This window comes from Bos grunniens, chromosome 18, assembly GCF_055505025.1.
Source record: "Bos grunniens cultivar Pamir isolate PY7600 chromosome 18, Bosgru_T2T1.0, whole genome shotgun sequence".
NCBI lineage: Eukaryota > Metazoa > Chordata > Mammalia > Artiodactyla > Bovidae > Bos > Bos grunniens.
This window is the reverse complement of record NC_141182.1, coordinates 61,628,175-61,699,329: the sequence shown is the minus strand read 5'-3', so window position 1 is coordinate 61,699,329 and position 71,155 is coordinate 61,628,175. Positions and strand designations below refer to the sequence as shown.

The 71,155-nt window shown below is 44.8% G+C and overlaps 2 protein-coding genes and 1 pseudogene across 11 annotated transcripts; 1 reads left to right on the top strand and 2 right to left on the bottom strand.

The window, feature by feature from the left end:
• Positions 1 to 17,049: 17,049 nt before the first annotated feature.
• On the bottom strand, positions 17,050 to 42,094 carry LOC147354563 (cationic amino acid transporter 3-like). 9 transcript variants are annotated; one of them, XM_086349717.1, is made up of 14 exons: positions 41,144 to 42,094; positions 38,845 to 38,967; positions 37,134 to 37,206; positions 34,119 to 34,518; positions 33,381 to 33,539; positions 21,720 to 21,891; positions 21,389 to 21,501; positions 21,006 to 21,219; positions 20,700 to 20,839; positions 20,496 to 20,598; positions 20,115 to 20,314; positions 19,755 to 19,918; positions 19,375 to 19,483; positions 17,050 to 19,212 (listed from the first exon to the last, which is right to left on the bottom strand). In XM_086349717.1, exons 4-14 carry the CDS (start codon positions 34,495 to 34,497, stop codon positions 19,172 to 19,174), a joined length of 1,794 nt encoding a protein of 597 aa, XP_086205843.1. In that variant the 5' UTR covers positions 34,498 to 34,518; positions 37,134 to 37,206; positions 38,845 to 38,967; positions 41,144 to 42,094; the 3' UTR covers positions 17,050 to 19,171. The 9 variants fall into 9 exon arrangements, 8 of the variants coding, with proteins under 8 accessions (XP_086205843.1, XP_086205844.1, XP_086205846.1 ...); XM_086349718.1 differs by having other exon boundaries at positions 34,119 to 34,515; positions 41,144 to 41,455; XM_086349720.1 differs by lacking the exon at positions 38,845 to 38,967 and having other exon boundaries at positions 34,119 to 34,515; positions 41,144 to 41,461.
• A 15,497-nt stretch (positions 42,095 to 57,591) lies between these two features.
• Positions 57,592 to 63,481, bottom strand: LOC147354562 (cationic amino acid transporter 3-like). Its single transcript, XM_086349419.1, has 7 exons — positions 63,434 to 63,481; positions 62,633 to 62,951; positions 59,283 to 59,460; positions 58,844 to 58,956; positions 58,453 to 58,675; positions 58,139 to 58,278; positions 57,592 to 57,764 (listed from the first exon to the last, which is right to left on the bottom strand). The coding sequence occupies exons 1-7, from the start codon at positions 63,479 to 63,481 to the stop codon at positions 57,715 to 57,717; spliced, it is 1,071 nt and encodes a 356-aa protein (XP_086205545.1). The 3' UTR covers positions 57,592 to 57,714.
• A 1,287-nt stretch (positions 63,482 to 64,768) lies between these two features.
• On the top strand, positions 64,769 to 65,744 carry LOC147354561 (transmembrane protein 230 pseudogene; annotated as a pseudogene). The gene is made up of 2 exons (XR_015145171.1): positions 64,769 to 64,888; positions 65,065 to 65,744. The product of XR_015145171.1 is annotated as a transmembrane protein 230 pseudogene (transcript).
• Positions 65,745 to 71,155: the final 5,411 nt, after the last annotated feature.

The following is a 71,155-nucleotide window of genomic DNA, read 5'->3' as shown; positions in this document are numbered from 1 at the left end:
ATGTCAGAAAAAAAGTCATAAACATTATAATCATACTTAGCAGTTTGGGGCTTTCCAAGTGGTGCTAGTAGTAAAGAATCTACCTGCCAATGCAGGTAGATATAAGAGACACAGGTTTGATCCCTCGGTCAGGAAGATCCCCTGGAGGAGGGCATGGCAACGCACTCCAGTATTCTTGCCTGGAGAATCCCACGAACAGAGGATCCTGGTGGGCTGCATGCAGTCCATGGTGTCGCAAGGAGTCAGACAGGACTGAAGCAACTCAGCATGCACACATACATGTCTTTAGTGATTCATTTAATCTCCCATAATTAATGTTTGTTCTGTTTGATTCCATTTTTTCCCATTATCTCTGTTGACCTCGCCTAATGATTGAGGATTAGTGACAGTGATAGTTGCAAGACAGTTTCAAGAAGTTTAAGGGAAGGTTTGTATGATCTGTATGGTGAAGGGGGTACTTTGATCACTAGAGACTGTGGAAGGTATACCCCACATGGAACATATGTTGTAACCATTTTCTTTCCATCATGAGGCAACAAAGCCAGGTAGTCAGGAAAGGCTTTAACCCATGAAATAACAATGAGGTTTGCCAAGGAGCTGGGAAAAGCTAAATGGTCATCTTGGATTTCCCATCAATGTGACTTTAATTCACAGCTATTGTTCACCCACTTTAACTTCCTAACTTAAGAGTAGACCATTGCCATGGCACAAAGGCATCAGGATGGGCAAAAGTCTGAAAACAAGGCCCTGAGTTTTGTAGAAGCAGAATGAACTGTAATTACATGTGCCATAATCTTCAGAGATCATCGTGAAATAATACTTATTCACTCAACCAAAGTAACAGAAATATTTCCAAAGCAAATATAAATGACTTAACGGCAAGGAAGTTCACATGGTCTGCTGTCAAAAGCAGTGTTCCAAGAAAACTGTGTTCTTTTCACAGAGAGAGAAAACTAGACTTCTGTCTGGCACTGGCTCACCTTTACTAACAAAACTTATTTACCTAATTCATTTTAATTTAATCTTAGAAAGTCCACTCTACAAATCTGGAAAAGGGAGCACTTTTACAAAGGCATCAGAGTGTAAATACACATGTATATCCAGACAGCAATCTCATAATTTCATTTTCTATACTTAGTCATGAATCAGGCATTACAATATAAAACTCACTGGTTCATAAATAACAGTTGGGATGAGTAAAATTTTAAAAGGCTTTGTCCTCATTTTTTTTCCTCCATTCTCAGGAATTAGAGATTATTAAGTGCTCTAAGTGTTCCTGGGAGCCCTGGTGTCAAGGTACAGGGAGAGAAAACCACATTCTCTTAGTAGGACTTGTTCTCTCAGGGTCAGAATTCTGAAAGAAAAAAGTATTTTAAAAGCTGGCTTTCTCTAACTGTACATGCAAAAAAAAAAAAAGGGTTTTTTTTTTCTCCCAATTTCAGATTTTTATCTTAATTTTCTCTGAAGTGCAGAGAATATTGTGGCCACACCATGTTATAATGAAATATCATCTTTCTTTTCTGTAGTCATAGTTTCGTAGCTAAAATTTAGACTGGTGCTCAAATTGGCCCTAATAATAGGAGCAGATTAATGGATGATAAAATGTTGCCCCAGTAGGGATGGCCCCTCTTGAGAGGTGGGATCTTAGTTTGATCAGAAGAATCTGAAGAAGTAGAGGAAATTGCAGGAGTTGGGGAAGTTTGTTACACCACCCCTGAGAGTTGGGAGAAGTTTATGGGGATCGTTTAGAAGTTCAGGAGAGTTGATCTCAGTTTATTTTCCAATCCTGTGGTGATAAAGATTTAATTGTAAGATAGTATTACAATCTAGAGACCCGAATCTCTAGGTCATTTTCCATCAGATCAGATCAGATCAGATCAGTCGTTCAGTCGTGTCCAACTCTGCAACCCCATGAATCGCAGCACGCCAGGCCTCCCTATCCATCACCAACTCACGGAGCTCACTGAGACCCACATCCATCGAGTCAGTGATGCCATCCAGCCATCTCATCCTCTGTCATCCCCCTCTCCTCTTGCCCCCAGTCCCTCCCAGCATCAGAGTCCTTTCCAATGAGTCAACTCTTCGCATGAGGTGGCCAAAGTACTGGAGTTTCAGCTTTAGCATCATTCCTTCCAAAGAAATCCCAGGGCTGATCTCCTTCAGAATGGACTGGTTGGATCTCCTTGCAGTCCAAGGGACTCTCAAGAGTCTTCTCCAACACCACAGTCCAAAAGCATCAATTCTTCGGGTCTCAGCCTTCTTCACAGTCCAACTCTCACATCCATACATGACCACAGGAAAAACCATAGCCTTGACTAGATGGACCTTTGTTCGCCAAGTAATATCTCTGCTTTTGAATATGCTATCTAGGTTGGTCATAACTTTCCTTCCAAGGAATAAGCGTCTTTTAATTTCATGGCTGCAGTCACCAGCTGCAGTGATTTTGGAGCCCCCCAAAATAAAGTTTGACACTGTTTCCACTGTTTCCCCATCCATTTGCCATGAAGTGATGGGAACGGATGCCATGATCTTCGTTTTCTGAATGTTGAGTTTTAAGCCAACTTTTTCTGTCTCCACTTTCACTTTCATCAAGAAGCTTTTTAGTTCCTCTTCAGTTTCTGCCATAAGGGTGGTGTCATCTGCATATCTGAGGTTATTGATATTTCTCCCAGAAATCTTCATTCCAGCTTGTGTTTCCTCCAGTCCACTGTTTCTCATGATGTACTCTGCATATAAGTTAAGTAGACAGGGTGACAATATACAGCCTTCACGTACTCCTTTTCCTATTTGGAACCAGTCTGTTGTTCCATGTCCAATTCTAACTGCTGCTTCCTGACCTGCATACAAATTTTTCAAGAGGCAGATCAGGTGATCTGGTATTCCCATCTCTTGAAGAATTTCCCACAGTTTATTGTGATCCACACAGTCAAAGGCTTTGGCATAGTCAATAAAGCAGAAATAGATGTTTTTCTGGAACTCTCTTGCTTTTTCCATTATCCAGCGGATGTTGGCAATTTGATCTCTGGTTCCTCTGCCTTTTCTAAAACCAGCTTGAACATCAGGAAGTTCACATTTCACATATTGCTGAAGCCTGGCTTGGAGAATTTTGAGCATTACTTTACTAGCGTGTGAGATGAATGCAATTGTGCGGTAGTTTGAGCATTCTTTGGCATTGCCTTTCTTTGGGATTGGAATGAAAACTGACCTTTTCCAGTCCTGTGGCCACTGCTGAGTTTTCCAAATTTGCTGGCATATTGAGTGCAGCACTTTCACAGCATCGTCTTTCAGGATTTGGAATAGTTCAACTGGAATTCTATCACCCCCACTAGCTTTGTTCATAGTGATGCTTTCTAAGGCCCACTTGACTTCACATTCCAGGATGTCTGGCTCTAGGTCAGTGATCACACCATCGTGATTATCTGGGTCATGAAGATCTTTTTTGTACAGTTCTTCTGTGTATTCTTGCCACCTCTTCTTAATATCTTCTGCTTCTGTTAGGTCTATACCATTTCTGTCCTTTATCGAGCCCATCTTTGAATGAAATGTTCCTCTGACTTTCTTGAAGAGATCTCTAGTCTTTCCCATTCTGTTGGTTTCCTCTATTTCTTTGCATTGATCGCTGAAGAAGGCTTTCTTATCTCTTCTTGCTATTCTTTGGAACTCTGCATTCAGATGTTTATATCTTTCCTTTTCTCCTTTGCTTTCGCTTCTCTTCTTTTCACAGCTATTTTTAAAGCCCTTCCCATCCCCCAACCTAAATAAAGTTCAGGTCATGTTACAGCAATATCTAAGTTTTCCCTTTCTCGATCCATCTGGCTTAGAAAGAGGATCTTCCCTTGCTGAACAACCTGCAACCAAGAACAGCACTCCTAGAAATGAAGCCCAGCCTCCCAGAAACATTACTCGGGGGCTCCTAAGGGAGACCCAGAGTGTCCTCTGAATTTCCTTCGAATCCTGGGCTTCATGGAATTTCGAGCATCCTCCACCAGACATCTCTGGTCAACCCCGTCCTCGTGCCAGGGGTCCAGGGGCGTGTGGATATTTGAACTAGTACCAGTCCATCACCAGGGATCTCTCTGAGTGACATCTGTTGCCACTTTGCGGTATGGTTCAAAATAGCCAGCCCAGTAGGCTGTCCATGGCAGCATGTGGACTGTCAGAGCCTGGCATTGTGGGGTGGGGGCAGACTGCTGGAGTCATTGGAGTTGACTGCAATGCAAAATGCCATGGGGGTCAGGACCTGAGGCTGAGAGGTGAGAGTATTCCCTAGGGGATTTCTGACATGGAATAAGGTGGGACATTAAGCAGCAGAAGTACCCTAGGTCTATTGCCTTGCTTGTTTGGCATCTAAGATAAACATGAAGGAGTTATAAGGCTTGGTGGGGGGCGGTGGCAGACCAACCACCTTACTTCATGAGTAATGCAGAAAAGGAAATCATGGGGGAAAAAAAGAGCAATGTGGTGTTTGCAGTAGCAGAGCACTCAGAGAGAAACATTAGAAGACAGTGGCGCCCAGGAGGTAAAGTGTGGGTGTAGCAGGGAGTGATTTGTTGGAGGTGCTGAGCTACAGCTCCCAGCGTGCTGCTTGCAAAGTCAATGAGGAAACATTTCTTGGATGGAAGACCTCCTGGGGGTTGTAGCTCAGGGAGAAAGAGATAGAGAGGAGGGAGAAAGAGGGAGAGAGGAGAGAGAAAGATATAGCAAGGGCTCCTTCATTGAGTGGACCCAAATTCAGCCCTGTGGATCCAGGAAAGAGACCAAGGCAGAGAATGAGAGCAAGCAAGTTCTCACGGGACAGACTGAAAGTCAGAAGTCTCCTGCCAGCAGTTCAGGGAGAACAGCAGTTTACCTTGAAATCCCGGGTTTCAGCATCGGTGATCTCAGAGAGAGTCAGCCGTGAGCGGTGGCTTAGTTCTCGGCCTGGGAACTGGACCTGCAGTTGACCTTGAAATCCCATTCCTGGAGACAGACGGCCATGAGAGGTGGCCTGAAGCAAGTTGTCTTAGTTTTCTACCCAAGGATCGGACCTGAGTGGCCTGGAGGAAAACCAGGAGTCTAGCTGCTCGTCCACCAGGGGCTAGAGGCTAGAGACAAGGTTTTCCTGGCTCTTGCCCCCACTGAAAAATGCAGTTCTCAAGAAGGCAAAAATTGTAAACAAAACAAAACAACAGGTACAAAGTGTACTATCAGAGACACAGCACAGCAAATGAGAGCGCACACAGAGAAACTGTTCAGTTAAGACAGAAGCGAGGCAGAGACACACACCTGGAGAGAGAGAGTGTGGGCATCATTCCAGGAGGAGGAGCCCCGTAAAAGGCAGTAAAACCAATCATAAGGACAGTTCTTCAAGGCGTGTTTACCTTTCGCCAATTATCTAGTTTCTTTTTCCACACCTGACCTGCCCTAAGGATCCTCACCTACATGCATATGAAATTTTTTTCCAAGATGGATTCTAGTCCAGAGCCCTGTGAGGGGGTCCTTGGCATCACCTATTATGGGATGGCATCCCCTTCTTTTTGACCTCCAAGGAGGCTTTCTGGGCATGTGCAGCGTCTCCCCAGTCCCAAGGGTGAGAAATATGTGACCTCTTGATCTTTTAATCAAATAGAGTTTAGCCCTGCTGTGATTGTTACCTTAAGTGTCCACAGGAACAAAGTCCAGCTACTTATGATGTTCTTGTCATTTCCATCTCAAAATGCCAACAGGAGGCTGGTTGTAAATATCTAGCCCAAACAGGAGTCTAATTCTAAATGTCCAGCCTAGAGCTTACCTAGATCCTACCTCAGGACCACATGGGGTTCCTGGGCACAGAGGCATATTTCTGTCACTGTGTTTCTTGTAGGCATGACTCCAGCCTCCATGACCTTCTCTGAGTTCCAAAGTGCAGCTTTAAGCAGTTGCTAATCATGGAAGAAATGATTGGCAACTGCTTGAATGGGTGTTCCCATTCCATGGATGGGAATGAATACCAGAGAAACCTGTATGCAGGTAAAGAAGCAACAGTTAGAACTGGACATGGAACAATGGACTGGTTCCAAATTGGGAAAGGAGTACATCAAGTCTGTGTATTGTCACCCTGCTTATTTAACTTATATGCAGAGTACATCACGTGAAATGCCAGGCTGGATGAAGCACAGCTAGAATCAAGATCACCGGGAGAAATACCAATAATCCCAGATTTGCAGGTGACACCACCCTAATGGCAGGAAGTGGAGAAAAACTAAAGAGCCTCTCGATGAAGGTGAAAGAGGAGAGTGAAAAAGTTGGGTTAAAACTCAACATTCAAAAAATGAAGATCATGATATTCAGTCCCATCACTTCGTGGCAAATAGATGGGGGAAACAATGGAAACAGTGATAGACTTTATTTTCTTGGGCTCCAAAATCACTGCAGATGGTGACTTCAGCCATGAAATTAAAAGCTCTTTGGAAGAAAAGCTATGAACAACTTAGACAGCATATCAAAAAGCAGAGACATTACTTTGCCAACAAAGGTTCCTATAGTCAAAGCTACGGTTTGTCCAGTAGTCATGTATGGATGTGAAAGTTGGACCATAAAGAGGACTGAGCGCCGAAGGATTGATGCCTTTGAAAAGTGGTGTTGGAGAAGACTCTTGAGACTAACTTGGACTGCAAGGAGATCCAACCAGTCCCTCCTAAAGGACATCAGTCCTGAAGATTCATTGGAAGGACTGATGCTGAAGCTGAAGCTCCAATACTCTGGCCACCTGATATGAAGAACTGACTCATTGGAAAAGACCCTGATGCTGGGAAAGATCAAGGGCAGGAGGAAAAGGGGACGACAGAGGATGAGATGGCTGGATGATATCACCAACTCGATGGACATAAGTTTGAGCAAGCTCCGGGAGTTGGTAAAGGACAGAGAAGCCTGGCATGCTACAGTCCATGGGGTCGCAAAGTATCCAACATGACTGAACGACTGAATAACAACAATCATGGGAAGGAGCAGCTGAGAAACCATCTAAGGCAAGATTAAAGAGACCAGACAGTTATAAGATTAGGGGCCGACCACATGAGACCCTGCACACACCCTAATCTTGTCAGCAGCCTCTTTCTGAAACCTTTGCCATAAAATTCACCGAACTCGCCTGGGTAGGGACTTAGTTTCAATGGCAGGAGCAAGCTCTGTCTTCCTGGACTGGCAAAGCAATAAAGCTGTTCTTTTCTCCTCCACACAAAATTCTGCCTCTGAGGTAGACTCCACACTGGTGTTCAGAGAGGCTGAGCTTTCAGCATCACTTCCTGTTAATGCAGGTGTAACAACCCAGATAGAAGGAGTTGAAGGGGTGACAATGCGATAATAGACAAGGGAGACCTCATTTCTTTTCAGGAGAAGAAGGCTGAAACTCAGTCTGGACCTAGGGCTTTGCAGAGACTTGTAGCCAGGTAGCTGACTGTCTAGTTTGATCTAAGTAGGTTTTAACTTTTAATGTGGTATTAACACATAGATACCACATTCTCTGGTGGCTCAGATGGTTAAAAAAAAAAAAAAAAAATCTGCCTGCAATGCAGGAGACCTGGGTTCGATCCCTGGGTTGAGAAGATGGGTCAGTGATCCCCTGGAGAAGGGAATGGTGACCCACTCCAGTATTCTTGCCTGGAGAACTCCATGGACAGAGGAGACTGGTGGGCTACAGTCCATGGGGCTGCAAAGAGTCAGACAAGACTGAGTGACTAACACTTTCACTTTTAACACAGACAACAGGTGCTTTTGGTTACCGTACATGTCTCTTCTTTTTGTTGATGCGTGATCCAAAGCAATTTCCTTGTCTAAAAATGTTCTAGTGACAAGAGAAGACCTTTAAAATGTAAGTTTGCAGTTGCCAGCTTCCAGCAGATATTGTTTAGGTCTGATCCAGCTCAGAAAACTCAAATTTTCAGCAACACAAGGACTTGTCTGGAATCACATTGTCTGAACCACAGCTACTCCATTTTGACTTTTAATTGTAGTTTTCTCCTTAACGGCCACAGTAGATGTCACCATTAGTGATGTCGGTGTTTTACTAGATATAAGAAGAGGCAAGAATTGGGGCTCATAAAAATCTTCTCCTGAAAGTACACCTGCTCCACTCTTCATACTCCCTCTTGTGGGAGAATTCTTCATCTTTTCTGTCTTCTCTGGTCTTACACTTTGGCCACTGTATGCAAAGAGCCAATTCATGGGAAAAGACGGGGGACAAAAGAAGGGAACGGCAGAGAATAAGATGATTGGATGGCATCACTGACTCAATCAATGGATGTGAATTTGAACAAACTCCAGGTGATAGTGAAGGACAAGGAAGCCTGGCAGGCTGCAGTTCATGGAGTTGCCAAAGGTTGAACACGAGTTAGAAAAACAACAGACAACTGCTCTGACAACTCACCAGGCTGCCTCCTGGAAACCTGTCTCTGGATTCCCAGAAGGTGGCGCTAGGGCTCCAGTCTGCGGGCGCCCTCGCCCAGAGCGGGGGGGGGCGGTTTTCTGAGCCCGCTTCTTGTCTATTGAATTCTTTTGGACGCTGCAGGGGGAGGATCCCACAGGGAGCCCCCGGAGAGCGGGGGCAGGTGTGAGTCCAGGACCTGGGGCACTGAGGTGCCTGTGGAACAGGTGGAGCTAGTGGTAAGGAACCCGCCTGCCAACGCAGGAGACAAAAGACACAGGTTGGATCCTTGGGTTGGGAAGATCCACGGAGGAAGGCATGGCAACCCACTTCAGTTTTCCTGCCTGAAGAATCCCACGGACAGAGGAGCCTGGCGGGCTACAGTCCGTGGGGTCGCAAAGAGTCGGACGACTGAGGTGACTTAGCGCGGAGCGCGTGCCGGCAGTAGGGAGATTCCTGGGTGTGGTTTGTCCAGAGGCTCCTGTGTTGAGGGCAGTCACTCTTTGAAATGTTTATCTTTCAAAGATAAGAAGTTTACCGTACGTCTTTACCAAAACCCTTCCTCTCCCTCGTCATGGGGGTCCACCCTCAGGTCTCCGGTGCTGCTGTAGAGAAACACGTGTCCCCAGGGATGTCTGCAGAACTAGGGCAGCTTTTTCTGTGGTGGGAGATCAACCCCGTGAGATGGTTCCTTGTGAGGGGGAGGGGAAAGCGTCTGCTACGCCTTGATCAGACTCCTTTTTTTTTTCTCGCCAGAATCCTACTCCCCTCCTCCCCGCAAGTGAAGGCCCCATGCATAGTCTCTTCAGTCCTGTCCGACTCTTTGCAACCCCATGGACTGTAGCCCACCAGGCTCCTCTGTCCATGGGGATTCTCCAGGCAAGAATCCTGGAGTGGGTTGCCATGTCCTCCTCCAGGGGATCTTCCCAGGGATCGAACCCATGACTCCTGTGTCTCCTGAATTAACAAGCGGGTTCTCTACCTCTGAGCCACGGGGCGAAGCCCCTAATGAAGGTTGACCTTCTCCAAATCCCCTCCCTTGCATGGAATCTCTGGGTCAGTATCGGTTCCCACCACCACCGTCACCACGACCACCGCCACCACTGGCAGCATCACCATCAGAGGGGTCCGGGCAGGTTCCCTGGCTCCGCAAGTTCTGCAGCCCACAGCGAGGTCTGTCGGCCTGTGACCAGACGCACAGACGGACAAGACTCCTCCAGGGCCCCTTGGGCAGATGGAAATGTGTCCCCCACACCCACAGAGATGCTTTTCCTCCTGAGTGAATGTCTAACTCATTGTTTCTTTATTTATTGAGAGAGACTTGGTTTTTAATATTAGTTTTAGGTACACTCCATAGTGATTTGGTAGTTTTACAGATGCTGTAATATTATATGTGGACTCTCAAAAAATAATACAAATAGAATGTATATAGCAAAATAGAAACAGCCTCACCTAACTAACTTCACCTAACTAGTGGCGATTTGTGAAGAGAGAGAAGGGGGAAGGGGCAAAGTGGAGGTATGGATTAAGAGATACACAGTACCATATATAAAATACATAATCAATAAGGATATGTTGTGGAGCACAAGGAATTATAGCCATTTTTCTGTAATAACTTCCACTGGAGTATCATTTGTAAAATACCAAATCACTGTGCTGTATATTTGAAACTAGGATTATATCAACACTACTTCAATTTTTTTAAGTTGATAGCCATTTCTACAAATTTATTTATTTTTAATTGAATACAATTCAATCTTTAAAAATGCTGGTGTAACATAGTTCACAATTGTTTACTTTTTGTTTTTAATTGTGTGGATCACAATAAACTGTGGAAAATTCTGGAAGAGATAGGAATACCAGACCACCTGACCTGCCTCTTGAGAAACCTATATGCAGGTCAGGAAGCAATAGTTAGAACTGGACATGGAACAACAGACTGGTTCCAAATAGGAAAAGGAGTACATCAAGGCTGTATATTTTCACCCTGCTTATTTAACTTATATGCAGAGTACATCATGAGAAACGCTGGGCTGGAAGAAGCACAAGCTGGAATCAAGATTGCCGGGAGAAATATCAATAACCTCAGATACTGCAGATGACACCACACTTATGGCAGAAACTGAAGAGGAACTCAAAAGCCTCTTGATGAAGGTGAAAGAGGAGAGTGAAAAAGTTGGCTTAAAGCTCAACATTCAGAAAACGAAGATTATGGCATCTTCACTATGTCCCATCACTTCATGGGAAATAGATGGGGAAACAGTGGAAACAGTGTAAAACTTTATTTTCTTGGGCTCCAAATCACTGCAGATGGTGATTGCAGCCATGAAATTAAGAGACGCTTACTCCTTGGAAGGAAGGTTATGACCAACCTAGATAGCATATTCAAAAGCAGAGACATTACTTGGCGAACAAATGTCCATCCAGTCAAGGCTATGGTTTTTCCTGTGGTCATGTATGGATGTGAGAGTTGGACTGTGAAGAAGGCTGAGCGCCGAAGAATTGATGGTTTTGAACTGTGGTGTTGGAGAAGACTCTTGAGAGTCCCTTGGACTTTGAGGAGATCCAACCAGTCCATTCTAAAGGAGATCAGTCCTGGGTGTTCTTTGGAAGGAATGATGCTGAAGCTGAAACTCCAATACTTTGGCCACCTCATGTGAAGAGTTGACTCATTGGAAAAGACTCTGATGCTGGGAGGGATTGGGGGCAGAAGGAGAAGGGGACGACAGAGGATGAGATGGCTGGATGGCATCACTGACTCCATGGACATGAGTCTGAGTGAACTCCGGGAGTTGGTGATGGACAGGGAGGCCTGGCGTGCTGCAATTCATGTGGTCGCAAAGAGTCGGACACGACTGAGCGACTGAACGGAACTGAACTGAAAGTTTCTAAGGGCTAAGAGTTGTGATTAATACATGTAATTAAAATGACTAAAATTAAAAAAGGAAACCACCTCTGTGTGCAAGGAAATGTTTCAAAAGTTATAAGGAAACCACTTCATCCTACTGCATCTGTATTTTAATTCATCTAATAACTTGTTTCTCAGTTTCTTGACGTCCATCCCTCCTTCACTCTACTGCAGTTGTTCATTCCCACAAACAAGCCTCTACTTCATTATCATCAATATCCTGAAGGTCCATAATCTCAGTTTCAAGCACCTTGTTCTGCAATAACTCTTTATCATGTCTATCCAGTTTTGCCTCCTATCTTTCAGTTGCACTCAGTTGTATCAATTTGTCAACCAACCATTACTTACCACTTCTTTCCCACACCTCTGACAATGCAGGGTTTTTTCTTTTTAAATTAAGAACTTTCCTTCATCAACTCTAATGTGTAACTAAGAGTTTGTAACAGAAAACTGAAGAAAAACAAACATTTCCCCAAAGTTACATTATGTCCCAATAAATCTGGGGGGAAAAGGAAAATTGATCATTTCTTTCTATCTTGATGAAATGAGCCACTTTATCTGTTGTTTTTCTCCTCTTCCTAAAGTCTCTTTCATTTGATAGGAATATAGCTGCCCGGGTTCCTTGTACCACTGTTTGCAAAAGGTATCTGTTCCCTTCCCTTTACTTCCGATTTGTTTGTGTCCTAGTTTTTCAAGTGCGGCACTGGACACAATATGTAGTTAGCTGCCTTTCCTCCCCCTGTGGCGATATTTGTGTGTTTGCCGGAGAGAGCCCCAAGGAAGAGCCTCTGTAACATTTGTTTATGGTTGGTTATGCTGGGTCTTTGCCGCTGCCCCTGGGTGCTGCTCTGGCTGCGGGCACGGGCTGCTCAGTGCGGCAGCTTCTCTTGTTGCGGAGCCTGGGCCGTGGGCTTCGTGGGCTCAGGAGCTGCGGTGCGTGGGCTCAGCTGCCCGCGGCAAGTGGAATTCTCCCGAACCACAGATCGAACCAGTATCCTCTGTGCTGGCAGGCCGATTCCCAACCCCTGAGCCCCCAGGGAAGTCCCGAGGAAGAGCTTCGGGGATGCAGGTGGATATTTTATTTCTTCCTCCAGTTGCTGACTACTTTGTTGTACATTCTGTGTGAAATGTCATCTTGCTGCACACTTTACGAAGCAGGCGCTATTTTCTATGTATGTTACCCTTTGGAAAGAGAACTTAAAAAATTAGACAACTTTAAGGTCGTTTGTTAACGACCTTAAATAAATATAGGTCCCTAAATGCATTTCACCTTCACACCTCACAGAAGCTCAAAGTGCCCTGTGAACCTGCAGGTCCTCCAGTGCATGGAGGGACTCCACACAGCAGCTGTTTCCTGTGGTTAAGACCATTCATCACTAGGGGTGTTTTTGTCAAGAGTCTGGGAGGCGGAGGCTGGTGGCTATGGCTCATTGTTCTCCTGCAAGCTGTGTCAGATCCCGTATCCAAAGTATATGGCAAGTCCTAGTAGGGAGATGAGACAGTGAGGAGGAAAAGCAGGCACTCTCCGCACTCTCAAGTGCCCAACAGGCCTCCGTTACGGCATCTGACACAGTGATGGGGAGAGGTGGTAGGAAGAGGGTTGGATTCAGTCACTCAAGAGGCCTCTTTATCCCAGAAAGCTACTTACCAATGGCATTCCAGATGCCAAACAGGGCCCAGGTCCCAGAGGTCGTCTGCATCATCAGGTAAACATTCACGAAGATGCTGACCAGTGGGAGGACAGGCAGAGCAGGGACCTGTGGGCAGAGTCAGTTCATCCCTTGACACAGCCCAGACGTCTCCCACGAAAGGGAGACCCTGACCCACATGTGGGCAGAGAGACTCCAGTCCTGTTCCAGCTGGGCATTCGGTGCCTACTCAGCCAGTGTATGCAAAGCACTGAGTGTAGATCAGGGAAGGGTCCACTGGTTTCAGCAATTCCTCCTCTTTCCTGGTCCAGCGAAAGATGTTTAGACCTCAAAGCACACAATTTCATTCACTCAAGGTGGACACTCTGGGCACGTAAGTTCACCTGTCTTGAAGTGAAGAGGACTGGGGCTCTGGGGCTGCCTCCAGATGATGACCGTCACCCCAGTGATGAGCAGCAGCAGCAGCACAGCCACTGTTGTGAGCACGGGGTCTCCAGAGAACACCTGGCTGGGCCACTGGGCCAAGATCACACTCAGGATGGTCAGCAGGGGAACTGCAAGGATCAAGGTGGAGGAGAACAGGCTGGACTCCAGAAGCCAAAGACGTCAGGACCTCAGGTCACACCCCTCCCCAGGCTGCCCACATCAGAAAGGGACATCGTATCTCCAAGACTTCTCAACTGACAAAATACACACTCCTACCCTATCCTGTCAGTTTCAGAATATGACTAAAGGAAATCCCACTGCTCACCAAGCAGGAAGGCACAAAGTCTAGGAATGTGGCCAGGAAAGAGGGCACATATGGAGAGAAAGTTCCCTGTAATGCCTGAGAGATGTGGTTCCCAATCAGACTGTCAAAGGCGATGCTGCAGGCCTTGGACACACAGGAAGCGGCTGCAGAAGCAGAAAGAATATTCATTCACAAAACTACCTGATCCCCTACCATGTGGCATGGGCTTCCCAAGGGAACTAGTGGTAAAAAAACTCACCTGCCAATGCAGGAGACATAAGAGAAGTAAGTTCAATCCCTGGGTCGGGAAGAACCCCTGGAGAAGGGCATGACAACCCACTCCAGTATTCTTGCCTGGAGAATTCCATGGACAAAGGAGACTAGTGGGCTACAGTTCACGGAGTCTCAAAGAGTTGGACACAACTGAATCACCTTAGCACGCACGCACCCACCATGTGACATAGGATGTGTTTTTTAAAAAATAGATAAAGTACTTAACCACAGAGAGTTATCTCTTCTTGGGGTGGGAAGAACAGACCCAGGTAACTCACAAAATAGGTCAGCTATTCAATATACTAGGTGAAAATAAATATTATGCAAGAAAAGAACACAGGGAAATAGAAACTTGGGTACTGGGAGATGAGGGTTGAAAAGGAAGTCTTAAAGGAAAATCCTGCAAAGACAACAGCTGAGCAAAGACTTGAAAATGGTGAAAGGATGAGCTGTGGGCCAAGCCTCCCTCTCACCCACACCCTAGGTTCCCTTTCCTTCTGGGTTCGTGGTCCATCATTAAAGGAAAACAGGATAGAGCTGAGTAGAACGAAGTCGTGGGGTTTTCCTGCCCCTATTATCCCCTTCCCCCTGCAAGTCCAATAACAAAGTACCTATGAATGAACGAAGACCCCCCTCAATCTCGCTTCCTGATCTTAAGCCCCACACCTCCCCCCACCCCCCCATCCTCTCATCAACAACTTAGGACAGGATGAGGTTCCAGCTAGTGATGAAGGCACACAGCTGACCCATGGTGACATAATTGTAGAGATACACAGAACTGGAATGTGGTACCCGGGCCACCAGCTCCACATAGCAGAGCCCAGACAACAGAGATGACAGGGCGGCCATCAAGAAGCAGATGCTGATCGCCGGCCCAGCTGTGTATGTGGCCGCGGCACCAGCCACGATGTACACGCCAGCTCCCAGGCTGCTGCCTACACCCAAGGCCACAAGGTCCAGAGTGTTCAGACATCAGGCCACACGCCTCTCAGACCCCTCCCTGGGCTCCAGCTGCAACCGGTGAACCAGCTTCTGACCAAACTAGTGAACATCCTGACACTGCATTCTAGACCCAGTTGAGGCTCCGATCTGCTGAGAAAACAACACAGCAAGCCATCAACAGTGTCCACCTGCCCTTGGCCCTAGGAGGGCAATTCCAAGAAGTGATGGAGTGATGGGGAGCAGGTGGTAAGAGGACGCATTGAACAAGTTCTCCATCTCTGAGATTTGGTTTCTTAAACATAAATGAAACTCTTTATATGTTTCAAAGTTACTGGAAGGGTTGTTTGAAGAGAAGCAAGACAGAGGAGACTATGTCACTCTAAAATGTGCCACTTTGGTAGGTAGAGTGTCTTGTACGTGCGTGCATGCTAAGTCACTAAGTTGTGTCCAACTCTTTGCGACTGTATGGACTGTAGCCCACCAGGCTCCTCTGTCCATGAGCTGAAGGCGATTCAGACCCTATGGGCTGCAGCCTCAAGAAAAATTCCTTGCCTCTCTCTCAACTGATCAAAATAATTCATCTTATGGTGCCTATGTCAGGAAGAGAGCTACTACCAGAGAGAACTTCTTGTCTTAGAAAGATGTCAGCGAAGAGAGGCAAACATTTGTCAATCAATCCAAGTGGGGTTGATCTCAGGGAGAGAGAGACAGCCCTGAGCAAGCGGTGGCTTGAAGCGAAGTCTACGTTCTCTGCTCAGGAATTGGACCTGGGAAGCCTGGATGAAAACCAGCAAGCCCAGCCGCTCATCCACCAGGGGCTAGAGGCTAGAAACAAGATTCCCCTGACTTCTGCCCCCACTGAAAAATGTGTTTTCACACAGGCAAACACCATTTTAAAAAATTAAAATGACAAAAGCAGTTTATTATTAGAGACACAACAAGCAGGGGAACACACAGAGAAACAGTTTATTTAGGACAGAAGCGAGGCAGAGTTACACACCTGGAGAGAAAGGGTGTGGGCGTCCCCCCTAGTATGGAGGGGCCCCATAAAAAGCAGGTAAATCATTCATACAGGGCAGCTCCTCCAGGTTTGTTTGACTTTGTTCAATTATCTGGTTTCTTTTTCCACACCTGACCTGCCCTAGGACCCTCCCTAAAACTCCTGTGCAACATTTCTTCCAAGATGGATTCTAGTCCAGAGCCATATGAAGGAGGTCCTTAGCATCCGTCTCCTATTAGGGGGTGACACTCCCTCTTTTTAACTCCCAAGGAACCTTTCTGTGCACGTGCAGTGTCTCCTTTGCCCCAAGCGTGGGAAATATGTGACCTCGTGACCTTTTAATCAGTGTTAAGCCATGCTATAATTATAGTCTTAAAGTGTTCCCAGGAGGCAATGTGCAGCTATTTACTCTCTTCCTGTTATTTCTGTCTTAAAGTGTGAACAGGAGGCTGATTGTAAATATCTAGCATAGAGCCCACCCTCCTCCTTCCCCAGGAAAGGTAGACAGGAGGCTGTTGAGAAATGCCGAGCCTTGACCCATGTATCTCCTGTCTCACTTGGGAGGCCACTCTGGTTCGATGCTTTGACAGAGCTGTGCTAGAGTCTGTCCCTCCCTACAAATTCCATCTCATTTTGACCCAAACCAGATTTTCATTTCATTCAGCAAGCAGTGAAACAGGAAGGTCTCAGGTTCAGGACCCTTGGCGTAAACCTGTGATCCAAGCTCTCTAACCACCAAGTCTCTTAAATAATCACACCTGTCAAAGAGAGGAGGGAATAATGATAACTATTTTCCTGTATCGTTCAGGAAAGGAAGACAAAGGTGGTGTGCATTTTGTGCAAAATCAGACAAGCTGGTATGTAGTGGAGCTGGATTTGAACCCATAGACATGGCTGATTTCAGGTTCATTGAACACGTAGGTTCCTTCACACCATCTCTGGTATAACTCCTCAAGAGTCTCTAAATTCCCAAAAGACTTCTCATGGCCAAAAAGCCAAGTCAAAGATCTGCCATCAGATTTCGCTAAGTGGATTTCTTTCTACTAGAGATCCCCCAAATATTTTGAAATTCCTGCACGTGTCCGCAGATAGTCCATTTCATTTACCCATTAAGGCTGTTCATAATCTGATTTCTGAAGCGACCAGCCTGAGACAAAAGAAAAAAAATTTTTTTTTCTTTCTTTTTTTTATTATCACCCTGCTTATTTTTTTTTAATAGGTGTAAATTACCGAAGTGTTGTAAATCATACGTAGCTTCAGGATAACAGCTGCTTTATGTCTGAAAAAATAGTAATTAGAAGACAATCATAATATGTCAGACAAAAGTCATAAAATTATAATCATATTTAGCATTTCATTTGTAGGTATTAGTCACTCTGCTGCTGCTGCTCCTGCTAAGTTGCTTCAGTTGTGTCCGACTCTGTGCTACCCCATAGACGGCAGCTCACCAGGCTCCCCCATCCCTGGGATTCTCCAGGCAAGAACACTGGAGTGGGTTGCCATTTCCTTCTCTAATGCATGAAAGTGAAAAGTGAAAGTGAAGTCACTCAGTTGTGTCTGACTCTTCATGACCCCATGGACTGCAGCCTACCAGGCTCCTCCGTCCATGTGATTTTCTAGGCAAGAGTACTGGAGTGGGGTACCATTTCCTCCTCCAGGGGATCTTCCAGACCCAGGGATCAAGCTCAAGTCTCCTGCATTGAAGACAGGTTCTTACCATCTGAGCCACCAGGGAAGCCCAGCAGTTCATTTAATGCTGTGTAATTAATTTCTGTTACATTTGAGTCCAGTTTTTCTATTAGTTCTGTTGACCTGGACTGATGATTAAGGATGACAGTGATAGTGAGAGTTTCAAGAAGTTTGTTAGGTTTTTGTTAAGGCTGGTATGATTTGTCCAGTGAGGTGAGTACCTTGACTACTGGATATTGTGGAAAGCATACCCCAAGTGGAAAACATTGATTTTTTTTTTTTTTACAATTTTCTTTTCATTGTGAAGGCATCAATCCTGCCTCCAGGAAAGGCTTAAACCCATCATATAAAATGAGATTTGCCAGGGAGCCAGGAAAAGCCAGGCAGTCCTCTCCAGTGTCTCAGAGCCCTGAATGTTTAATCAACAGCCATTGTTTACCCATTTTAAATCCCCTCAATTAGAAGTAGACTGTTGCCATGTTCTTAACTGGTAGCTCAGATGGTAAAAACCTGCCTGCAATGCAGGAGATTCATGTTCAATCCCTGGGTTTGGAAGATCCCCTAGAGAAGGAAATGGCAGCCCACTCCAGTGTTCTTGCCTGGAGAATCCCGTGGACAGAGGAACCTGGCGGGCTACAGTCTATGGGGTCTCAAAGTCAGACAAGACTAAGACTAACACTTTCACTTTCAGTTGCTATGCTACAAGGATATCAAGGTAGCAAAATTCTGACAATAAAAGTTAAGTTTTGTAGAAGCAGAATGAACTTTATCTACATGTGCCATAATCTTCAGAGATCACTGTGAAATACTCCTTATTTTCTCAACCAAAGTAATGAAAGACCTCAAAAGCAAATACAAATCACTTAGACCCAAAGAGTTCACACAGTCTGTTATCAAAAGCAGCACTCCAAGAAAACATTGTTGTCTTAACAGAGAAAACCATACTCCAGTGTGGCAACAGCTTACTGTTAATAACAACATCTGTTTACCTAATTAATTTTAATTCAATTTTAGAAAGCCCTCTCTATAGATCTTGAAGAGGTAACACTTTTGGAAACACTTTCATCAGAGTGAAATCACAACTACATATTAAAAGAGACTTCGCAAGTCATATTTAAAGTCTGACTATAAACTTTCCTGCTGAGTCCAGGGGTAAATAATCCACCTGAAAATGCAGTTGGATCCCTGAACCAGAAGCTTCCACATGCTGTCGTGCAATGAAGCCTATGCTAATATTTTATTTCTTCCTCTAGTTGTCAGTAACATCATAGTACTTTCTTTGCGAAGATTAATCTTACTACACACCTATGAATCATGCAATTTTCTGTATGCATATTAAGCTTTAAAATGTTTACTTAAAAATTATACAATAGCAAAGTCATTGCATCCACTGGCAATAAATATAGGGCACTAAATGCTTTCCATTTTCACGGTCCATAGAGGCTCAAAGTGCACCTTGAACCAGCAGATACCTCCAGTATATGGAGGGGTTCCACACAGCATCTATTTCCTGTGGCTAAGATGCTTCATCATTAGGGGTGTTTTAGTCCGGAGTCTGGGAGATGGAGGTCGGTGGCTGTGGCTGTGGCTGTGTTCTCCTTCAACTGTGTCGGATCCCATATCCAAAGTATATGGCAAATCCTAGTAGGGAAATGAGACAGAAGAAAAACAGGGGCTCTCCTCATTTATGAATGCCTAGTAAGCCTCCTATTATGGCATCTGACACAGTATAGGGGGGAGGTGGTTAGAAGAGAATTGGGTTCCTTCACTCAAGAAGCCTCTTCACCCCAGAAAGTCACTCACCAATCACATTCCAGACGCCAAAGAGGGCCCAGGTCCCAGAGGTCATCTGCATCATCAGGTAAATGTTCAGAAAGATGCTCACCAGTGGGAGGACAGGCAGAGCAGGGACCTGTGGGCAGAGTCAGTTCATCCCTGAACACACCCTAGACGTCTGAAAAGGAGATCCTATGCAACGTGCGCGGGACAAGTTCAGTCCAATTCAGGCTGTGTGCTCAGTGCCTATTGAGCCTGGTTTGTAAAGCACTGAGTGTGGATCAGGGAAGAGTCCATAGGTTTCAGCAACTCCTCTTCTTCTCTGGTCCAGCAAAGGATGTTTAGACCTCAAAGCATGCAGACCTGCTTCACGAAAGGTGGACAGTTTGAACACATAGGTCACATACCCTGAACGTAAGAGGACTGGGGCTCTGGGGCTGCCTCCAGATGATGACCATGACCCCAGTGATGAGCAGCAGCAGCACAGCCACTGTTGTGAGCCCAGGGTCTCCAGAGAACACCTGGCTGGGCCACTGGGCCAGGATCCGGCTCAGGATGGTCAGCAGGAGAACTGCAAGGGTCAAGGAGGAGGAGAACAGGCTGGACCAGGAAGACAGACGTCAGGACCTCGGGTCACACCCCTTCCTGAAACCACCAACCTCAGGAAGGGCCATCATATCCCCCAGACTCCTCAACTGACAAAATACACACTCTCACTCCATCCTGTTAATTTCAGAACATGAATAAAGGGAAACCCCACTGCTCACCAAGCAGGAAGGCACATCCAGAGACAATCTGGCCAGATTTCCACGTGGGGATGGTGCTGGTAGGGAACCACAGACTCTTTAGAATGTTTGAGATTCCTGCTTCAGGTTCAGATTCCAAAAGACTTCCTTCAACTACAGGTTCCATCTCAGTTTCTTCTTCCATTTTCTCATTCTTACTTAAATTCTGGTCTGGCTGGTACCTGAATTAGAGGTTTAAAGGCAATATTAACATCAGCCACTATTCACACAACATAAGATTGTCTATTCCACTTCTTTCTTCTCTTGAACAATCAGAAGGCAGCATGAAGACACAGACCAGGATGACCTCCCCATCATCCCCATGACCCCAAGCCCCCCGATCAAGGTGTAGTGGGGTCTCACCTGAGAACAAGGACCGAGAAAGACACCATGGAGTAAGCGAGCAGAGACGCAACTGCCATGAGGTTTGAAATGTCGCTGAACTCAAAGAGTAATGCCATGATCCCTAGAATGGGGGAGCAAAAACGGCAGGGTTGGGATTAAGAAACCACTGGAACTGCACTTAAGGGAAATGGATCAAAGAAGAATTGAGTTTTCTTTATTCACCTGCAAGGCTTCCAGAAGACATGATGGCCATGACAGGGATTTCTTTGTGACCACAGACCTTGGCAAGTGCCTGGAAAAGGAGCCCATCCTCTGCCATTGCACAGATTAACTGAGACATGGGGAACATGTCACCCAGGAGGCTGGGAGAGAAAGTGGAGACACGTGTGAGGATGTGGAGAAGCAGGGGAGACCAGGGCATGCGCTCCCTAGTTTGGAGCAAGATGTCTTTCCCTCTTGTCTCTCAGTCCCAGGGGCTGGGGTGCATGAGCATCTGACAGTAGACGAGGAGAAACCCGTGACACTGACCTGGACGTAAGAGCACAGAGGACGCCAACAGCCACGACATATCTGGCAGGGCCCCAGCCAACGTGGAGAAAAGCCTCGGGCAAGGGGCTGTAGTGATGAATCTGGTAGTAGGGCACCATGAGGGTGAGTGCCACTGAGACAGCAAAACATGCCAAAAAGCACATGAGGAGTGAGAAGAGGGAGATGGAGCGCTGAGGCTTTAGGTCTCCTCTCTCTGCAAAAGGGGTAGAAGCAGCAGGTCAGGAAAACACCGTGGGGTGAAAGCACAGAATTGCCTTCCCTCTTGGGCTTCCAAAAGCAGGCTAACCTTCTCCCAACCTCTATACCCAACGGCAGCTCAAACTCTGTCCAAACCCTGATGGGACACACGGTTACCACCTTACCTGTAGCAGTAATGGCAGCAAAACCGACAAATGCATAGAAACACGTAGCTGCTCCTTGGACAACCCCCTCAAAGTCAAAAGGCACAAATCCTCCAGCACCTGGAGGGCCCAAGCTGTGGTGGGAGAAGAAGCAAGAAAGAATATGGGTAAGGTGGGTTAAGCCATCACTTCTGGACTCTTCCCTCAATACCACAAGCTCTGTACTCCAGGAAACCCACCATCCGGATCCACCAGCCTTGGTCTCTTTAGTCCCTGCCAAATTCTCAGCTCTGACTCCCTTACACATACACACACACACACACATTAATATGACCAAGGGTATGCTCCTAACCTATACGTGAATACAGCTGTGGTCAATGTGTAGTCCTGATTTGTAAGCTTCCAGTTGTGCAGGTCTCCCTTAATGAAGCCAGAGACGATGGTGAAGCTGAGAACCAAAATGTTGATGCCCGTGAACACTCTGTAAACCCGGGCTGACTCAGGAACTCCTAGAGCGAGTAGTACTGTAGGAGAGATGGAGTATGAAACATGCACAGTAACTAAGTCCATAGAGACAGAGAGTAGCCTCGGGGGCTGGCAGTTGTGGGGGTGGGGTGGATGGATCGTGACTACTCAGTGGATACAGGGTGTCTTTCAAGGGAGATGAACATGTTTGAAACTCGATGCAAATGATGGCTGAACAACATTGTGAATGTACTAGCACCCCGAATTGTCCCTTTTAAGATAGTTAATTTCTTTTCTTATGATTTTTTAAAGTATTCATTTTATTTATATTTGGCTGTGCTGAGTCTTTGCTGTGGCATAACAGAATCTTTAGTTGTGGCTTGTGAACTCTCAGTTGTGACAAGTGGGATCTTAGTTCCCTGACCAGAGGTGGAACCTTGGTCCCCTGCCCTGGGAGCAAGGAGTCTTGGCCACTGGACCACCATGGAGGCCCTAATAGCCCATTTCTTATTGTGTCGATCATCTCACATAGGCAGGTCTATCAGGTCATCACTGTGGGATTTCCCTGGTGGTCCAGTGGTTTGGGAGCCTGCCAGCCAATGTAGGGGACACAGATTCCATCCCTGGTCCAGTGAAATTCCATGTGCCACAAAACAACTAAGCCCATGTGTTGTAACTACTGATCCGCAGCTCTAGAGCCCATGCTCTGCAACATGAGAAGCTGCCAAAATGAGAAGCCTGTGTATCACAACAAAGAATAACCCATGCTCTCTGCAACTAGAGAAAACCTGTGAGCAACAACGAAGACCTAGAACAGCCAAAAACACAACATTGTACACTTGAAACTTATTGTGCTGTATATCATTTATATCTCAGTAAAGCTGGGGGGAAATAACAAAATGATAAATTTATGCTATGTGAATTTCCCCTGAAATTAAAAAAAAAAATCTTTGGTCTCAGTATCAAGAAAGAAATATGGGGGCTGTCCTAAGATGGTGGAGGAATAGGACAGGGCGACCACTTTCTCGCCCACAAATTCATCAAAAGAACATTTAAACGTTGAGTAAAATCTACAAAACAACTTCTGAATGCTGGCAGAGGACATCAGGCACCCCGAAAAGCAGCCCATTGTCTTCGAAAGGAGGTAGGAAAAATATAAAAGACAAAAAAAAAAAAAAAAGAGAGAGAGAGACAAAAGAGGTAGGGATGGAACTCCATCCCAGGAAGGGAGTCTTAAAAAGAGAGAAGTTTCCAAACACTAGGAAACACTCTCACTGCCGAGTCTGTGCCGAGCCTTGGAAGCACAGAGGGCAACATAATAGGGAGGAAAAGTAAGTAAATAATTAAAACCCACAGATTACAAGCCCAGCAGTAACTCCCCCAGCAGAGAAGCAGTGCAGACGCCTGCGCCCACCACTAGCAAGTGGGGGCTGGGCAGGGAGGTGCGGGCTGCATTGCTTAGAGTAAGGATCGGGCCTGAATGTCCCCGAGGGTAATCAGAGCGAACTAATTTGGGCTAGCAAACCAGACTGTGGGATAGCTACCATGTGAAAAGCCCTAAGACACTGCCAGGCCCGTGCACAGAACAAAGGGTGGAACAGAACTAGCCGGCTGCAGACCATCCCCCTCGGGTGACAGGCGGCCAGAGCCGGAAGGGGGCAATCTCAGCCCCAGAGAGACATTATCTACCAAACTGCAAGCAGGCTTCTTTGCTTACTAGACCTCTTGGGGTTCTGGACAGTCATCCGCCTGAGAAGGTGGGCCGGTTGTACACCCAGAAAACCAAGTGGCAGGGACGGGAGAGGCGGTAAGTCGCAGTGATTGCGCTTGCCAAACACCTCATCACCCGAGCTGCTCGGAGCTGGGAAGGGCACAAAACGCAGGCCCAATGGAGTCTGAGCCTCTGAGGACTACCTGAGTGCCTGAACCAGAGCGGCTTAGACCTGGGAGGTGCATGCAGCCCAGGGCCGGCTTCGGGCGGTTCCTGGAGGAGCAACCTAGAGCCTGAGCTGTGTGGGCAGGGAGGGTGCACCTGCTGTGAGCGGGAGCAGGCCCAGTTTGGTTGAGACACTACGAGCACACACCAGTGTTATTTGTTTGCAGCGTCCCTCCCTCCCACAGCGCGACTGAAAAAGTGAGCCTAAAAAGTGTCCACCACCGCCCCTTTGTATCAGGGCGGGAATCAGACACTGAAGAGATCAGCAAACAGAAGCTAAAACCGAGGGAACTGCCTTGGAAGTGACAGGTGCAATAGATTAAAACCCTGTAGTTAGTACCAACTACATAGGGAGGGGCCTACAGATCTTGAGAAATATAAGCCAGACCAAGAAACTATCCGAAAATGAACTGACCCCACACTGCCCACAACAACACCAGACAAAGTTCTAGATATATTTTTATGATCATTCTTTTCTTTTTCTTTTCTTCTTTTTTTTTGACTTTTAAAAAATTTTAAGTCCTCTATTACTCCTTTAATTTTCATTTTTATAACCTACTATTACTTAAAAAAAGACTATTTTTTAAAGCAAACTTCACATATATATATATATTTTAATAACTTTTGTGACTTTTTTTTTTCTTCTTCTTTTCTTTAATATTGTATTTTTGAAAATCCAACCTCTACTCTAGAATTTTAATCTTTGCTTTTTGGTATTTGTTATCAATTTTGTACCTTTAAGAACCCAATCTTCAGTACCTATTTTTACTTGGGAGCGAGATTACTGGCGTGACTGCTGTCTCCCTCTTTGGACTCTCCTTTCTCTCCACTAGGTCACCTCTGTCTCCTCCCTCCCCCTTCTCTTCCCTACCCAACTCTCTGAATCTCTGTGTATTCCAGACAGTGGAGGACACTTAGGGAACTGATTACTGGCTGGATCTGTCTCTCTCCTTTTCATTCCCCCCTTTTATCCTCCTGGCCACCTCTGTCTCCTTTCTCCCTCTTCTCTTCTCTGTATAACTCCATGAACATCTCTGAGTGGTCCAGACTGTGGAGCGCACTTAAGGAAGTGATTACTGGCTAGCTTGCTCTCTCTTCTTTTGATTTTACCTCATCTCATTCGGGTCACCTCTAACTCCCTCCTCCCTCTTCTCTTTTCCATGTAACTCTGTGAACCTCTCTGGGTGTCCCTCACTGTGGAGAAACTTTTCATCTTTAACCTAGATGTTTTATCAATGGTGCTGTATAGAAGGAGAAGTCTTGAGACTACTGTAAACATAAGACTGAAAACCAGAGGCAGGAGGCTTAAGTCCAAATCCTAAGATCATAGAACACCTGACTCCAGGGAACATTAAGCAATAGGAGCTCATCAAATGCCTCTATACCTACACTGAAACCAAGCACCACCCAAGGGCCAACAGGTTCCAGAGCAAGACATACCACGCAAATTCTCCAGCAACACAGGAACACAGCCCTGAGCTTCAATATACAGGCTGCCCAGAGTTACCCCCAATCCACTGACATCTCATAACTCGTTACTAGACACTTCATTGCACTCCAGAGAGAAGAAATCCAGCTCCACCCACCAGAACACTAACACAAGCTTCCCTAACCAAGAAACCTTGACAAGCCACCTATACAACCCCACCCACAGTGAGGAAACTCCATAATAAAGAGAACTCCACAAACTGCCAGAATACAGAAAGGCTACCCCAAACTCAGCAATATAAACAAGATGAAGAGACAGAGGAATACCTAGCAGGTAAAGGAACAGGATAAATGCTCACCAAACCAAACAAGAGGAAGAGATAGGGAATCTACCTGATAAAGAATTCTGAATAATGATAGTGAAAATGATCCAAAATCTTGAAATAAAAATGGAATCACAGATAAATAGCCTGGAGGCAAGGATTGAGAAGATGCAAGAAAGGTTTAACAAGGACCTAGAAGAAATAAAAAAGAGTCAATATATAATGAATAATGCAATAAATGAGATCAAAAACACTCTGGAGGCAACAAATAGTAGAATAATGGAGGCAGAAGATAGGATTAGTGAAATAGAAGATAGAATGGTAGAAATAAATGAATCAGAGAGGAAAAAAAATGAATTAAAAGAAATGAGGACAATCTCAGAGACCTCAAGGACAATATTAAATGCTACAACATTCGAATCATGGGAGTCCCAGAAGAAGACAAAAGGAAAGACCATGAGAAAATAGTTGAGGAGATAATAGTTGAAAATTTCCCTAAAATGGGGAAGGAAATAATCATCGAAGTCCAAGAAACCTAGAGAGTCCCAAACAGGATAAGCCCAAGGCAAAACACCCCAAGACACATATTAATCAAATTAACAAAGATCAAACACAAAGAACAAATATTAAAAGCAGCAAGGGAAAACAACAAATAACACACAAGGGGATTCCCATAAGGATAACAGCTGACCTTTCAATAGAAACTCTTCAGGCCAGGAGGGAATGACAAGACATACTTAAAGTGATGAAAGAAAATAACCTACAGCCCAGATTACTGTACCCAGCAAGGATCTCATTCAAATATGAAGGAGAAATCAAAAGCTTTACAGACCAGCAAAAGCTGAGAGAATTCAGCACCACCAAACCAGCTCTCTAACAAATGCTAAAGGATATTCTCTAGACAGGAAACACAAAAATGGTGTATAAACTCGAACCCAAAACAATAAAGTAAATGGCAACTGGATCATACTTATCAATAATTACCTTAAACGTAAATGGGTTGAATGCCCCAACCAAAAGACAAAGACTGGCTGAATGGATACAAAAACAAGACCCCTACATATGTTGTCTACAAGAGACCCACCTCAAAACAAGGGACACATACAGACTGAAAGTGAAGGGCTGGAAAAAGATATTCCATGCAAATAGAGATCAAAAGAAAGCAGGAGTAGCAATACTCATATCAGATAAAATAGACTTTAAAACAAAGGCTGTGAAAAGAGACAAAGAAGGACATTACATAATGATCAAAGGACTAATCCAAGAAGAAGATATAACAATTATAAATATATATGCACCCAACATAGGAGCACCACAATGTGTAAGACAAATGCTAACAAGAATGAAAGGAGAAATTAACAATAACACAATGATAGTGGGAGACTTTAATACCCCACTCATACCTATGGATAGATCAACTAAACAGAAAATTAACAAAGAAACACAAACTTTAAATGATATAATAGACCAATTAGACTCAATGGATATCTTTGGACCTTTCACCCCAAAACAATGAATTTCACCTTTTTCTCAAGCGCAGATGGAAACTTCTCCAGGATAGATCACATCCTGGGCCATAAATCTAGCCTTGGTAAATTCAAAAAAACTGAAATCATTCCAAGCATCTTTTCTGACCACAATGCAGTAAGATTAGATCTCAGTTACAGGAGAAAAACTATTAAAATTCCAACATATGGAGGCTGAAAAACATGCTGCTGAATAACCAACAAATCACAGAAGAAATCAAAAAATAAATCAAAATATGCATAGAAATGAATGAAAATGAAAACACAACAACCCCAAACCTGTGGGACACTGTAAAAGCAGTGCTAAGGGGAAAGTTCATAGCAATGCAGGCATACCTCAAGAAACAAGAAAAAAGTCAAATAAATAACCTAACTCTACACCTAAAGCATGTAGAAAAAGAAGAAATTAAGGACCCCGGGGTTAGTAGAAGGAAAGAAATCTTAAAAATTAGGGCAGAAATAAATGCAAAAGAAACAAAGGAGACCATAGCAAAAATCAACAAAGCCAAAAGCTGGTTCTTTGAAAGGATAAATAAAATTGACAAACCATTAGCCAGATTCATCAAGAAACAAAGGGAGAAAAATCAAATCAATAAAATTAGAAATGAAAATGAAGAGATCACAACAGACAACACAGAAATACAAAGGATCATAAGAGACTACTATTAGCAATTATATGCCAATAAAATGGACAACGTGGAAGAAATGGACAAATTCTTAGAAAGTACAACTTCCCAAAACTGAACCAGGAAGAAATAGAAAATCTTAACAGACCCATCACAAGCACGGAAATTGAAACTGTAATCAGAAATCTTCCAGCAAATAAAAACCCAGGTCCAGACGGCTTCACAGCTGAATTCTACCAAAAATTTAGAGAAGAGCTAATACCTATCCTACTCAAACTCTTCCAGAAAATTGCAGAGGAAGGTAAACTTCCAAACTCATTCTATGAGGCCACCATCACCCTAATACCAAAACCTGACAAAGATGCCACAAAAAAAGAAAACTACAGGCCAATATCACTGATGAACATAGATGCAAAAATCCTTAATAAAATTCTAGCAATCAGAATCCAACAACACGTTAAAGATATCATACACCATGACCAAGTGGGCTTTATCCCAGGGATGAAAGGATTCTTCAATATCTGCAAATCAATCAATGTGATACACCACATTAACAAATTGAAAAATAAAAGCCATATGATTATCTCAATAGATGCAGAGAAAGCCTTTGACAAAATTCAATATCCATTTATGATAAAACCTCTCCAGAAAGCAGGAATAGAAGGAACATACCTCAACATAATAAAAGCTGTATATGACAAACCCACAGCAAACATTATCCTCAATGGGGAAAAATTGTAAGCATTTCCCCTAAAGTCAGGAACAAGACAAGAGTGCCCACTCTCAACCACTAGTACTCAACATAGTTTTGCAAGTTTTGGTCACAGCAATCAGAGCAGAAAAAGAAATAAAAGGAATCCAAATTGGAAAAGAAGAAGTAAAACTCTCACTGTTTGCAGATGACATGATCCTCTACATAGAAAACCATAAAGACTCCACCAGAAAATTACTAGAGCTAATCAATGAATATAGTAAAGTTGCAGGATATAAAATCAGCACACAGAAATCCCTTGCATTCCTATACACTAATAATGAGAAAATAGAAAGAGAAATTAAGGAAACAATTCCATTCACCATTGCAACAAAAAGAATAAAATACTTAGGAATAAGTCTGCCTAAAGAAACTAAAGACCTATATATAGAAAACTATAAAACACTGATGAAAGAAATCAAAGAGGACACAAATAGATGGAGAAATATACCATGCTCATGGATTGGAAGAATCAATATAGTGAAAATGAGGACACTACCCAAAGCAATCTATAGATTCAATGCAATCCCTATCAAGCTACCAACGGTATTTTTCACAGAGCTAGAACAAATAATTTCAAAATTTGTATGGAAATACAAAAGCCCTTGAATAGCCAAAGCAATCTTGAGAAAGAAGAATGGAACTGGAGGAATCACCCTGCCTGACTTCAGGCTCTACTACAAAGCCACAGTCATCAAGACAGTATGGTACTGGCACAAAGACAGAAATATAGATCAATGGAACAAAATAGAAAGGCCAGAGATAAACCCACGCACCTATGGACACCATATCTTTGACAAAAGAGGCAAGAATATCCAATGGATTAAAGACAATCTCTTTAACAAGTGGTGCTGGGAAAACTGGTCAACCACTTGTAAAAGAATGAAACTAGAGCACTTTCTAACACCATACACAAAAATAAACTCAAAATGGATTAAAGATCTAAAAGTAAGACCAGAAACTATAAAACTCTTAGAGGAGAACATAGGCAAAACACTCTCCAACATACATCACAGCAGGATCCTCTATGACCCACCTCCCAGAATATTGGAAATAAAAGCAAAAATAAACAATGGGATCTAATTAAAATTAAAAGCTTCTGCACAACAAAAGAAACTATAAGCAAGGTGAAAAGACAGCTTTCAGAATGGGAGAAAATAATAGCAAATGAAGCAACTGACAAACAACTAATCTCAAAAATATACAAGCAACTCCTACAGCTCAACTCCAGAAAAATAAACGACCCAATCAAAAAATGGGTCAAAGAACTAAATAGAAATTTCTCCAAAGAAGACACACAGATGGCTAACAAACACATGAAAAGATGCTCATTATCAGAGAAATGCAAATCAAAACCACAATGAGGTACCATTTCATGCCAGTCAGAATGGCTGTGACCCAAAAGTCTACAAGCAATAAATGCTGGAGAGGATGTGGAGAAAAGGGAACCCTCTTACACTGTTGGTGGGAATGCAAACTAGTACAGCCATTATGGAGAACAGTGTGGAGATTCCTTAAAAAACTGGAAATAGAACTGCCATACGACCCAGGAATCCCACTGCTGGGCATACACACTGAGGAAACCAGAATTGAAAAGAACACGTGTACCCCAATGTTCATTGCAGCACTGTTTATAATAGCCAGGACATGGAAGCAAAATAGATGTCCATCAGCAGACGAATGGATAAGAAAGCTGTGGTACATATACACAATGGAGTATTACTCAGCCATTAAAAAGAATACATTTGAATCAGTTCTAATGAGGTGGATGAAACTGGAGCCTATTATACAGAGTGAAGTAAGCCAGAAAGAAAAACACCAGTACAGTATACTAACGCATATATATGGAATTTAGAAGGATGGTAATGACAACCCTGTATACGAGACAGCAAAAGAGACACAGATGTATAGAACAGTCTTTTGGACTCTGTTGGGGGGGGGGGAATGATTTGGGATAAGGACATTAAAACATGTATAATACCATATAAGAAATGAATCGCCAGTCTAGGTTCGAAGCAGGATACAGGAAGCTTGGGGCTGGTGAACTGGGATGACCCAGAGGGATGGTATGGGGAGGGAGGTGGGAGAGGGGTTTGGGATGGGGAACACGTGTACACCCGTTGCAGATGCATGTTGATGTATGGCAAAACCAATACAATATTGTAAAGTAAAAATAAATAAATAATAATAAAAAAAAGAAGGAAATATGTCTCCCCAAGAAAAAGAAATGCAAAAAAGCAAAATGGCTGTCTGAAGAGGCCTTACAAATAGCTGTGAAAAAAAAGAGAAGCAAAAAGCAAAGGAGAAAAGGAAAGATATACCCATTTGAATGCAGAGTTCCAAAGAACAGCAAGGAGAGATAAGAAAGTCTTCCTCAGTGATCAATGCAAAGAAATAGAGAAAAAACGATAGAATGGGAAAGACTAGAGATCTCTCCAAGAAAATTAGAGATAAGATGGGCTCAATAAAGGACAGAAATGGTATAGACCTGACAGAAGCAGAAAATATTAAGAAGATGTGCCAAGAATACACAGAAGAACTATACAAAAAAGACCTTCATGACCCAGATAATCATGATGGTACGATGACTCACCTAGAGCCAGACATCCTGGAATGTGAAGTCAAGTGGGCCTTAGGAAGCATCATTACGAACAAAGCTAGTGGAGGTGATGGAATTCCAGTTGAGCTATTCCAAATCCTGAAAGATGATGCTGTGAAAGTCTGCACTCAATATGCTGGCAAATTTGAAAAACTCAGCAGTTTTCCACAGGGTTGGAAAAGGTCAGTTTTCACTCCAATCCCAAAGAAAGGCAATGCCAAAGAATGTTCAAACTACCACACAATTGCACTCATCTCACATGCTAGTAAAGTAATGCTCAAAAGTCTCCAAGCCAGGCTTCAACAATACATGAACCATGAACTTCCAGATGTTCAAGCTGTATTGTGAAAAGGCAGAGGAACAAGAGATCAAATTGCCAACATCCACTGGATCATTGAAAAAGCAAGAGAGTTCCAGAAAAATATCTATTTCTGCTTTATTGACTATGCCAAACCCTTTGTGTGGATGACAATAAACTGTGGAAAATTCTGAAAGAGATGGGAATACCAGACCACTTGACTTGCCTCTTGAGAAACCTGTATGCAAGTCAGGAAGCAACAGTTAGAACTGGACATGGAACAAGAGATTGGTTCCAAACAGGAAAAGGAGTATGTCAAGGCTCTATACTGTCACCCTGCTTATTTAACTTATATGCAGAGTATATCATGAGAAACACTGGGCTGGAGGAAGCACAAGCTGAAATCAAGATTGCCGGGAGAAATATCAATAACCTCAGATATGCAGATGACACCACACTTATGGCAGAAAGTGAAGAAGAACTAAAGAGTTTCTTGATGAAAGTGAAAGAGGAGAGTGAAAAAGTTGGCTTAAAGCTCAACATTCAGAAAACTAAGATCATGGCATCTGGTCCCATCACTTCATGGCAAATAGATGGGGAAACAGTGGAAAGAGTGGCTGACTTTATGCTTTTGGCCTCCAAAATCACTGCAGATGGTGACTGCAGCCATGAAATTAAAAGACGTTTACTCAGTGGAAGGAAAGTTATGACCAACCTAGACAGCATATTAAAAAGCAGAGACATTACTTTGCCAACAAAGGTCCATCTAGACAAAGCTATGGTTTTTCCAGTGGTCATGTATGGATATGAGAGTTGGACTATAAAGAAAGCTGAGCACCGAAGAGTTGATGCTTTTGAACTATGGTGTTGGAGAAGACTCTTGAGAGTCCCTTGGACTGCAAGGAGATCCAATCAGTCCATCCTAAAGGAAATCAGTCCTAAATATTCATTGGAAGGACTGATGCTGAAGCTGAAGCTCCAATACTTTGGCCACCTGATGCGAAGAGCTGACTCATTTGAAAAGACCGTGATGCTGGGAAAGATTGAAGGCAGGAGGAGAAATGGACAACAGAGGATGAGATGGTTGGATGGCATCACCGACTCAAAGGACATGAGTTTGAGTAAGCTCTGGGAGTTGGTGATGGACAGGGAGGCCTGGTGTGCTGCAGTCCCTGGAGTTGCAAAGAGTTGGACACAACTGAGCAACTGAACTGAATGGAACTGAAGAAAATGATTCTCACCTGGGAGTAAATTTTATTCCCCCAATATTTGGCATGGTCTGGAGACGTTCAGTTGTCAGAATTTGGGGAGTGGGTTTCACTGGTATCTAGTGAGCAAAGGCCAGGGACCACTAAGCATCCAACAATGATTTTTTAAAGCATCCTGAAATGCACAGACCAGCCCCTCCTACCAAGGAATGAACCGGCTCAAATTGTCAAGAGGGCCAAGAGTGGGAAACAACGGTCCAGGTCTTGCCTTCATGTCTCTCATAGCACAAACAGTCCTTTCCAGTCCTAGTCCCCACCCCCAAGTCTTTCCCAACCTCAGCTCCCCCTCCATACCCTACTCAGTCCATCTTTTTTTAAAAAGTATTTTATTTAGTTAGTAATTTGGCTGAGTTGGGTCTTAGCTGTGGGATCTTTTGTTGTGAGCCAAACATCGAAGTTTGGGAATCAGTGGATAAAGAATCCGCCTGCAACACAGGAAATGCAGGAGATGTGGATTCACTTCCTGGGTCAGGAAGATCCCCTGGAGAAGGAAATCACAACCCACTCCAGTGTTCTTGCCTGGATAATCCCACGGACAAAGGAGTCTATTGGACTATAGTCCAAAGGGTCGGATGTGACTGAGCAACTACACACACACACACAGACACACACACAGATTCTCTAGTTGTAGTGTGCGGGCTAAGAAGTTGGGCATAGTTGTTCTGTGGCACATGGGGTCTTAGCTCCCTGACCAGGGATCGAACCTGTGTCCCCACATTGCAAGGCGGATTCTTAACCACTGGACCACCAGGGGAGTCCTCTCATCCCATCTTATATCTGACCCCTGACTCACCTGCAAGCAGCAGCACCAGGCCCAGTGCGAAAATGTCTGCATAAGTGGCCAGGAAGTAGGGCATATGCAGAGGGACAGTTCTCTCCAATGCCTGAGAGATGAGGTCCCCAATGAGGCTGTCAAAGGCGTACATCCAGGCCCTGGCTGTACACGCAGTGGCTGCAGCAGCAGAAGAACAAACATTCACAGACAAAATTGAACACCTAGTAAGTGCCAATGGATGTATTTTGGAGGAAAAAATAGGCAAAACATAATCTCAAAGATTTTTTTCCATGGGGTGGTGAGAGCAGACTGTGATGACTCACAAAATAGGTCCATTATTTAATACATTAGGAGATCAGTGTTTCACAAGGAAAGAAAACAGGGAAGTTGGATAAGGAGGGCTAAAAGATGAGGTATAAAATATCAAGTGGCAACCCTCCCCCCCCAAAAAAAATCACTCAAAGGCAACAGCTGAGCAAAGACTCCAATATAATGAGGTGATGAGTCTGTGGGACACGCCTCCCTCCCACCCATGCCATTTCCTTTCCTTCTTATTCTTAGTCCAATTATTTAAGGAAAGCAGGAGAGAGCTGAATAGAATGAAGTTGTGGGGTTTTCCAGCTACTGTTACCCACTTCCCCTAACAAGTCAGGTAACAAAGAGCCCATGAATAAGACCGCAATCCCATCTCCCAGTTTCCTGACCTTAGCCCCCACACCTTTCCCCCACACCTGTCGCCTGGTCCCATCACCTCACCAATTAAAAATAACAGTATGATGTTCCAGCCAACGATGAAGGCCCAGAGCTGCCCCATCGTGACGTAGCTGCAGACATACGCAGAAGAGGAGCGTGGTACCCGGGCGTCAAACTCCACATAGCAGAGCCTCGACAGCAGAGAAGACAGGCTGGCCACCAAGAAGCAGATGACAATCGCTGGTCCAGCTACGTACTTGGCCACTGCACCAACCACGATGTACAGGCCGGCTCCCAGGTTTCTGCCCACACCCAAGAACACCAGTTCTATGGCACTCAGATGAATCTTGAGACCGTCCGATTCCTTTATGGTGTCTCCCCCTCGCCTGTGGACCAGCTTCTGACCAAACTGACGAACACACTGATGCACCATCCTAGACATAGTTGAGGAGGCTATGATCTGCTGAGAAAACAAGACACAGAGTCATCCAGATTGCTTATCCGTCCTAGACCCTAGGAGTTAAAGTCCGTGAAGTACTGGAGTGATGAGGGGCAGGTGGTAAAAGGACACACTGGGCAAGTTATCCATCTCTGAGCCTAGGTTTCTTCAAACATAAAGAAGCCTCTTAATGTGCAAGAGTGTTTAAAGAGAAGTGATGGGGAGCAGAATCAGTTCAGTTGCTCAGTCGTGTCCAACTCTTTGCAACCCCAGGGACTGCAGCATGCCAGGCCTCCCTGTCCATCACCAACTCTCAGAGCTTACTCAAACTCATGTCCATCGAGTCAGTGATGCCATCCAACCATCTCATCCTCTGTTGTACCTTTCTCCTCCTGCCTTAAATCTTTCCTAGCATCAGGGTCTTTTCTAGTGGGAGCAGAATACATCTTCTCAAATATGCCCCTTTGACGGGTTGACTGTTTTGAGCTGAAGGCAGTGAAGACCCAGCAGACTCAGGAGAAGCTCCTTGCCTCTCCCTTAACTGCTCAAAATAATGTAGATTAAGGGACCTACACCAGAAAGAGAGCTATTACCAAAGACTACATTTTATTTCTAAAAGGATTATTTGTCTGGAGTGGCAAACATTTGTTTATCAAGCATTTGTTTTTTTTTGTTGCTGTTGTTGTTGTCATTCAGTCACTCAGTTGTGTCCGACTCTTTGTGACCCCATGAACTGCAGCACACGAGGCTCTTCTGTCCTTCACTGTCTCCCACAGTTTGCTCAAACTCACTTTCATTGAGTCGAAGTTGTCCTCTAACCATCTCATCCTCTATCTTACCCCTCTCCTTCTGCCCTCAATCTTTCCCAGAAGCAGGGTATTTTCCAGTGAGTTAGCTCTTCACATCAGGTGGCCAAAGTATTGGAGCTTCAGCTCGAGCATCTGTCCTTCCAATTAATATTCAGGGTGGATTTCCTTTAGGATGGACTGGTTGGATCTCCTTGCCATCCAATGGACTCTCAAGAATCTTCCAAGTATTTTCTCTTTCCATCTTCCTGTGGGTTCTCTTCCTCCCATTTGAAGCCCCAGATCCCTACAACTCCCTTCTCCTTAGGTCAGGGGAGGATATGAGCCTCAATTGTTTGAATGTCTTTGAGTCTCAGAACTTTTATGGGTCTCCCCTGTGCAGCAAATTGAATCTTGTAATCTGTCTTTTTTCTTTTTTTGGCTGCACTGGGTCTTAGTTGCAGCACGCGAGATCTTTTGTTGAGGCAGGTGAACTCAGTTGCGGCATACGGGGTCTAGTTCCCCAATCAGGGATCGAACCCAGGCCCCCTGCAATGGGAGCATGGAGTCTTGGCCACTGAACCACCAGGGAAGTGCCTGTTTGCCTGTCTTATGTCAATTTAATTATTAGACAAGTCAAAGAGTGTAGAAGAAGAAATTTCTGCCTCTACAGAAGCAAAACCTTTCAGCATAGTGCCTGGTTCACAGTATCTGCTTAACGGGTATTATCTGACTGGATAAGAACCCTGATTTCTTGGTTTTAAGCAAAATCAACCAGTTCTGCCATTTCAAATCCAGCTCTGCTATTTATTAGCTTGTTGCTATTGCACGTGCTATATACCATCTTTGACCTGCTTTTCTCTATACCACTGGGAAAACTGTCATTAGGATTGTTTCCTTCTATCCTAGATAGGGATGAAGTGACTAAGGGGCTTGGTGATCAAAATCACAGACTTCACATGTTTCCATGATGAAGATTCTAAAACCTGGTAGCTTCCTGTTTTGTTGCCTGCAGAGTGACATGGAATAGGGACTCTGCTTTGGGGCAGAAGGAGATGGAATTTGTAGGGAGGGACAGACTCAAGCCCAGCTCAGTCAAAGCATCACAGCAGAGTGGCCTCCCAACTAACTGCCTGGAGGGATGAGGGACTAACCTTTACTCTGAATCAGGAATGACAGGACTCTGTTTCCTGCTGCTTTGGGGTGTGAAATGTCCCCTCACTACACTGCTCTGCAGGGCTAGGCTGACCCAGTGACCACAAGTCACCATCAGGGGGCTTCCACCCCTGATACTCTGAAGTCCAAGTTTAGCATTTTGGTTCAGAGCAAGCATTCAGAGAGCCAGGACACTGATTAGAATCTTGGCTCCTTGAACACTACTGTGCCTTTGAACAGGTCATATACTTCTCTGGACCTATGTTTCCTTCTTGCTCAAATGCTGCTGACAAACCCTTGAGCACTGTGAGTAGGAATGTAAGGGTTTCTAGAAAATCTAAAAATGGAATTACCGCATGATCCAGCAATTTCACTGCTGTGTGGTCACCCAAAAGAACTATAAATAGGATCTCAAGGAGATATTTGCACACCTATATTCATATCAGCATTATTCACAATAGCTGAAAGTTGGAAGCAACCCAGATGTCCAACCTCAAAGAAATGGATAAACGTGATGAAGTCTATACATGCATTGAAAATACAGCTTCATTTTCTAAATTTAGTTATGAGTCAGGTATTATAAAACTCACTGGTTTATAATCAACAGTTTTAATAAGTAAAAGTTTAGAAGACTTCCTTTCCATTTGCCCCTTCAGTCTCAGGAATTAGAGATTATTAGATTAAATAAGAGTAACATACTTGAGAGCACTGGTCTTAGACACAGGGAAAGTCTTGTTCTTCTAGCAGGACATGTTCTCTCAGTGTCACAATTCTGAAAAAAAAAAAAGTATTTTAAAAGCTAGCTTTGTCTAATTGCAGATATAAAAAGAACCAGGTTTTTGTCCGTTTGTTTTTGTTCAGAGAGGTTGTTTTTGTTGTTTGTTTCCCCCAATTGCAAAAAGTTTTATCTTAGCCAGTTTTCTCTGGAGTCCAGAGAATTTTGTGGCCACACCATAATAAAATGTCATCTTTCTTTTCTCTAGTCAAAGTTTTATAGCTAAAACTTAGACCAGATAGTACTCAAATTGGCCCAGATAAGAATGGCAGACTGGCTGAGAAAATGCTGTCCCACAGGGATCGTCCCTCTGGGGAAATGGGGTCTTAGTTTGATTAGATGAGGGGGAATGAGATGGCAGAGGAGCAGGTGGGTGTGGAGTTCATCTCTCTCCAGAGATACATCAGGAAGACACCTTCAGACACAGGAGATCTTGCAGAATGGCAGCTGAGAGCAGGCAGGAGCACCTGGCCATTGGAGAAGACTATATAGAACCACACAAAACTCGGTAGGGTGAAGGAAGTGGGGGGAAAGAGGAGAGTCAGTAGGACTTGACCTGCCCTTGGAGGGTGGGGGGACTGAAGTAGGGGTCCGGTCCCTACGTGGGTGCCCTTGGAGGCTGAGGAAACTGTTCAGGGGACAGAGGAGAAGCACTTGAGGCTGAGAGTTAAGCAGTTGATATGTGAGAGTGAATGGAATGAGAATCACTGAGACAATCCTTGCCGCAGCCATATGTTCCCCGGGGAAGAGGGATGCAGGGACGCAAGTCTCCTGGAAGGCTCAGGGCTGGGAGCTGGAGCACAGGGATTGTGGAGCGATTAGGGGTGAGCTCAGCTATTGACTGTGGGGGAGAAGCCCGAGGGGACTTGAGGGAGGAGGTGGCAGTAGGAAATGCCTGTGCAGGAAACCCGGGCAGCCATGGAGGCAGGGCGATCCTGCAGAGTCACTCACAGGCGGTGGAGCCATCGCTGTGGCCTCTCTGTCCCCACAAGTCAGCCCTGGACAGTGGAAGGCCCCAGAGAGAGGCTGGCCTGTTACTGCCTTAACGGGGGAGGGAGCCGGGAGCAATAGAGAAGGATCGGCCACAGAGGCGCTCTGACTGCAGCTGCCAGAAGTGAGAATGACACCCTGAGAGGGCCAGAGCTCCCTCGGCTGAGACAGCTGGGGTCCCTGCACACTCGGAGCTCCCAGAGTTCTCACGATCCCAGCAGCTGTTCCACCTCCATGCTGGATCCTCACTGGGGCAGAGCTGCTGCCAGAGGCTAGAAAAAGCCCTAATAGCACCGTATCTCCTGTGACAACAGCCCCTTTGTATCCAGCATTGCCAGGGTCCCCGTGATCTGAGCAGCTGTGCCACCTCCATGCTGTATCCCCACTGAGGCAGAGCTGCCAGAGGCTAGAAAATCCCCTTTCCTGTGGCCCTAGCTGCCAGTTCTGCTGAGCACCTGGTGCTCCAGGCCCTGCCACCCCAGCAGCTGTACCCCCCTCACCCCGTCCCCCTGGGGCAGACCCATGCCTCCAGGGCAGCCTCAGGAACAAAGCCCTGTGGACGACCCACAGGCAGAGGTGGAGACAAAGCTACAGCTGATACCCAGGGGCAGTGCAGCTAAGGAAGAGAACTCAGAACCTTCCCACCTGCTGCACAAGTTGCAGATTGAATCCACTTGATCAAGGAGGCAGACTCTGTGTCTCTGAATATATGAAAGGACACGGAGCACTCCCGCAGAAGAACCCATGCCAGCTCTGGCAGCTGTGGACCTTGGAGGCAAGAACAGGCAGGAGAGGACCAGATTAGAATCTGAGCTGCCCACACAGCAGGGCCAGAGACCAGCGCAGTGTTGGAGGGCTCGCGGGGAGGCGAGGTGCACGGAGACTCCCAGGGAGGGAAAGGACGCTGACAGCTAAGATCCAAGGAAAACATTTATTATTTTTATATTTTGACTTGTTCTCTAGTTGCTTCTGGATTTTTTCCCCCCTACTCTGTTGCTGTAGTAGTTGATTTTATTAGTACTGTTAAATCTACTTAAGTTTTGAGAATTTTTTACCCCACAGGGAGAATTTTTTTATCACACTTTTTATTTCCTGTTTATACTTCTGCCTCTATGTTGGCGTTCTGTGGTTCTTTGGGGTTTTCCTTTTAAATTCTTAAAGTTTTAAATTTTATTATTATTATTTTTCTACATTTATTCTTTGGCTTTTCTTACTGCTATTTTCCTGTTGTCCCTATTCCTTAATGTACATAAATCTTTGTCTACCTCTACTTAACTTTGCTTCTTCCTTCTTCCTCTTCTTTCTTTTTCTCACCATATTTGTTTTGTTTCCGTTGCTTTATTCCCCAGTTGGCACCTTGATTTGGTTTTATTTTCCAGTTTGTGCTGTAGTTAATTTTGTTTTTCACTGGTGGCTATCATTTTTGGTTCCCTTTGCTTGCCGGGTCCATCTCTTGTACTTTATTTAGTTTTTGACTGTTTGGGTTTTGTTTATGGGTGTATATGTCTGTGTGTGTGTATTCCATTGTTTTCATTTGGCAGATCAGAACAATCTGAAGGAGTAAGGGAACTTGCAGGAGTGGGGAAAGCTTGATTCCCCCCCTGAGATTTGGAGGAAGATTGAAGGGGATCGTTTAGAATGTAGGGGGGTTAACCTCCATCCATGTTCCCATACTTTGGCAATGTAGATCTAATTGTAGGATAGTATTATAAGCAAGAGACCAAATTTTTTCATGCCCTAACTTAAATAAAGGCCAGGCAATATTACAAAAAAGCCTAGTTTTCCTTTTCTCAGCCTCTCTGGCTTAGAAAGGGGATTCTCCATGTTGAGCAACCTGCAACCAAGAACCACGCTCTTAGAAATAAAGTCCTGTGTTCCAGAAACATTCCTTGTATTAGTAGGAGTGTTAGTGTTAGTCGTGCAGTCGTGCCTGACCCTCTGCAACCCCATGGACCGTAGCCCACCAGGCTGCTCTCTCCATGGGGATTCTCCAGGCAAGAATACTGGAGCAGGTTGCCTTTCCCTTCTCCAGGGGATCTTCCCGATCCAGGGATAGAACTTGAGTCTTGCCTCGCAGGGAAATTCTTTGCTGTTTGATCTACCAGGGAAGCCAGAAACATTCCTAAGGGGCACCTGATGGTGGCTCAGAGTGTTTTCTGGATTTCCCTCAAACCCTGTGCTTGGTGGGATTTTCAGTGTCCTCTGCTCTACCTTTGATCCCTGACCAGACATCACTGGTGGACCAGTCTCTCCCATGAGGCACTGCCAAGACTTTCCTTGGAGACATCTTTTGCACCAATGAGGTCTGCTGGAACGTGGCCCACCCAGCAGGCTGTCCCTTGCCCGGAGAAAGGGGGGACTTGCTGGAAGACCTGAGGGCCTGGAGGCAGGAGGGTTTTCAGAGGGGATTTATGGGCACCGAGCATGGTTGGAGATTAAACAGCAGGAGCACCCCAAGTCTGTCACCCTGTTTGTCTGGCGTCTGGGGTAAAACTGAAGGGGACATAAAGTTTAGGGGAGAAAGTAATCTTGCTTCTCGAGTAAAGTAGGAAAGGAAATCACAGGAAAACAAAATTAGAGAAAGGCAGTGTTTGTGCTGGCTGCTCGGGGAGAAATACGTTAGAAGACAGTGGGGCCTGGGGGATAAAGTGTGGGTGTAGCAGGGAGCGATTTGTTGGAGGTGGTGGGAGGTGACCTACGGCTCCCAGCACCTTGCTCGCGACCCTGATGAAGGCGGCGGACATGCTGGGGGTGTAGTTTAGCTGAGCGAGAGAGAGGGAGAGAGGAAAGAGAAAAACCAGAACTTGGGCTCCTTCACCGAGCAGATCTAGACTGAAACCTGTGGGTCTTGGAAAGAGAACAAAACAGAGAGTGAGAGCAAGTTCTCATGGAGAGAGAGACTCAGAAGTCTCCAGCCAACAGTTTAGGATGACCTGAGGTTTACCTTGAAATCCCAGATTTCAGCACCAATGATCTCGGAGAGAGTGTCAGCCGTGAGCGGTGGTTTGAAGCCAGAGCCTCGTTCTCTGCCCAGGAATTGGACTTGGAAGGGCCTGGATGAATGGCAGGAAATCTAGCCGCAGCCGCTCGTCCTCCAGGGGCTAGAGGCTCAAAACAAGGTTCCCCCAGCCTTTGCCCTCATTGAAAAATGCATTTCTCAAGAAGGCAAAAGCTATAAAAACAAGAACAGGTAGAATGTGTACTATAGACACTCAGCCCAACAAGCAGGTGAGCACACAGTTTGTTCAGTTAAGACGGAAGCAAGGCAGTCACACACCCAGAAGGAAAGGGTGTGGGGGGGTCCCCCGCCCCATGAGGAGGAGCTCCATGGACACGCAGGTAAACCGTTCACATGGGGCAGTCCTTCCCGGTCTCTGCAGCCTTTGGCCAGTTTCCTGGTCTCTGTTTCCACACTGGACTGCCCTCGGTTACCGAAGACTGAGACTCTCTGTACACCGATGCCAAATCAACCCCCAAGACAATTGTGGGGGGAGTAGAAGAGGAGAGCTTTCTCATTTACCAGGCAAAGGGAGACACACCAGGCTTCGGCCTCGAAAGAGTGATGTGTTCAACCCCAGGGAATTTAATCAGGGCTTTTACAACTGTGGGTCCAAGGTGGGGTCCCTGACAAGATTGCGGGGTGAGCAGGGCTTACACTCCCTTAATCTCATCTCGGGGGATCCGCGGTCTTTGGTGGTAGGCTCTCCCAGTCTTGATGACCTTCTCTGGACCCTTTAATCTCAGGTGGTTCTGGGGCTGCTCCTCCCTCCATCAGCAACTGCGCGAATCTGCCCTTTGGAACGCATGGAAGGTCATCACGGCCGGAGTCTTGCCTACAAGAAACGGGGGACAGAAAGGCCTCTGTGCCTGGGAGCCCCACTGGGCAGACGCAGAGAACAGACTCGTGGGGAAGGAGAGGGTGGGGCGAATTGAGAGTCGCACTGACATACATACACCTCCGTGTGTAAACCACAGAGCTAACAGGAAATCGCTGTATAACACAGGGGGCTCAGCCCCGTGCTCTGTGATGACCTAAAGGGGTGGGTTGGGGGAAGGGAGGGAAGCTCAAGGGGGAGGGATGTATAATTATGACTAAATTGAGTTGTTGTATGGCAGAAACCAGCACAATATTGTAAAGCAACTATCCTCCAGTTTAAAAATAAATTAAGCAAAAAGAGTTTTCGGGACTCTCACACATAACAAATCAAACTTGTTAATTTGTCTCATGTCAAATTAATTATTAGATCAGCGAAAGAACCTAGAAAGCAAAATTTTCTGCTTCTTCAGAAGCAAAAGATTCCAGCACAGTCCTGGGCACATGCCGTAGCTGCTTAATCAGTAAAAGCTGAGTGGATAAGAATGATGATTTTTTAATTGAAATCCACCTGCTCTGCTGGTTCACATCCAAGCTCCTGCACCTCTCAGCTGGTCTGATTTTGCACAAAGTGCCTACCGTCTCTGTCTTGCTGTCCTGTGTAATTCAGGGGAGGTTTTTATCGTCATTATTCCCTGCCTTCTTGGATAGGGACGCAGTGTCTTTCAAGGGGCTTGCTGATCAGAGAACTCAGACTCCACACCTTTCTTCACCAAGGATCCTGAAACCTGGAAGCTTTCTGTTGTGTTGTTTGCAGACTGACATTAAATTGGAACTGCTTTGGGGCAGAATGAAATGGAATTTGTAAGGAGGGACAGACTCTAGCCCAGCTTAGTCAAATTAGCAAACCAGAGTGGCCTCTTTTTTTCTTTTCTCTTTTAAAAAAACTTTTTATTTTGTATTGGGGTATAGCCGATTAAGAATGTTATGACAGTTTCAGGTGAAAAGCCAAGGGACTCAGCCATACATATTCACATATCCATTCTCCCCCAGTGCCCCCCTACACACACCAGAGCGGCCTGTCTCTGATTTACTTCACTCTGTGTGACAGGACCTAGTGTATATTAATGCAAGTATATGGAATCTTAAAAAAAAAAACCAAAAAAACACAGTATTGATGAATCTATTTACAGGTTAGGAATGGAGGAGCAAATGTAGAAAACGGACTTGTGGACACAGGGTGGGGAACAAATTGAAATCGTAGCATTGAAATATACACGACCATGTGTAACATAGACAGCAGGGAGCTCAGCTGGGGCCTCTGTGATGACCTAGAGGGTGGGATGAGGGAGGGAGGGAGGGGGCCTTTAAAGAGGGATGGGATAAATGTAAACATATGGATAATTCACGTTGTTGTACAGCAGAAGCCAACACAACATTGTAAAGCAATTATATTCCCCAAAAAACCACTGCCTGGAGGGCGAGAGGCCTCATCTCCATTCTCAATCAGAAATGGCAGGACTCTGTGTCCTGCTCTTTGAGGCATGAAATACACCTCACTACAGGGCTTCTCCAAGCCAGGCTTCAGCAATGTGTGAACAGTGAACTTCCTGATGTTCAAGCTGGTTTTAGAAAAGGCAGAGGAACCAGAGATCAAATTGCCAACATCCGCTGAATCATGGAAAAAGCAAGAGAGTTCCAGAAAAGCATCTATTTCTGCTTTATTGACTATGCCAAAGCCTTTGACTGTGTGGATCACAATAAACTGTGGAAAATTCTGAATGAGATGGGAATACCAGACCACCTGATCTGCCTCTTGAGAAATTTGTATGCAGGTCAGGAAGCAACAGTTAGAACTGGACATGGAACAACAGACTGGTTCCAAATAGGAAAAGAGGTTATCAAGGCTGTATATTGTCACCCTGTTTATTTAACTTATATGCAGACTACATCATGAGAAATGCTGGACAGGAAGAAATACAAGCTGGAATCAAGATTGTTGGGAGAAATAACAATAACCTCAGATATGCAGATGAGACCACCCTTATGGCAGAAAGTGAAGAGGAACTAAAAGGCCTCTTCATGAAAGTGAAAGAGGAGAGTGAAAAAGTTGGCTTAAAACTCAACATTCAGAAAACGAAGATCATGGCATCCTGTCCCATCACTTCATGGGAAATAGATGGGGAAACAGTGGAAACAGTGTCAGACTTTACTTTTCTGGGCTCCAAAATCACTACAGATGGTGACTGCAGCCATGAAATTAAAATACGCTTACTCCTTGGAAGGAAAGTTACGACCAACCTAGATAGCATATTCAAAAGCAGAGACGTTACTTTGCAACAAAGGTTCGTCTAGTCAAGGCTATGGTTTTTCCAGTAGTCATGTATGGATGTGAGAGTTGGACTGTGAAGAAGGCTGAGCACCGAAGCATTGATGCTTTTGAACCGTGGTGTTGGAGAAGACTCTTGAGAGTCCCTTGGACTGCAAGGAGATCCAACCAGTCCATTCTGAAGGAGATCAGCCCTGGGATTCCTTTGGAAGGAATGATGCTAAAGCTGAAACTCCAGTACTTTGGCCACCTCAGGCGAAGAGTTGACTCATTGGAAAAGACTCTGATGTTGGGAGGAATTGGGGGCAGGAGGCGAAGGGGACGACAGAGGATGAGATGGCTGGATGGCATCACTGACTTGATGGACGTGAGTTTGAGTGAACTCTGGGAGTTGGTGATGGACAGGGAGGCCTGACGTGCTACGATTCATGGGGTTGCAAAGAGTCGGACATGACTGAGTGACTGATCTGATCTGATCTGACAGGGCTCCGCAAGGCTAGACTGACCCAGTTACAGAAGTCACCTGCCAGGTGGCTTCCATGCTGTTACTCCAAAGTCCAAGTTTAGCATTTTGGTTCAGAGCAAGCATTCAAAGAGCCAGGCAGCTCTGGTTAGAATCTTGGTTCTGCCAACACCTTGTGCCTTTGAGGAAGCCATTTAGTTTTCTGGACCCGTGTTTTCTTCTTCTTTAGATTCTGCTGATGAGCCCTTGTGCCTGTCAAATGGCTCACATGCTCTGGATAACGTATGGTGGTTGCTCCAAAGTTAAAAATAATTTGCAATAGACCAGTAATTCCACTTCAGCAAGTACACCCAAAAGAAATGAAAATAGATTCCCAAAGAGATAGCTGTACACTCAGGGTCATAGCAGCATTATCCATAGGATCTGAAAGCATATCCGACTGTTTGTGACCCCATTGACTGTAGCCTGCCAGACTCCTCTATCCTCAGGATTCTTCTGGCAAGTTGGAAAGTTGAAAGTTGGAAGCAACACAAATATCCACCCAGGAAGGAATGAATAAACACAAGGAGGTCTATACCCACAGTGGAATATCACTAAGCCTTAAAAAGGCAGGACCTTCTGATGCATGGTACAGTGTGGAGGTGCTTTGAGGACATTATGCTGAGTGACTTAAGCCAGTCACAAAAATACAAATATCGCATGATTCCATTTCTATGAAGTACTGAAAAGAGTCAAAGCCATGGAGACAAATGTAGAATGGTGGTTGCCAGGGGCGAGGTCAAGGGGGAACTGGGGAGTTATCATTTAATGGGGACACAGGTGAAAGTGTTCCAGGGACTGGGTGCACAATCATGTAAACACCCGTAACATTTTTGGACTGTACACTTAGAACGGTTAAGTTGGTTAATGTTATGTTATGTGTATTTTACCACCATTTTAAAAAATTGCTGCCCATGATAAGTAATAGAACAAGCTTCACACAGTTACTGGATGTAGCAAACCCAAAGGGGACTGAATATAAGTCAGCAAGCATTTGGTCCTTCACACAAACCTAAATCTGTGGGTGTTCAAGTCCCTTACAGTTACCGAAATATCTGCAGAAGAGGACGAACCCATAGATTCCAAGGGCCAGAAGAACACAGGAGCCTGAAATCAGTGTCCACATCATAACCACTACTTAAGGGTAATTAATCGCTAGTATTATTTGAACATGAGTAAAATTGTCCTAGAGTCTCACAGCACTGATCTAATCTCCCCCACTTTTCCTTACACACGTGCACACAGACACAGCACACTTTCGTCTAGAAAACAGGTCTCTCCACCCTCCAGCTGGAGCCGGGCTGACCCCTCTGCACTCTGGGGTTCCAGGGGTCTCTTTGGGAGGATGTGAACTCAGCGCCCAGTCTCCTACAGAAGAGGGTGACCCGAGATTTACTGGATCCTTGGAGCAGAGGCTGGAGCACTGGGTCAGTCAGGGAGGCTGAGGGTAAGCCGTGCGGGGCTGGAGCTGAGACATCTCCAAGAACAGAAGTGGGGAGTCCTGAACACAGAAGACAATCCTCACCCCTGGCTTGTTGGGGTGAGATTGGAGTCGGGGGGAAACACCTGCAGTGTAGCTATCAGCCCCGACTCTTCTGTGGTTACCATCCGTGGGTAGTTCTGAAATGGTCTTTATTGTGGTAAAACATGTGTAACATAAAATTTACCATTTTAACCATTTTAAGTGTCCAGTTCAAAACTGTTAAGGACAAAAAAAAAAGTGTTAAGGACATTCATAGTTTGTATAACCGATCTCTTGAACTTTTTTTCATCTTGCAAAACTGAAACTGTATACATTAAACAAAAATTCCCTCTTCTTCCACTGCAGTTCCTGGCAATCGCCATTCTACTCTATTAATCTAACCCTCTAGGTACTTCACTTAAGTGGAAACCTTCGGTCTTTGTCATTTCCCATGGAAATGCCTTCTCTTAGTATTGACCACAAGGTTCATCCATGTTGAAGCTTATTGGAAGCATAGTATCTTTATTTTTGATGGCACATCTGCTTGATTTTTTATGTATTTTTTTTGCAGTCTTTCATCACTGCTGTCACATTTGAAGGAGCAGACTCATCCTTCAGTCTGTGGTGGTTCCCTCGAGCTGGAGTATTCTGTTTGGCGGTGGTGTTAATTCCTGGGGTTTCCTGTCTTTCTCTCCCTACACCTGCTCCACTTTCCTTGCTCCCTCTTGTGGGTTAGGGTCGTCTGCCATCCCAAAAGAAATCAGTCCTAAAAATTCATTGGAAAAACTAATGCTGAAGCTAAAGATGCAATACTTTGGCTGCCTGATGAGAAGAACTGACTTATTGGAAAAGACCCTGTGGCTGCATGGTGACTGCAGCCATGAAAGTAGAAGATGCTTGCTCCTTGGGAGGAAAGTTATGACCAACCTAGACAGCATATTCAAAAGCAGAGACATTACCTTGCTGACAAAAGTCCTTCTGTCCAAGCTATGGTTTTTCCAGTAGTCATGTATGGATGTGAGGGTTGGACTATAAAGAAAACTGAGCGCTGAAGAATTGATGCTTTTGAACTGTGGTGTTGGAGAAGACTCTTGAGAGTCCCTTGGACTGCAAGGAGATCCAACCAGTCCATCCTAAAGGAAATCAGTCCTGAATATTCATTGGAAGGACTGATGCTGAAGCTCAAAGTCCAAAACTTTAGCACCTGATGCGAAGACTTGGTTTATATTACTTTTGGGTAGACTGCCTAGTGACTTTGGTATTTTTACAGATGCTGTATAATATTATGTGTAGAATATGAAAAAAATAATATAAATGAATGTATATAGCAGAGCAGAAACAGCCTCACCAATTCAGAAAACTGACAAGTGGCAATCTGTGAAGACAGGGAAGGGGGAAGGGGCAAATTGAGGGTATGGGATTAAGAGACACAAGGCAGGAGGAGAAGGGGACCACAGAGGAGATGGTTGGGTGGCATTACCAACTTGGTGGACGTGAGTTTGAGTAAGCTCTGAGTGTTGGTGATGGACAGGGAGGCCAAGCATGCTGGAATCAGTGGGATCGCAGAGAGTCAGACATGACTGAGTGACTGAACTGAATACGTAATCATTAAGGATATGTTTGGAGCAGAAGGAATTATAGCGATTATCTTGTATAACTTCTACTGAAGTATCATCTGAAAAAATACCAAATCACTGTGTTGTATATTTGAAATTAACGTTATATGGTAAACCAATGATATTTCGATTTTTTTAAGTTGATAGCATTTTTTTATTTAAAAAATTATTTAATTTTAATTGGAGATACTTCAATTAAAAAAATCTGGTATAACAAATAGTTCACAATTGTTTGCTTCTTGTTTCTCAATGCTGGTATAACAAATAGTTCACAGTTGTTTACTTCTTGTTTCTCAATAGAAACTAAAGTTTCTAAGGGTTAAGAATTCTGATTAATATGTGTAATTAAAATGACTCAAATTACTAAGGCAAACATCTCTGCATGCAAGCAAATGTTTCAAAGTTATCAGGAAACCCACTGAGACTTGTAGATCTGAGTCCCCTCTTTGTCTTATGTTCTCTACCTGACCTGGCTAACATGAATCTACCGACCATTTGTTTTTCCATCTTCATGTGAATTGCCTTCCTTCCCTTTCAAGTCCCAGACCACTACCCCCAACACTCCCTTTAGTCTTTAACTGAAGACGGTATGGAAGGGAAAGGATTTGGTTATTCTGGTCAGTTGCTCAGTTTTCTTTGGTCTCTCCCCTGAATTGTTGTTCAGTCGCTCAGTCTGCAGACTGCAGCAAGCCGGGCTTCCCCGTCCATCACCAACTTCCAGAGTTGCCGAGGACCAGCCCCGGCTGATCCAGGGTATTCGAAGGGGAGACGGCGTCGGCGACTATTTATTTATTTATCAAAGATATAAAGAGTAATAGAATGAGGAGAGCTCAGTAGGAAAATTCAGTGGAGAAAAGAAGCTGAGTAGCTTGGTTTACGCGGGAGACCAATAAAACTTCAAGACAAGAAGTTTGCACCACTTACGTAGGCCGCAGGCGCCCTCTCGAATAGCGGAAGGTGCCTCACCCTAGACACCTTCTCGAGTGGGTCTTAGAAGCCCAGGCATAATTAGTAAGCGTGGTGGGTTCCGCGCTCCAGATGGAGACTCAGCTGGAAGTTAAAAGAAAGAATGACATGGGGAGACCAAGCGTTGGTGAGCAAGGCCCGTAGCTTTAACAGGGGCTTTTATACCCTAAGTTACACATAGAGGATAATAGGGGATGCAAAGTCAGCAGTCTTTGATTCTTATCAAAAACCAGGGTTTCTTTCCTGCAAATTTATCGTATACAAATGGTTTAGGTGATTTACATCATCTTCTGGCCAGAAGGCCTACTAACATTTTATGACTCTTGACAAGGACTTATCAACAAAGACTTATTTTCTCTAAGAGTAATTATTTTAAGGTTTGGCACCATCTTCCAAAGATAAAATTGCATTCCTATAGGGCGGATGTGTAATGGGTTTACAACAAAGAAAATAATTTATTACCTTAAGGGTCTAAAGTTACTAACACCAAGGCCACTACTTATTTTTTTCTATATACCAACTATTAATTAATACACATTCAAGGATACAATTTAGGGGATGTGAAAACTTGGCAACAAGCATTGACTCATCAATGAAATCCTTTACTAGTTTATTCTGACAGTTTTTAACTCTCTGAGAGGCTCTAAGCTATTTGAATATCTTAAGCTTCCCATGCCTCTGGAGGCTAGGAGACTGTAAACAATCGTATGCATAGCTGCAGGAGTCCGGGTAAACTTGTCAGGCGAGTTAGAGAGCCATCTGAGGGGTTTGGATTTAAACACTCCTAATTGCCCAGGAACTTTATTAATTGGAGCTGTAAGTTAATTCTTTGACAGAGAGAGAGAGAGATGGTGGTAGGGGACAGCCCCCAGTAAAGTCAGAGGTGAGAGCACAAAGCAATAAAGTAGGCAGACTCTGGTTTTTGGGGGGAAAATGCTCGAGAATATCCGGGGGGACTCCTGAGGCTCGATCCCACCTTTGCGTATGCCGAGCCTCCTTCCTCATGACCTTTGTCATGAGCAGAATGCCTCACCGGCTCCCCGCACAGAGTTTGCTCAAAGTCATGTCCATTGAGTTTGGTGATGACATCCAACCATCTCATCCTCTGTCGTCCCCTTTTCCTCCTGCCCTTGATCTTTCTCAGCATCAAGGTCGTTTCCAATGAGTCAGCTCTTCCCATCAGGTAGCCAAAGTATTGGAGTTTCAGCTTCAACATCAGTCCTTCCAATGAATATTCAGGACTGATTTCCTGTAGGACGGACTGTTTAGAGCTCTTTGCAGTCCAAGGGACTCTCAAGCTTCTTCTCCAACACCACAGTTCAAAAGCATCAATTCTTCAGGGCTGAGCTTTCTTTATAGTCCAACTCTCACATCCAACATGACTACTGGAAAAAGCATAGCTTTGACTATATGGACCTTTGTCGGCAAAGTAATATCTCTTTTTAAATTCACTGTGAAGCCTTGTCATACCTTTTCTTCCAAGGAGCAAGTGTCTTAATTTCATGGCTGCAGTCACTGTCTGCAGTGATTTTGGAGCCCAAGAAAAAAAATCTGCCACTGTTTCCATTGTTTCCCCATCTATTTGCCATGAAGTGATGGGACTGGATGCTGTGATCTTCATTTTTTGAATGTTGAGTTGTAAACCAGCTTTTTCACTCTCCTCTTTCACCTTCACCACATTATTGAGCTATCACTTGATTTTTGTCCCTTTAATTTATCTCATGTTAATTTAATCCTTAGACCGGCCAGAATAACCTGGAAGGGTTGATTCAATTTCTCATCAAGGCTCTTTTATGGGCAGTGTTCTGTGTTGCCTCTTATAGCACATTGGTAGCACAGGATATCTGGTTGGCCCACAGCAGTAAGCAAAGAACAGAATCAGGTGATGTCAACCCCTTCTGACAAAGTTTCCCCTGACAGTTTCAATCTCCATTAATTTCTTCCTAAGCCTGTACTGTCATGAGAACTAGCAAGGCAGTGATATTTCTAACTCTGTTCATCCACCTCCATCTGTATTTTAATTCATCTAATATCTTGCTGCTCAGTTTCTTGACCTGTATCCCTCCTTCACTATTGCAGATGCTCATTCCCACAAACAACCCTCTAGTTCATTATTATCAATATCTTGAATGTTCATAATCTCGGTGTCAGACACTCTGTTCTAACTCTTTAACCTGTCTATCCTTTTTCACTTCCTGTCTTTTAGTTCCACACAATTGTAACCATTTATCAATAAATCATTACTTACTACTTCTTTCCCTCACCACTGACAATGCAGGTGTTTTTTGTTTTTCCAATTAAGAACTTTCCATCATCAACTCTACTGTGTAACTCCAGGAGTCTGTGACAGAAAAGTAAAGAGAAATAGTCATTTACAAAAGATTAGACTATGTCTCCATAAAGCTGGGGAAAAGAGAAAAGCGATCATTTTACCATGATGGCATGATCCACTTTGTCTGTTATCTTCTCCTTTTCTTAGAGTCCACTTTGTCTGATAGTAATATAGCCGCCTTAGCTTTCTTGTGTCACTGTTCGCAAGTGGATCTGTTCCCCTCCTTTTACTTCCAACTTACCTCTGTCCTATATTTCAAAGGCAGCATTGGACACAGTATACAGTTACCTGCCTTTCCTCCCCAGACAGCCCTCTCTGCATTTTTGCTAAAAAGAAGCACGAGGAGGAGCTTTGTATGTGCAGGTTAATATTTTATTTCTTTCTCCAGTAGCTGCTTCCATTGTTATACATTCTTTGTGAAATATCATCTTGCTGCACACTTACAAATCATGCCCTTTTTGTATGTGTATTGGGGTCTGAAAAGAATACTTAAAAATTATACATCATTACAGTCACTTATCCACTGGCAATAATATAGGCCCCTAAAAGCATTTAGTGGTGCAGGAGCAGTGAGCAGCAGAGGTGTGGCACAGGAGAGGCGAACAATCAGAGGAGATACCCCACTTCTAAGGACAGGAGTGGCGGCCGTGAGCAGATACCCCACCTCCAAGGTAAGGAGCAGCGGCTGCGCTTTGCTGGAGCAACTGTGAAGAGATACCCCATGTCCAAGCAGATGACACCACCCTTATGGCAGAAAGTGAACAAGAACTAAAAAGCCTCTTGATGAAAGTGAAAGAGGAGAGTGAAAAAGTTGGCTTAAAGCTCAACATTCAGAAAACTAAGATCGTGGCATCTGGTCCCATCACTTTATGGCAAGTAGATGGGAAAACAGTGAAAACAGTGACTGACTTTATTTTTGGGGGCTCCAAAATCACTGCAGATGGTGACTGCAGCCATGAATTAAAAGACACTTACTCAGTGGAAGGAGAGTTATGACCAAACTAGACAGCATATTAAAAGGCAGAGACATTATTTTGCCAACAAAGGTCCATCTAGTCAAGGCTATGGTTTTTCCAGTAGTCATGTATGGATGTGAGAGTTGGACTATAAAGAAAGCTGAGTGCTGAAGCACTGATGCTTTTGAACTGTGGTATTGGAGAAGACTCTAGAGAGTCCCTTGGACTGCAAGGCGATCCAACCAGTCCATCCTAAAAGGGAACAGGCCTAGCTGTTCATTGGAAGAATTTATGTTGAAGCTGAAACTCCAATACTTTGGCCACTTGATGTGAAGAGCTGACCTATTTGAAAACACCATGATGCTGGGAAAGATTGAGGGCAGGAGGAGAAGGGGACAAGAGAGGATGAGATGGTTGCATGGCATCACTGACTCAATGAACATGAGTTTGGGTAAACTCCAGGTGTTGGTGATGGACAGGGAGGCCTGGTGTGCTGCAGTTATGGGGTTGCAAAGAGTAGGACATGACTGAGCAACTAAACTGAAGGAAAGAAAAACCCAAGTAAGATGGTAGGTGCTGAGAGAGGGCATCAGAGGGCAGACAGACTGAAACCACAATCACAGAAAACTAGCCAATCTGATCACATGGACCACAGCCTTGTCTAACTCAGTTAAACTAGGCCATACCCTGTGGGGCCACCCAAGACGGACGAGTCATGGTTGAGAGGTCTGACAGAATGTGGTCCACTGGTGAAGGGAATGGCAAACCACTTCAGTATTCTTGCCTTGAGAACCCCATGAACAGTATGAAAAGGCCAAAAGATAGGACACTGAAAGATGAACTCCCCAGGTCGGGAGGTGCCCAATGTGCTACTGGAGATCAGAGGAGAAATAAATTCAGAAAGAATGAAGGGATGGAGCCAAAGCAGAAACAACACCAAGCTGTGGATGGGACTGGTGATAGAAGCAAGGTCCGATGCTATAAAGAGCAATATTACATAGGAACCTATAATGTTAGGTCCATGAATCAAGGCAAATTGGAAGTGGTCAAACAGGAGATGGAAAGAGTGAACGTTGACATTCTAGGAATCAGCAAGCTAAAATGGACTGGAATGGGTGAATTTAACTCAGATGACCATTATATCTCCTACTGTGGGCAGGAATCCCTTAGAAGAAATGGAGTAGCCATCATGGTCAACAAGAGAGTCTGAAATGCCGTACTTGGATGCAATCTCAAAAACGATAAAATGATCTCTGTTTGTTTCCAATGCAAACCATTCAATATCATGGTAATCCAAGTCTATGCCCTGACCAGTAATGCTGAAGAAGCTGAAGTTGAACGGATCTATGAAGACCTACAAGACCTTTTAGAACTAACACACCCAAAAGATGTCCTTTTCATTATAGGGGACTGGAATGCAAAAGTAGGAAGTCAAGAAATACTTGGAGTAACAGGCAAATTTGGCCTTGGAGTACAGAATGAGGCAGGGCAAAGGTTAATCGAGTTTTGCCAAAAGAATGCACTGGTCATAGCAAACACCCTCTTCCAACAACACAAGAGAAGACTCTGCACATGGACATCACCAGATGGCCAACACCGAAAGCAGATTGATTATATTCTTTGCAGCCAAAGATGGAGAAGCTCTATACAGTCAGCAAAAACATGACCAGGAGCTGACTGTGGCTCAGATCATGAACTCCTTATTGCCAAATTCAGACTGAAGTTGAATAAAATGGGGAAAACCACTAAACCATTCAGGTATAACCTACATTAAATCCCTATAATTAGACAGTGGAAGTGAGAAATAGATTTAAGGGACTAGATCTGATAGGCAGAGTTCCTGATGAACTATGGACAGAGGTTTGTGACACTGTACAGGAGACAGGGATCGAGACCATCCCCATGGAAAAGAAATGCCAAAAAGCAAAATGGCTGCCTGAAGAGGCCTTACAAATAGCTGTGAAAAGTAGAGAAGTGAGGAGCAAAGGAGAAAAGGAAAGATATACTCATTTGAATGCAGAGTTCCAAAGAATACCAAGGAGGGGTAAGAAAGCCTTCCCCAGTGATCAGTGCAAAGAAATAGAGGGAAACAATACAATGGTAAAGACTAGAGATCTCTTCAAGAAAATTAGAGACACCAAGGGAGCATTTCATGCAAAGATGGGCTCAATAAAGGACAGAAATGGTATGGACCTAACAGAAGCAGAAGATGTTAAGAAGAGGTGGTAAGAATACACAGAAAGACTGTACAAAAAAGAGCTTCGTGACCCAGATAATCACGATGGTGTGATCACTCACCTAGAGCCAGATGTCCTGGAATATGAAGTCAAGTGGGCCTTAGGAAGCATCACTATAAACAAAGCTAGCAGAGGTGATGGAATTACAGTTGAGCTATTTCAAATCCTGAAAGATGATGCTGTGAAAGTGCTGCACAATATGCCAGCAAATTTGGAAAACTCAGCAGTGGTCACAGGACTGGAAAAGGTCAGTTTTCATTCCAATCCCAAAGAAAGGCAATGCCAAAGAATGTTCAAACTACTGCACAATTGCACTCATCTCACACAATAGTGAAGTAATGCTCAAAATTCTGCAAGCCAGGCTTCAGCAAAACATGAACCGTGAACTTCCAGATGTTCAAGCTGGTTTAAGAAAAGGTAGAGGAACTGGAGATCAAATTGCCAACATCTGGTGGATCACTGAAAAAGCAAGAGAGTTCCAGAAAAACACCTATTTCTGCTTTATTGACTATGCCAAAGCCTTGACGGTGTGGATCACAATAAACTGTGGAAAATTCTGAAAGAGATGGGAATAGCAGGCCACCTGATCTGCCTCTTGAGAAACCTGTATGCAGGTCAGGAAGCAATAGTTAGAACTGGACATGGAACAACAGACTGGTTCCAAATAGGGAAACGAGTATGTCAAGGCTGTATATTGTCACCCTGGTTATTTAACTTCTATGCAGAGTACATCATGAGAAACGCTGGGCTGGAAGAAGCACAAGCTGGAATTAAGATTGCTGGGAGAAATATCAATAACCTCAGATATGCAGATCACACCACCGTTAGGCAGAAATGGAAGAAGAACTAAAAAGCCTCTTGATGAAATTGAAAGAGGAGAGTGAAAAAGCTGGCTTAAAGCTCAACATTCAGAAAATGAAGATCATGGCATCTGGTCCCGTCACTTCATGGCAAATAGATGGGCAAACAATGGAAACAGTGACTGACTTTATTTTTTTGGGCTCCAAAATCACTGCAGATGGTGATTGCAGCCATGAAATTAAAAGATGCTTACTCCTTGGAATGAAATTATGACCAACCTAGACAGAATATTAAAAAGCAGAGACATTATTTGATCAACAAAAGTCCATCTAGTCAAGGCTATGGTTTTTCCAGTAGTCATGTATGGATGAGAGAATTGGACTATAAAGAAAGCTGAATGCAGAAGAATTGATGCTTTTGAACTGTGGTGTTGGAGAATATTCTCAAGAGTCCCTTGGATTGCAAGGAGATCCAACCAATCCATCCTAAAGGAGATCAGTCCTGGGTGTTCATTGGAAGGAGTAATGTTGAAGCTGAAACTCCAATACTTTGGCCACCTTATTCGAAGAGCTGACTTATTTGAAAAGACCCTGATGCTAGGAAAGATTGAGGGCAGGAGGAGAAGGGGATGACAGAAGATGATATGGTTGCATGGCATCACCAACTCAATGGACATGAGTTTGGGTAGACTCTGGGAGTTGGTGATGGACAGGGAGGCCTGGTGTGCTGCAGTTCATAAGTCGGAAAAGTCGGACATGACTGAGCGACTGAACTGAACTGAAATGCATTGCACCTTCAAGTCCATAGAGCCTTAAAATGCCCCTTTAACCAGAAGATTCCTCTAGCATATGAAGAGATTCCACATGGCATTTATGTCCTGTGGTTAAGATGATTCAGCAGCAGGGATGCTTGAGTGAAGAGTTTGGGAGGTGGAGGCTGTTGCTTCTAGTTCTCCTCCAGGCTATGTCGGATCCCATAGCCAAAGTATATGGCAAATCCTAGTAGGGAAATGAGATGATGAGAAGGGAAAGTAGGTACTCTCCTTACTGATACACAGTCGTGTACATGCTCGTGTGCATGCTCAGTCCCTCAGTCGTGACTGACTCTTTTGTGACCCCATGGACCATAGCCCTCCAGGCTCCTCTGTCCATGAGATTCTCCAGTGAAGCGTACTGGAGTGGGTTGCTATTTCCTCCTCCAGGGGATCCTCCTGACCCAGGGATCGAGCCCATGTCTCTTACATTTCCTGCATTGGCAGGTGGATTTTTTACCACTGAGATACCAGGGAACCCCACACTTGCTCACTAGGTCTCCTATGAGGGTGTCTGACACAGAATAGGGGAGTGATGTTAGGAAGAGGATGGGGATCAGTCAACTGAGAGATCTCTTAATCCCAGAAAACCACTTACCAATGGCATTCCAGACACTGAATTGGATCCAGGCCCCAGAAGTCATCTGCATCATCAGATAAACATTCAGAAATATGCTCACCAGTGGGAGGACAGGCAGAGCAGGGACCTGTGGGCAGAGTCAGTTCATCCCTGAACACAGCCCAGATGTTGGAAAAGGAGCCCACAACCCACATGTGGGCAGGAAGACTCCAGTCCTATTGAAGCTGTGTGTTCAGTGCCTACTGAAACTGGGTATGTGAAGCACTGAGTGTGGATCAGGGAAGGGTCCATTGATTTGAGCAATTTCCTATCTTCCCACGTTCAGTAAAGGGTGTTTAGACCTCAAAACAGATAGACTTCATTCACTCAAGGTGGATAGTTTGGGCACATAAGGTCACCTACTTTTAAAAAATTAATTAACTAATTAATTTGGCTGTGTCAGAACTGAGTTGTGGCCCAAAGGCTTCTCTAGTTGTGGGTCATGGGCTTATTTGCCCTGTAGCATATTGGGTATTTTGTTCCCCCACAAGGAATCCAACCTACATCCCCTGCATGGCTAGGTATATTTTAACCACTGGACCACCAGGGAAGTCCCTCACCTACCCTGAATGGAAGAGGAGAGGGGCTCTGGCGCTGCCTCCAGATGATGATCGTGACCCCAGTGATGAGCAGCAGCAGCAGCACAGCCACTGTTGTGAGCACGGGGTCTCCAGAGAACAACTGGCTGGGCCACTGGGCCAGGATCAGGCTCAGGATGATCAGCAGGAGAACTGCAAGGGTCAAGGTGGAGGAGAACAGGCTGGACCCAGAAGACAAAGATATCAGGACCTTGGGCCACACCCCTCCCCAGGCTGCCCACATCAGGAAGGGGCATAATTTTTCTACTACTTCGTAACTGAAAAAGACACATATTTCCAGCCTGTCCTGTCAATTTCAGAATACCACCAAAGAGAAGTCCCATTGCTCACCAAGCAGGAAGGCACATCCATAGACAATCTGGCCAGATTTCTGGGTGGGGATGGTGCTGGTAGGGAACCACAGACTCTTCAGAATGTTTGAGTTTCCTGCTTCAGATACAAGCTCTGAAATGTTTTCTTCAACTTTAAGTTTCATTTCCTCCTCTGTTTTCTCCTTGCTGAACTTCTGATCCGGCTGGTACCTGAGTGAGAGAATATTAAGGCAATATTAACAACAGACCATATACTCATCCATCATCAGAGAGTTTAATCCAACTCTTTCCCGACTTCAGCAGAGCAGGACATAAAGCTAGAAGAGTCTTAGCTCCCCTTGAGTCCACGACCCCCAGCCAAGGTGTAGCAAAGTCTCACCTGAGGGCAAGCACAGAGAGAGCCACCAGGGAGTAAGCAAGCAGGGTCCCGATTGATAGGAGGTCCACCAGATCACTGAACTTGAAGAGTAACGCCATGACCGGTAGGATGAGGGCACAGACAAGGTGGGGAAGGGAGTGAGAAACAGCCGGAAATATCAAAGGTAAGGAAATGATCAAACAAGGGACGGGTTTTGTTTATTCACCTGCAAGGTTTCCAGAAGACATGATGGCCATGACAGGGGTGCCTGTGTGGGCATGGATCTGGGCAAGTCCCCGAAAAAGGAGTCCGTCCTCTGCCATCACGTATACCACCTGAGGCATGGGGAACATACCACCTAGGAGACTGGAAAGGAAAATGGAAATGTAGATAAGGACATGGAGAGACAGGAAGGGAGGACCGGGGCTTCCATGATGTAGTCTACATGGTGCCAGGTGTCCTTCCTTCTCGTCCCTAAATCCGAAGGGCTGGGATACCAGAGCATCTGACAGTCAGTGGGGGGAAAGCCATGATACTGACCTGGATATAAGAGCACAGAGGGTGCCAACAGCCACAACATATCTGGCAGGGCCCCACCCAACAAGGAGGAAAGCCTCTGGCAAGGGGCTCTCAGGATGAATCTGGTAGTAGGGCACCATGAGGGTGAGTGCTGCTGAGACACCAAAGCACACCAAAAAGCAGATGAAGATCGTGATCATGGTGCTCACAGGGATGGACCGCTGAGGATTTAGGGCTTCTTCCCCTGCAGGATGCATAGATATACTAGGTTAGGAAAACACAGGGAGCGAAAGCACAATATCCCCTTTCCTCTTGCACCATCAAACCAGCTTATCCTTCTTCTGACCCCTATGCCCAAGGGCAGCGTAATCTGTGGCCAAACCCCTGATGAGAAGCACAGTGACTATATTACCTTTAGTGACAATGGCATCAAAACCAATAAACATGTAGAAACACATAGCTGCTCCCTGGAGAATCCCATCAAAGCCAAAAGGTGCAAACCCTCCGGAACCCAGAGGGCCCAACCTATGGTGAGAGAAGGAATGAGGAAGAACATGGGTGAGGTGAGTTCAGCCAACTCTACTGGACCCTTCCCTTCATACCCCAAGTGCTGGACTCCAGGACCCCCATCACTGAGATCCATCAGCCCAGGTCTCTTTGGTGGTGGTTTACTCATTTAGTCATGACTGACTCTTTCGACCCCATGGGCTGTAGCCTGCCAGGCTCCTCTGTCCATGGGATTATCCAGGTAAGAATGCTGGAGTGGGTTGCCACACTCTAGTCCCCACCAGATTTCCAGGCTTGCACCCACTTTCACACAAGTGTCGCTATGGACAGAGAACCCTCCTAACCTAGAGGTGCCAATGGATTCAGATGTGTTCAATGTGTAGTCCTGTTCCGTGAGCTTCCAGTTGTGCAGGTCTCCCTTAACGAAACCAGAGATGATGACGAAGCTGAGAACCAAAACGTTGATGCCTGTGAACACTCTGTACAGCAGGGTTGACTCAGGAGCTCCCAGAACCAGTAGTCCTGTGGGAAAGATGGAATGTGAGACATCCAGAATAACCAAATCCCTAGAGACAGAAAGCAGACCAGTGGCTACAGTGTCAGGAGGGCTGATGGTGGTGGATAGATAGACAGTGACTGCTCAGTGGGTGCAGGGTTTCCTTTGGTTGTGATGCAACTGTTCAGAACTAGATAGGGGTGATGGTTATACAACACCCAACACTGTGAAGGTACGAAGTCCCACTAAATACACTTTAAGGTAGCTTGTTTCTTACTGCGGCAGTCATCTCACAGTAGACATGTCTATCAAATCATCATGTGGTACACTTTAAACTTATACAATGTTGGATGTCAGTTAACTAATTTGGGAGAGGTAATTAAATGGTTAATTTCATGCTATGTAAATTTTCTCTCAATTAAAAAAAAAGTGTGGTCTCAGTACAGAGGAAGAAACTTGTCAGTCTAAGTAAATACTTCTCAGCTGGGAGTGGTTTTGTTCCCCAAGGGAATGTTGGCAACGTCTGGAGACATTCTCTCTTTTTTGTTTTGGGTTCATTTTTTGGCCATGCCATGGTTTGTAGGATCTCCATTTCCTTGCCACGGATGAACCCGGGCCTTGGCAGTGAAAACCCAGAATCCTAACCACTAAACCACCAGATACACAAATGATACCACCCTTATAACAGAGGGTGAAGAGGAACTGAAGAGCCTCTTGATGAAAGTCAAAGAGGAGAGTGAAAAGGCTGGCTTAAAACTCAACATTCAAAAAACTAAGATCATGGCATCTGGTCCCATCACTTCATGGGAAATAGATGGGGAAACAGTGGAAACAGTGTCAGACTTTATTTTTTGGGGCTCCAAAATCACTGCAGATGGTGACTGCAGCCATGAAATTAAAAGATGCTTACTCCTTGGAAGGAAAGTTATGACCAACCTAGATAGCATATTCAAAAGCAGAGACATTACTTTGCCAACAAAGGCCCATCTAGTCCAAGCTATGGTTTTTCCAGTAGTCATGTATGGATGTGAGAGTTGGACTATAAAGAAAGCTGAGCACTCAAGAATTGCTGCTTTTGACCTGCTGTGTTGGAGAAGACTCTAGAGAGTCCCTTGGACTGCAAGGAGATCCAACCAGTCCATCCTAAAGGAAATCAGTCCTGAATATTCACTGGAAGGACTGATGCTGAAGCTGAAACTCCAATATTTTGGTCACATGATGCAAAGAACTGACTCACTGGAAAAGACCCTGATGCTTGGAAAGATTGAAAGCAGGAGGAGAAGGGGATGAGAGAGGGTGAGATGGTTGGATGGCATGACTGACTCAATGGACATGAGTTTGAGCACGCTCCGGGAGTTGGTGATGGACAGGGAAGCCTGGCGTGCTGCACTCCATGGGGTTGCAAAGAGTTGGACATGACTGAGCAACTGGTCTGAGGTGAAGCCACCAAGAAACTCCCTGGAGACATTCTGATTGTCACAGTTTGGGTGGTTGGTGTCACCCATATCTACTGAACATAGTTCATAGATGTTACACATGCAACAATGATTAAATTAAGAAAACCCTGCAGTCACAGGTTAGCCCCCACACCCAGGCTGTTCCAGTCTAGAAGATCAGTAATGCCAAGGGTGGGAAATAACGGTCTATGTCTTGCCTTCCTGTCTCTCATACCACAGACCATTCTTCCCAGCTCTAATCCCCTACCATGCTGCTACCCCAAGCCTTCCACACCCCTTTTCCCCCTCCACACCCACCCTTCCCGTCCTATCATGAAAATCCCCAGCTTACCAGTGAGAAGCAGCAACACAGCCAGTGCAACAAAATCTGGGCACGTGGCCAGGAAGTAGGGCATATACGGAGAGAAAATTCCCTATTACGCCTGAGAGATGTGGTTCCCAATCAGGCTGTCGAAGGTGTGGCTCCAGGCCTTGGCCACACTTGCAACGGCTGCAGCAGCAGCAGAAGGAACATTTGTTAACAAACCTAAATTGAAGCCCTCATGTGCCATAGGATATATTTTGGGGGAAAATTACAACATACTGATGCTGAGCAGGGCTCTGTGGGACTCTGGGCACAGAGGCCTTTTTGTCCCCCAGTTCTTGTAGGCAAAACTCCAGCCTCCATGACCTTCCCTGAGTTCCAAAGGCCAGATTCAAAGAGTTGCTAATCAAGGCAGGGAGGCCAAGAAACCATCTGAGGCAAGATTAAAGGGAACACGGAAGCTCATCAATATTAGGTGGTTTGTTGGTTGCTTTCCTGATGGTCCAGTGGTTAAGAATCTGCCTTGCAATGAAGGGACTCATGTTCGATTCCTGGTCAGGGAACTAAGATCCCATGTCGCACAGAGCAACTAAATGCGAGCATCACAACTAGAGAGTCCATGTCCCACAATGAAAGATCCTGTGTGCTGTAGCTAAGACCTGACACAGTCAAATAAATAAATATTCAAGAAAAGAAAGAAGGAAAAACTTCAAAAAAAATTAGGAGACCTGATCACCTGAGACTCTGCACATACCGTGAGCTTGTCAGGATAGCTCTGACCAGGAGCCCTGACTATATAGTCTCTCCCTATTCCCCGGGGAGTGGGGACACTGTTATTAAGGCACTATCCTACTGTGTTCCCCCTTTGCCTGGCAAAGAAATAAAGCCACTCTCTCTTTCTCCTTCATGACTCTGTCTCTGTATTTCTGTTTGGTGTTGATGTACAGAGAGCCAAGATTTTGCATCAATACCTACTCTCAAAGAGTTCTTCATGAGGTGGGGAGAGTAGATGCAAATGATCACCAAATAATCAACTATTTAACACATTAGCAGGTGATCAACGTTATGTAAGAAAACAGTGAAGTGGGAACAGGAAAGATGGGAGACAAGGGTTGAAATCTTAAATGAAGTGGTAAAGGGAAAACCCATGAATCCAACAACTGAGCAGAGACTTCAGTATGGTGAGGGGATAAGCCTGTGGGACACCCCTCCCTCTCACCCACCCCCAACAGTTCCCTTTTCTCTGGGTTCTTGGTCCATCATTTAAGGAAGCAGGAGAAAGCTGAATAGAATGAAGTTGTGGAGTTTTCCTGACACTATTACCCTCCTCTTCCTCCAACAAAGTGGATGACAAAGTGCTCGTGAATGCCCGAAGACCCAATCCTCACTCCTAATTTCTGATCTCAAGCCCCACACCTTTTCCACCCATCATCTCACCAATCACATAAGCTAGTATGAGGTTCCAACCAGTGACGAAAGCCCACAGTTCTCCCACACTGATGTAGCTGTAGAGATGCGCAGAACCGGTCCATGAGACCCGTGTCCCAAACTCGACACAGCAGAGCCCAGACAACACAGAAGACAGGGCGGCCACCAAGAAGGAGATGACGATCACTGGTCCAGCGATGAACATGGCCACTTCTCCCACCAGGATGTGCACGCCGGCCCCCAGGGTGCTGGCCACACCCAAGACCACCAGGTCAAGGGTGTTCAGGTGAGGGGCCTTGGGACTCTCAGACCCCTTAGTGGGCTTCAACTGTCACCTTCAAACCAGCTTCTGACCAAAGTGGTGAACATCCTGACATCGCATCCTAGACAGAGTTGAGGAAGTAAGATCTGCTGAGAAAGCAAGACACAAAGCCATCAAGAATGTTATCCACCCTTGGTCCTGGGAGTTTCACAGATGAACAGCGTGATGGGGACCAGATGGTCAAAAGACAATTGGCCAAGTTCTCCATCTGTGAGCTTTGGTTTCTTAAACATAAAGAAGGCTCTTAATATGATTCGAAGTTACTAGAAAGTTTGCTTAAAGAGAAGTTAAAGGGAGCAGATTATGTCTCCCCCAAATGTCCCACTTTGGCATGCAGGTTGCTTTGAGCTACAGTCAATTAAGACCCAGCAGACTCAGGAGAAGTTCCTTGTCTCTCCTTTAACTGCTCAAAATAATGTAGATTAGGAGACCTATGCCAGGAAGAGAGTCATTTACCAGGGACAGCTTTTTATCTCAGAAAGACTTACCTGTCTGGAGCGGCAAATGTTTGCTTCCCAAGCACTAGCTCTTCCCATCCTCCTGTGGGTTGTCTTCCTCCCTTTTGAAGCCTCAGATCCTTAACCCCTTCTCCTTAGCTCGGGGGTGGGGGTGGGGGTTGGGAGGGGTGGGCATATAAGCCTCAAATGCCTGTCTTTGAGCCTCTGAGCTTTCATGTGGCTCCAATACATAACAAATTAAACTTGTTAATCTAACTTATGCCAATTTAATTATTAGACCAGTCAAAGCACCTGATAAAGAAAGGTTTTCTGCTCCTACAGAAGAAAAGGCTTCCAGCAAAGCCCCAGGCACAGAGTAGCTGCTTAGTTGGTATGAGTTGAGTGGATAAGAATGCTGACTTTTGAATAGAAATCTGTTGGTTGGTTCAAATTTCACTCTGCTACATATTAGCTTATCTGATTCTGCACAAGCTACATACCACTCTTTGTCTTCCTGTACTCATTCCCTGGGTCAGGAAGATCCCCTGGAGAAGGGGATGAAAACCCACTCTAGTAGAGTTGCCTGGAGAATTCCACAGGCAGAGGAGCCTGGAGGGCTACAGTCAGTTCATGGGGTCGTAAAGAGTTGGACAATACTGAGAGACAGAATGGGAAAGACTAGAGATCTCTTCAAGAAAATTAGAGATACCAAGGAAACATTTCATGCAAAGATGGGCTTGATAAAGGACAGAAATGGTATGGACCTAACAGAAGCAGAAGATATTCAGAACAGGTGGCAAGAATACACAGAAGAACTGTACAAAAAAGATCTTCATGGCCAAGATAACCACAATGGTGTGATCACTGACCTAGAGCCAGACATCCTGGAATGTGAAGTCAAGTGGGCCTTAGAAAGCATCACTACGAACAAAGCTCATGGAGGTGATAGAATTCCAGTTCAGCTATTCCAAATCCTGAAATATGATGCTGTGAAAGTGCTGCACTCAATATGCCAGCTAATTTTGGAAAACTCAGCAGTGGCCACAGGACTGGAAAATGTCAGTTTTCATTCCAATCCCAAAGAAAGGCAATGCCAAAGAATGCTCAAACTACTACACAATTACACTCATCTCACACGCTAGTAAAGTAATGCTCAAAATTCTCCAAGCCAGGCTTCAGCAATACATGAACCATGAACTTCCTGATGTTCAAGCCGGTTTTAGAAAAGGCAGAGGAACCAGAGATCAAATTGCCAACATCTGCTGGATCATGGAAAAAGCAAGAAAGTTCCAGAAAAACATCTGTTTCTGCTTTATTGACTATGCCAAAGCCTTTGTCTGTGTGGATCACAATAAATTGTAGAAAGTTCTTCAAGAGATGGGAATAGGGCGCGGCCCAGACTGCGTTCTCCGCCAGTCAAGGCTGGAGTCCTCCGTGTGGAGCATTCACCCTCCCGGGGCACGGCTGGCCGCTTTCCTGAAAGCAGATATTTCCATCTAAATTCACGTCAGTTCTTATTTCTCTTGCTGGCTGGGTCTGGAAGCGGACAGGGAAGTAGTGTGGAGAGGCGCGTAGTGCGAAGCTGTATGCTAAGTGCTATGCTTTAAAAATTCTTGCAGCATTCAAGTGCTGAAGAAATTTTGGGATTCCGGTGAGGCTGGTAAAAAAAGCCTGTTGGGCAGCTGTGTCAGCGTGTTATGATGCCGTCTCATACCAGCCTGGCTACTGGAATTCCCGGTAGCAAAGTGAAATACTCAAGACTCTCTAGTACGGATGATGGCTACATTGACCTTCAGTTTAAGAAAAGCCCTCCTAAGATCCCATATAAGGCCATTGCGCTCGCTACAGTGCTGTTTTTGATTGGCGCCTTTCTCATTATCATAGGCTCCCTCCTGCTGGCAGGCTATATCAGCAAAGGGGGGGCAGACCGGGCCGTTCCTGTCCTGATCATTGGCATCCTAGTGTTCCTGCCAGGATTTTACCACCTGAGCATCGCCTACTATGCATCCAAAGGCTACCGGGGATACTCCTATGATGACATTCCAGACTTTGATGATTGGCACCCACCCCAGCACTGAAGAAAAGAGTCACAGATGGAACTAAGCCCAGCTTTAAGACATTGAGCAGAAACTATGACTAAGGACTAAGGAGTTCTGCAGTTTGCCGATGTTTAACAAAACAGTGGCCAGATTTTATGGGTCCATCCTGAAAGATGTTAACTAAGCTCACAAGTAACTGTCATTCGGGCATTCTCTTATTTTTCGTTTTCTGGCCCTGGCAAAAAGCTCCTGACAAAGTTTTTCTGAATGAATATGCATCATGGGAGAGTAGCAATTAATTGTATGGGAAAGTGGGAGGTTATTCTGTAGTGGAAAGTGTTCTGCCACCACCCTTTTTAGAGTTGAGCATTCTTTTAAATAGTCCTCATGGTCAGAATGTTCTTATGGCAAATGGAAGAATGCGCTATGTCAGATTTCTTATTACTAAGTAATTTATTTTGAAAATAAGTGTCTTCTCCCCATACTCTTTAACTCTGTGTTCCAGTGGAAGACCTTGACACAATCAAATATCAGTGTGGTGCATCTATAATATTTTTTACTTGCTTTCTTATTAACAACAACTAGGAATTTTTTAAACCTCAAAGCAAATTTTCAAGATGTAAACACTCTTCTCTGTACACCAATCCTTGGCCAGCTCTGATCTGGCCTACTGATAGGTTGGCCAGCATATAATTTGGATCATTCTGTCCTGTGTAGATCAAAATGTTCTTATATCATACCTTTATGGACTAGACTTTTGGCTGCTTCCTAAGGAAAAAATGTAGACGAATGGTTATTATTTACAGTTTATAATCCCATTGTTGACACCTTGTATTAATGTCATTCTGCTGAAGATTTTAAGAATTGGCCTGGATCTCTAGAGGACTGGACTGCCTTAGCTTGATCTGCCTCCTAGCTTGCAAAAAGTGACTTGTATTCAAAAGAAATTAAAATGTCAAAATCTAAAAAAAAAAAAAAAAAAAGAGATGAGAATACCAGACCACCTGACCTGCCTCTTGACAAATCTGTATGCAGGTCAGGAAGCAACAGTTGGAACTGGACATGGAACAACAGACTGGTTCCAAATAGGAAAGGGAGTACGTTAAGGCTATATATTGTCACCCAGCTTATTTAACTTCTGTGCAGAGTACATCATGAGAAACGCTCAGCTGGAAGAATCACAAGCTGGAATCAAGATTGCTGGGAGAAATATCAATAACCTCAGATATGCAGATAATACCACTCTTATGGCAGAAGTGAAGAGGAACCAAAGAGCCTCTTGATGAAAGTGAAAGTGGAGAGTGAAAAAGTTGGCTTAAAGCTCAACATTCAGAAAACTAATATCATGGCATCTGGTCCCATCACTTCATGGGAAATAGATGGCGAAACAGTGGAAATAGTGTCAGACTTTATTTTGGGGGGCTCCAAAATCACTGTAGATGGTGATTGCAGCCATGAAATTAGAAGATGCTTATTCCTTGGAAGGAAAGTTATGACCAACCTAGATAGCATATTCAAAAGCAGAGACAGTACTTTGCCAACAATGGTCTGTCTAGTCAAGGCTATGGTTTTTCCAGTGGTCATGTATGGATGTGAGAGTTGGATTGTGAAGAAAGCTGAGTGCCGAAGAATTGATGCTTTTGAACTGTGGTGTTGGAGAAGACTCCAGAGAGTCCCTTGGGCTGCAAGGATATCCAACTAGTCCATTCTAAAGGCGATCGGTCCTGGGTGTTCTTTGGAAGGAATGATGCTAAAGCTGAAACTCCAGTACTTTGGACACCTCATGCGAAGAGTTGACTCATTGGAAAGGACTCTGATGCTGGGAGGGATGGGGAGAGGAGGAGAAGGGGACGACAGAGTATGAGATGGCTGGATGGCATCACCGACTTGATGAACATGAATTTGAGTGAACTCTGGGAGATGGTGATGGACAGGGAAGCCTGGTGTGCTGCAATTCATGGGGTCACAAAGAGTCGGACATGACTGAACGACTGAACTGAACTGAACTGAGCAACTAACACTTTCACTTTCACGCCATAAAACAGGGAACTTTATTATGATCATTATTCCCTCCCTTCTTTGATATGCTTGAAGTGACTCTTTTAGGAGCCTGATGATCAAAGCGTTCAGACTCCACACATTTCTTCACCAAGGATCCTGAAACTTGTTATCTTCCTGTTTCATCAGTCACAAGAGTGACATGAAATAGGAACTCTGCTTTGCTGCCGAAGGAGATGGAATTTGTAGGAGGGACAGATTGTGGCCCAGCTCAGTCAAAGCATCAAACCAGAGTGGCCTCCCAATTGGAGGGAGGGACTAACCCTCATTCTGAATCAGAAATGACAGGACTCTGTTTCCTGCTCCTTTGGGGCGTGAAGTGTCCCCTCACTACACTGGTCTGCAGGGCTAGGATGACCCAGTGACCACAAGTTACTGCCATGGGATTTCTGCCTGTGATACTCCAAAGTCCAAGTTTAGCATTTTGGTTAAGAATAAACATTCAAAGAGCCAGGAAAGTGTGGTTGGAATCTTGATACCACCTGTGCCTTTGAACAATTCATTTACTTCTCTGGTCTTCTGTTTCCCTCTTGTTTAAATTGGCTGATGAACCGTGGTGCACAGTTAGTGGGAATGTAAAATGGTGCAGCTGCTATGGTGGTTCCTCCAAAAACTAAAAATGCATTTACTATGTGATCCAGCAATTTCTCCTGTGGGTGTACAGCCAAGAGAACTGAAAATAGGATCTCAAAGAATTATTTGTACACCCATACTCATAGCATGGAGAAGGCAATGGCAACCCACTCCAGTACTCTTGCCTGGAAAATCCCATGGATGGAGGAGCCTGGTAGGCTGCAGTCCATGGGGTCGTGAAGAGTCGGACACGACTGAGCGACTTCACTTTCACTTTTCACTTTCACGCATTGGAGAAGGAAATGGCAACCCACTCCAGTGTTCTTGCCTGGAGAATCCCAGGGACGGGGGAGCCTGGTGGGCTGCCGTCTATGGGGTCGCACAGAGTCGGACACGACTGAAGCGAATTAGCAGCAGCACTCATAGCAGCATTATTCACAATAGCTGAAAGTTGGAAGCAGCCAAAGGTACATGCAGGAAGGAACAGATATACACAATGAGGTCTATAAATATCGGGATATTATTCAGCATGAAAAAGGCAGGAAATTCTGGGCCGTGCTACAATGTGGAGGGACCATTGGGACATTATGATAAGTGATTTCACAGTCACAGAATGACAAATATGTCTATTTCTTCCTGTGTGAAGTTCCTAAAGTAGTCAAATTTAGAGGTAGAAAGAAAAAAATAGTTGTTTCTCCAGGGCTGTGGTGAAGGGAAAAACAGAGAGTTATTGCTAAATGTGGACATAGTTTCAAGTTTACAAGATGAGAAGAGTGTTTGAGATTGGATGCACAACAATTTAAATATATTCAACATTGCTTAACTGTACACTTAAAATGGTTAAGATGGTAAATTTTATGTTATGTGTGTTTTACCAGCACTTTCCTAAACTGCTGCCCATGGTAAATATTAATAAAGTTGGCTTCACAGAGTTGCTGTTAGTAGCAAACCTCAATGTGATATAATATAAGTTACCAAACAGTCATCCCTCAGGAATACCCACATCCATGGGTGCTCGAGTTCCTCCTAGTCACCCCTACATCTGCAGACACGAAGAGCAGACAGTACAGTGAGGAGTGAAGTCAGTGGTGCACATGTCACATTCACTGTGTGAGCATAATTACTGTTTGTACATGAGTCTAAGTAGTCTTATATGTAAGGACACTGATCCAGTCACTCCCCATCCCCGGCACACACATACACTTCTCTTTTTACCTGCATCAGTAGGTCCCAGCTCTTGCTTTTATCTGGAAAATCGGTCTGACCCCCACCCCCAGCCTGTACTCTGGGGTTGCAGAGGTCTCTGTGGGAGGATGTGAACTCAGCGCTCAGTCTCCCACAGAAGACGGTGACCCAAGACTTACTGGATCCTTGGAGCAGTGCCTGGAGCACTGGGTCAGTTAGGGAGGCTGAGGGTAAGCCGTGCAGGGCTGGAGCTGAGACATCTCCAAGAACCAAAGTGGGGAGTCCTGAGCACAGAAGACAGTCCTCACCCCTGGGTTGTTGGGGTGGAGATGGGGTTGGGCTGGTGCGGAGCATCTACAGTGTTGTTATCAGCCCTTGACACTTATGTGCTTACCCTCCGGGGAGATTCTGAGAGGGCTTTTTTTTATTATTGTGGTAAAACACACATAACTTAAAGTTGACTATTTTAACCATCGTTAAGTCTCCATATCAGTAGTAGTAAGTGCATACACACTTTGTACAACCAAACCCCAGGACTTTTTTCACCTTGCAGAACTTCAGCTCTGTACCCATTCATCAGCAACTCCCTCTTTCTCCTGCGCCAGTTCAGTTCAGTTTGCTCAGGCGTGTCCAATTCTTTGTGACCCTGTGGACTGCAACCCACCAGGCTTCCCTGTCCATCACCAACTCCTGGAGCTTGCTCAAACTCATGTCCACTGAACTGGGGATGCCAACCAACCATCTCCTCCTCTGTCATCCCCTCCTCCGCCTGCCTTCACGCTTTCCCAGAATCACAGTCTTTTCCAATGAGTCACTTCTTTGCATCAGGTGGCCAAAGTATTGGAACTTCAGCTTAAGCATCAGTCCTTGCAATGAATATTCAGGACTGATTTCCTTTAGGATGGACTGGTTGGACCTCCTTGCAGTCCAAGGGACTCTCAGGAGTCTTCTCCAACACCACAGTTCAAAAGCATCAATTCTTTGGCACTCAGCTTTTTTATGGTCCAGCTCTCACACACACATATGACTACTGGAAAAACCATAGATTTGACTAGATGGACCTTTGTCAGTAAAATAATGTCTCTGCTTCATAATATGCTGTCTAGGTTGGTCATACAGGTTCATCCAAGGAGCAAGCGTCTTTTACTTTCCTGGCTGCCATCACCATCTGCAATGATTTTGGAGACCAAGAAAATAAACTCTTTCATTGTTTCCATTGTTTCCGCATCTGTTTGCCATGACGTGATGGGGTTGGATGCCAGGATCTTCCTTTTTTGAATGCTGAGTTTGAAGCCAGGTTTTTCACTCTCCTCTTTCACCTTCATCAAGAGGCTCCTTAGTTCCTCTTCACTTTCTGCCATAAGGGTAGTCTCATCTGCATATCTGAGGTTATTGATATTTCTCCCAGCAATCTTGATTCCAGCTTGTGCTTCATCCAGCTCTGCATTTCACATGATGTACTCTGCATATAAGTTAAATAAGCAGGGTGATAATATACAGCCTTGATATACTTCTTTCCTAATTTGGAACTAGTCTGTTTATCCATGTATGATTCTAACTGTTGCTTCTTGACCTGCATACAGATTTCTCAAGAGGCAAGTCAGATGGCCTGGTATTCCCATCTCTTTAAGAATTTTCCACAGTTTGTGGTGATTCACATAGTCAAAGACTTTAGGTAGTCAGTGAAACAGTAGTAGATGTTTTCTGGAATTCTCTCGCCTTTTCTATGATCCAATGAATGTTGGCAATTTGATCTCTGGTTCCCCTGCCTTTTCTAAATCAAACTTGAACATCTGGAAGTTCTTGTTTCACACACTGTTGAAGCCTAGCTTGGAGAATTTTGAGCATTACTTTGCTAGTATGTGAAATCAGTGCAATGGTGCAGTAGTTTGAAGGTTTTTTGGCTGTGCCTTTCTTT

Bases quoted from the DNA above. Each gene is read 5' to 3' on its own strand.
- LOC147354563 (XM_086349717.1), bottom strand. From the start codon at position 34,497: ATGTCTAGGATGGTGCATCAGTGTGTTCGTCAGTTTGGTCAGAAGCTG. The intron at 20,840-21,005 runs GTCAGTGTCACG...TTTCTCTCCCAG, and splicing joins CTCTGTGCTCTTACGTCCAG to CCTCCTGGGTGACATGTTCC. The intron at 19,919-20,114 runs GTGAGCAGTGGG...TGACCCTTGCAG, and splicing joins TGGATGTGCCTTCCTGCTTG to TTCTCCTGCTGACCATCCTG.
- LOC147354562 (XM_086349419.1), bottom strand. From the start codon at position 63,481: ATGGGAAGAGCTAGTGCTTGGGAAGCAAACATTTGCCGCTCCAGACAG. The intron at 62,952-63,433 runs GTAAGTCTTTCT...TGAAGGTGACAG, and splicing joins ACATTTGCCGCTCCAGACAG to TTGAAGCCCACTAAGGGGTC. The intron at 57,765-58,138 runs GTGAATAAACAA...TCTCTCACTCAG, and splicing joins GTCTTCTGGAAACCTTGCAG to GTACCAGCCGGATCAGAAGT.